General features: G+C 48.3%; 1 protein-coding gene across 1 annotated transcript; it reads right to left on the bottom strand.

Annotated features, from left to right (window-relative positions):
* Positions 1-12,776: 12,776 nt before the first annotated feature.
* On the bottom strand, positions 12,777-63,312 carry LOC121272570 (tumor necrosis factor alpha-induced protein 2-like). Its single transcript, XM_041179219.1, has 12 exons — positions 63,164-63,312; positions 49,951-50,630; positions 47,761-48,397; positions 46,214-46,328; positions 44,899-45,003; positions 39,330-39,430; positions 32,986-33,096; positions 30,234-30,369; positions 29,334-29,456; positions 24,860-25,015; positions 21,025-21,146; positions 12,777-13,546 (listed from the first exon to the last, which is right to left on the bottom strand). The coding sequence occupies exons 1-12, from the start codon at positions 63,310-63,312 to the stop codon at positions 13,294-13,296; spliced, it is 2,688 nt and encodes an 895-aa protein (XP_041035153.1). The 3' UTR covers positions 12,777-13,293.
* Between the last annotated feature and the right edge of the window lie 8,777 nt (positions 63,313-72,089).

Below are 72,089 nucleotides of genomic sequence, written 5' to 3'. Positions count from 1 at the left end.
AACCCTCTCTCAGCTTCACATGGTCCATCTCTGACATATCCCTTCCCTCTTCTTCAACCTCTCTCTCTCCATTTCTGGTGATAGACTGTCCACCAATATCCATTACAAGCCTACCGTCTCCCACAGCTACCTCGACTACAGCTCCTCACACCCCGCTTCCTGTAAGGACTCCATCCCATTCCCTGAGTTTTTCTGTCTCCATCGCATCTGTTCCAATGATGCCACCTTCCATGACAGCACTCCTGACATGTCTTCCTTCTTCCTTAACCGAGGGATCTCCTCCACAGTGGTTGACAGGGCCCTCAATCGTGTCCAACCCATTTCCCGCACTTCTGCCCTCACCCCTTCCTCTCCCTCCCAGAATCATGATAGGGCCCCCCTCCCTTTCCCTCACTTATCACCCCACCAGCCTTCATGTTCAAAGGGTCATCCTCCGCCATATCTGCCAACTCCAGCATGATGCCACCGCCAAACAATCTTCCTCTCACGTCCCCTGTCAACATTCCATAGGGATCATTCCCTCCGGGACACCCTGGTCCACTCCTTCATCATCCCCTACCCCTCCACTCCCTCGCACGGCACTTTCCCATGCAATCACAGGAGGTGCAACACCTGCCCCTTTACCTCCTCCCTCCTCACCGTCCAAGGCCCCAAACACTCCTTCCAGGTGACACAGTAATTTACTTACACTTCTTTCAATGTAGTTTACTGTATTCACTGCTCACAATGTGGTCTCCTCTACACTGGGGAGACCAAATGCAGACTGGGTGACCAATTTTGAAACACCTTCACTCAGTCCAGTTACTACCCCTTCAGTCTACTCTCCAACATCAGTAAAGTAATGGAAAGGGTCATCAACAGTGCTATCTAGCGGCACTTGCTTAGCAATAATCTGCTCACTGATGCCCAATTTAGGTTCTGCCAGGGCCACTCAGCTCCTGACCTCATTACATCTTTGCTTCAAACATGGATAAAGAGCTGAACTCTCGAGGTGAGATGAGAGTGACTGCCCTTGACATCAAGGCCGCATTTGACCGAGTGTGGCATCAAGGGGCCCTAGAAGTACTGGAGTCAATGGGAATCGGGGGGAAAACTCTCCGCTGGTTGGAGTCATACCCAGCACAAAGGAAGATGATTGTGGTTGTTGGAGGTCAGTCATCTCAGCTCCAGGACATCACTGCAGGAGTTCCTCAGGGTTGTGTCCTCGGCCCAACCATCTTCAGCTGCTTCATCAATGACCTTCCTTCCATCGTAAGGTCAGAAGTGGGGATGTTCACTGATGATTTCACAACGTTCAGCACCATTCATGCCTCCTCAGATACTGAAGCAGTCCATGTCCAAATGCAGCAAGACCTGGACAATATCCAGGCTTGGGCTGACAAGTGGCAAGTGACATTCACGCCACACAAATGTCAGGCAATGACCATCTCCAACAAGATAGAACCCAATCATCACCCCTTGACTTTCTATGGCATTACCATCACTGAATCCCACACTATCAACATCCTGGAGTTACCATTGACCAGAAATTGAACTGGACTAGCCATATAAGTACTGTGGCTACAAGAACAGGTCAGAGGTTAGGAATCCTGCAACGAGTAACTTATTTCCTGACTCCCCAAAGCCTGTCCACCATCTACAAGGCACAAGTCAGGAGTGTGATGGAATACTCCCCATTTGTCTGGATGAATGCAGCTCCCACAACACTCAAAAAGCTCAACACCATCCAGGACAAAGCAGCCCCGCTTGATTGGCACCCCATCCACAAAGATTCACTTCCTCCACCACCGATGCGCAGTAGCAGCAGTGTGTACCATCTACAAGATGCACTGCAGGAATTCACCAAGGCTCCTTAGACAGCACCTTCCAAACCCACAACCACTACCATCTAGAAGGACAAGAGCAGCAGATAGATGGGAACACCACCACCTGCAAGTTCCCCTCCAAGTCATTCACCATCCTGACTTGGAAATATATCGGTCGTATCTTCACTGTTACTGAGTCAAAATCCTGGAACTCTCTCCCTAACAGCACTGTGGGTGTACCTACACCACATGGACTGCAGCGGTTCAAGAAGGCAGCTCACCACCACCTTCTCAAGGGCAACTAGGCATGGGCAATAAATGCCGGCCCAGCCAGCGACACCCACATCCCATGAGTGAATCAAAAAAAATCCACAAGCCTGACCTTCCTGTCGCTTGCCATTTCAATTCACCATCTTGCTCTCATGCCCACATTTCTGTCCTCGGCCTGCTGAAAGGTTCCTGTGAAGCCCAACGCAAACTGGAGGAACAGCACCTCATCTTCCGATTGGGCACTTTACAGCCTTCCGGACTCAACATTGAGTTCAACAACTTCAGACCATGAACATTGTCCTCCATTTTGAACTTTCTATTCTCCCAAGTGCCAGACCATATTTTGTCCCCATGTTTTTGCTTTCGGTCAGTGCTGACCTTTATTCTGCTATAAATACCTACTCAGAACCAAAGCTTCATTTTTTAATGCTATTATTCCCATTCCCTTTGCCTTTTGTTCCAAGACATCTTTGTCATTTAATCTCTCCAGCCCTCTATCCTATCCTAGATCTTCCCTTTTGTTCTTTCTCCCCTTCCCCATTTTTTCAACAACATAAAACCCATCATGTTTCCACCTGCCTTCATCTCTGAAGAAGAGTTATACAGACTCGAAACGCTAACTCTTGTCTGAGTTTTTCCAGCATTTTCCATTTTTATTCCCCAGAGCACCAGCCTGGGCCTCCGGATTACTAGTCCCTACCCCACGGTCTCCCCCTGCAATCCAATATTCGTATAGCAAGACTTGCATTTATATAGCGCCTTTCACAACCTCAGGACGTCTCAAAACACTTACAGCCACTAAGGTACTTTTGAAATGTGGCATGTGTTGTAACCTAGACAGTTACAAAACTGCGCACAGCAAGATCCCACAAACAGCAATGTGACAACGACCAGATAATCTGTTTTTGTGATGCTGGTTGATGGATAAATATCGGCTGGGACACCAGGGAGAACTCCTGCGCTCTTCTTCAAAGTAGTGGCCACAGGATCTTTCACATCCATCGAGGAGAGCAGACAGGGCCTCTGTTTAATATGGAACGTCCTCAGTACTGACTCTCTGCCGGTGTGGCCTGGGTTTTGTGCTCCCTTAGTACCGCACGGGGAGCGTCAGCCTGGATTTTGTGCTGAAGCCTCTTGTGTGGGACTTGAACCCACCAGCTGAATATGTTTGCTCACACTCTCTCTTGGGTTGTGCGTGGAGGAGACCATTTGGGTGTTGAGAGGGAGACCCTTGACACCGCATTACACTGAGAGGTGAACATAAGCAAAAAAACTACACATGCCTCAAAGGGCCGAGGGGCGTCCTACTGTGCCCTAATGACCCTGTGACAAGGACACTTCAGTTAAGTCCCCACACAGTGTCGGAAACATCAGCTTTACAGGTATTTCTCAAATTTAGGGAAAAAAGCTTTACAGATGAAATCAGCCAGTCAGACGTGAAACAAATTAGCACAATGGCCAACATCGCCACTGCCATGATTCACAGGAAGTGACCTATTCCAGAGGATGTGATGTCATCTGTAAGGCTGGTGAATGTTTATCCAATGTGTTGCAGCAGAATCTGAAGCAAATGCAAAGTAACTGAAGCAGATACCGAGATGCAAAGTTAGTGCGTTTGAATACGACTGATAATTCTCTCCTAGAGATTAGTAACAGGAAGGCAAATGTGCCTTTGTTTATTCAGTGAAGTTACTCATTTGGATCCTTGAGTGGACTCATAATGTAGAACACAAATAGTGCACAGCACTTACAGTTAGAGACATAGTGGAAATATTAAATGGCCCAATGAGACCCAATAAGACAACCTTTATTTCACAGATCATGTTTTTCTCATTTCCCTCAATCCCACCTTCTCTCCATATCCTTAAATCCCAACTACCCACCCTCTCCCCGTTTTCCTCAATCCCATCTTCTCCCCATATCCCTCAATCCCACCTTCTCTCCATATCCCTAAATCCCAACTACCCACCTTCTCCCCATATCCCTCAATCCCACCTTCTCTCCATATCCCTAAATCCCAACTACCCACCTTCTCCCCATATCCCTCAATCCCAGCTTCTCCCATATCCCTCAATCCCAGCTTCTCTCCATATCCCTAAATCCCAACTACCCACCTTCTCCCCATATCCCTCAATCCCACCTTCTCCCCATATCCCTAAATCCCAACTACCCATCTTCTTACAATATCCCTCAATCCCAGCTTCTCTCCATGTTCCTCAATCCCACCTTCTGCTTATATGCTTGATTCTCTTCTTCATTCATTGGAACTTCTAACTGCCTCTTGGCCCCTATTTTAAAGGGGCATTCAGCATGGTGCATGAGAGCCTTAAAGTGGGGAGGGAGAAACTGAGAGGGTGGGGGTGGGTAGGGGGTGAAGAGTCTGAGGATGTGAGATCTGTCTTATCTTAAGAGCTGGACTTCATTTCCATTCACTTTCTCAGAAGCCCTGCCTGAACGCAGCCAGGACCACTGCCTAACTGATAGATGGGAGCTGGAATCCAGCAGCCAGGCGTTCAAAGCAGGGGAACACGGGTGAGTGTCGAGGCAGGGACACAATCATAGGGTGTGGGGCCAAGAGAGGCCTGGTGAGGCAGGAGAGGCTACAAGGGAGAGGAATGACTGGAAAGTAGTGGGTAAAGTCGGGTAAGTATATACTACTTTTATTGCTTATAGTTTAAGGTCTTTTTGTGGTTTATAGTTTGTATATTCTGTAGTAATGAGGATCAAGAAAGAAGGGCCCTAGAGTAATTGATTTAAAAGGTTTAATTTAAAGGGGTAAGTCATGGCAGGAGAGCTTAAAGCCATGGGGTGCTCCTCGTGCTCAAAGCCGTGGTGCGCTCCTCGTGCTCCACATGGGAATCCAGGCACATTTCTAGTGCCTGGGACCAGCATGTGTGCAGGAAGTGTGTCCAGCTGCAGCTTCTGGAAGCTCGGGTTTCAAAGCTGGAACAGCGGCTGGGGACACTATGGAGCATCCACAAATCTGACAGCATTGTGGATAGCATGTTTAGCGAGGTGGTCACACTGCAGCTGAAGGGATTTGAGGAAGGAAGGGAATGGGTGACCACCAGGCAGCCCAAGAGGAACAGGCAGGTAGTTCAGGAGTCCCCTGGGGTCCCACTCGCAAATTGGTATTCCATTTTGGAGGCTGATGACGGCACTGGTTCCTCCAGGGAGTGTGGACAGAGCCAAGCTTCTGGCACCATAAGCAGCCTGTCTGTACAGGAGGGGAGGAAGAGCAATAGTAATAGGGGATTCTATAGTCAGGGGAACAGATAGGTGCTACTGTGGTCGTCAACATAACTCCAGGATGGTGTGTTGCCTCCCTGGTGCCAGGGTCCGGGATGTCACTGAATGGCTGCAGAGCATCCTGAAGGGGGAGGGCGCTAAGGCAGAGGTCATGGTACATGTTGGTACCAATGACATAGGGAGAAAGAGGGATGAGGTCTTGCATCAAGAATTCAGGGAGTTAGGCAGTAGACTAAAAAGCAGGACCTCTCGGGTTATAATCTCTGGATTACTCCTAGTGCCACGTGCTAGCAAGCACAGAAATAGGAGAATAGCGCAGATGAATACGTGGCTCAAAGTTGGTGCAGGAGGGAGGGTTTTAGATTCCTGGATCACTGGGACTGTTTCTGGGGAAGGTGGGACCTGTACAAGCGGGACAGTCTACATCTGAACCAGAGCGGGACTAACATCCTTGCAGGTGGGTTCGCTAGTGCTGTTGGGAGGAGCTTAAACTAATTCGGCAGGGAGAGGGGTCACAGAATGTTAGCAGAATAGGGACACATCATAATACAGTAAAACAATCAAGTCAGAGGGAATACAGCTGCATTAAGTTTCAAGGGAGTAAGGCAAAGCTGGATGGCCTCTACTTTAATACCAGGAGTATTACAGGTAAAGCAGATGAGTTAAGGGTGAGGATTGACATGTGCAATTGTGATATAGTAGCCATCACAGAGACATGGCTGAGGGAGGGGCAGGATTGGCAGCTCAACATTCCGGGATATAGAATCTTCGGGCAAGACAGGGGAGGGGGTAAAAGAGGAGGAGGCATTGCATTATTAGTTAAGGAGTCAGTTACTGCAGTAAGGAGAGATGATATCTTGGAGGGGGCATCGAATGAAGCTTTGTGGGTAGAGCTTAGGAATAAAAAAGGGGCAGCCACATTGTTAGATGTTTATTATAGACCCCCAGATAGTCAGCAGGAAATTGAGGAACAAATATGTGCACATTTTGCAGAGGTATGTAAAAACAATGACAATAGGGTAATTGTATTTGGTGATTTCAACTTTCCCAACATTAACTGGGATGGACATAGTGTTAAGGGCTTGGATGGAGTGGATTTCTTGAAATGTGTACAGGAGAACTTCTTATGTCAATATGTAGAGGGTCCAACAAGGGACAGTGCATTGCTGGACCTAATTCTGGGGAATGAAGCCGGACAGGTGGCTGAGGTGGTGGTGGGGGAGCATTTTAGTGATAGCGACCACAACATGGTACAGTTTAAGTTTGTTATGGACAAAGAAATAGACAAGTTGCAAAAAAATGTTTTGGATTGGGGGAGAGTGGATTTTAGTAAAATAAGGCAGGATCTGGCCAAGGTAGACTGGGAACAGTTACTTGCGGGAAAATCTACAGAGAAACATTGGGGGACATTCAAAGAAGAAATGGGGAGGATACAGGCTCAACATGTTCCCTCTAGGGTGATAGGAAGGAGTAACAAGCCCAGAGAACCAAGGATGACCAGAGATATTCAGGATACGATGAGAAGGAAAAGAGAGGCTTTTAGCAGGTACAAGGGGAGCAAATCAGCGGAGGCATTAGTGGAGTACAGAAAGTGCAGGGTGGAGCTTAAGAAAGCAATTAGGAGAGCAAAGAGGAGATATGAGAAAGCTCTGGCTGGTAAAAGTAGGGAAAATCCCAAGATATTCTAGAAGTATATCAATGGGAAGAGGATAACCAGGGAAAGAGTAGGGCCCATAAGGGACCAAGGGGGCAATCTATGGATGGAGCCAGAGGACATTGCTAGAGTGTTGAATGAATACTTCACATCCATCTTCACCCAAGAGAATGAAGATGAAGGTATTGAACTCGGGGAGAGAGACTGTGAGGTACTAAAGCAAATTGATATAGGGAGTGATACGGTATTGAAGGTGTTGGCAGGCTTAAAAGTGGACAAATCTCCAGGTCTGGATGATTTGTGTCCCAGACTGCTGAGCGAGGCAAGGGAGGAGATCACAGGGGCTCTGACCCAAATTTTTAATTCCTCTCTGGCCATGGGGGAGAGGCCAGAGGACTGGAGAACATCTAATGTGATTCCACTGTTTAAGAAGGGTTGTAGAGATAAGCCAGGGAACTACAGGCCAGTGAGTCTCACATCAGTGGGAGGGAAACTATTGGAGGAAGTTCTGAAGGAGAGAATCTATCTCCACTTGGAGAGGCAAGGTTTGATCAGGGATAGTCAGCATGGTTTTGTCAGAGGGAGGTCATACCTAACAAATTTGATTGAATTTTTTGAGGAGATGACCAGGTGAGTAGATGAGGGTAGTGCAGTTGATGTAGTTTATATGGATTTCAGCAAAGCCTTTGACAAGGTCCCACATTGGAGACTTATAAAGCAGGCAAATGCACATGGGACACAGGGTAATTTGATAAGGTGGATTCAAAATTGGCTTAGTTGTAGGAGGCAGAGGGTGATGAGAGAAGGATGCTTTAGTGACTGGAAGCCAGTGTCCAGTGGCGTACCACAGGGATCTGTGCTTGGTCCTCTATTATTCGTCATATATAAATGACATAGATGACTATGTTGGGGGTAGGATTAGTAAGTTTGCGGATGACACAAAGATTGGCCAGGTGGTCAACAGTGAGGTTGAGTGCTTTGGGCTACAGGAAGATATAAATGGGATGGTCAAATGGGCAGTTAAGTGGCAGATGGAATTTAACCCTGAAAAGTGTGAGGTTTTACACTTTGGAAGGAGTAATTTGACATGGAAGTATTCAATGAATGGCCTGACACTAGGAAGTTCTGAGGAACAAAGGGACCTTGGCGTGTGTGTTCATAGATCTCTGAAGGCAGAGGGGCATGTTAGTGGGGTGGTGAAAAAGGCATATGGGACACTTGTCTTTATCAATCAAGGCATAGATTACAAAAATACAGAGGTCATGTTGAAGTTGTATAAAACCTTGGTGAGGCCACAGCTGGAGTACTGTGTGCAGTTCCGGTTGCCACATTAAAGGAAGGATGTGATTGCACTGGACGGGGTGCAGAGGAGATTCACCAGGATGTTGCCTGGGATGAAACATTTAAGTTATGAAGAGAGGTTGGGTAGACTTTGGTTGTTTTCGTTGGAGCAGAGAAGACTGACTGGCAACCTGATCGAGGTGTACAAGATTATGAGGGGCATGGACAGGGTGGATAGGGAGCAGCTGTTCCCTTTAGTTGAAGGATCAGTCACAAGAGGACATACGTTCAAGGTGAGGGCAGGAGGTTTAGGGGGAATGTGAGGAGAACCTTTTTTACCCAGAGGGTGGTGAAGGTCTGGAATGCGCTGCCTGGGAGGGTGGTGGAGGCGGGTTGCCTCACATCCTTTAAAAAGTACCTGGATGAGCACTTGGCACCTCATAACATTCAAGGCTATGGGCCAAGTGCTGGTAAATGGGATTAGGTAGGTCGGTCAGGTGTTTCTCAGGTGTCGGTGCAGACTCAATGGGCCAAAGGGCCTCTTCTGCACTGTGATTCTGTGATTCCGTGCAGAGAATTCCAAAGATTCACGACTCAGAAAAAATTCCTCCTCCTCTCCATCTTAAATGTATGACCGTTATTTGGAACTATGCCCCAGCCATTAGTCGGCCAACAGGTCCATCCTTGTGACGTACAGCTTTCCTACGCCAATCAGAAAGCAAAATGACTCATTACCCAATTGGATGATGCTCGACTGTCAGTCAAACAGACTTTTTTCCCCCCATTTTCTATATTTTTATATCTGGTAAAGAGAAATGTTCAAAGAAAACGACAAAAAAAAAACAATCTTTGTGAATGTCCCGATGATTTCTCTCCAGGGCTGCACACAGCAGTGACCTGGAGATTGATCTTCAATTCCTGGAGACTCCAGGCCAATCCTGGAGGGTTGGCAACCACAAGAGCCCCGAGAGGTTGGGGGCTGGGGTTGGGGGGTATCAATCAAACAGCCTTTCGTCCAATTTTCTTTTTAACAGAACTGTTAGATTAAAAAGTGTTTAAAGAGGATTTTTTGGTAATAAACTCAATTCTTTTAATGCTCCGAAGATTTCTCTCCTGGCTTTAGCTCGGAGTGCCATTCTATTAAATTCACTTCCTGGAGTCTCCAGTCCTGGAGGATTGGCCAGTCTGCGAGGGCTGAGTTGGAATGGAATCTATAGCGTCTGCCTCAATGTCCTTCCTTGATCATGTATGTCACAATATTTGTGTGAAAATGTTCCACCAACTTCCCTTCCTAAACTATGTCTGTTTCTAAATTTGTGTCCAATGGGATTTGGAAATATCAGCACAGGAAATAATTTGCCTGAATCATCTTTTGTCAATTCCTTCAATAATCCTGAAAACACCACAGGGGTCATATCAAAATTCAGCTCCCTTTCCCTGAATACAAACCCAGCTTCCTTAACCTTCCCTCACAACTTCAATCCCTCACACCCTGAAATGGCCCTCGGTGCTTCTCCTCCAGCCTCCGCCACCAATCCTGTCTCCTTCAGCATTCCCGGTTCCTGTTGCTCCGCCATTGGCAGCTGTGCCTTCAGCTGCCTGGGCCCCCAAGCTCTGGAGCTCCCTCCCTAAACCTCTCCACCTCTCTTCCCTCCTGTCAGAGGCGCCTTAAGACGTTCCGTCTCTTTCTGCCCTGCTATCTCTCCCCATCGCTCAGTGCCAAGTGTTTCATTGATGATGCTCCTGTGAAGCACCCTGGGATGTTTTGCCGCATTTAGGCGCTACACAAATGCAAGTTGCGGGTGCTTTTGGCCCTCCTTTCTGTCTCCTTCCCCAAAAGGGGGGGGCCATTTTAGCAAAGCCTTGGTTGAGGCATAGAATCATCGAATGACACTGTACTGGAGGAGGCCATTCAGCCCATCGGCTCTGTGCCAGCTCTTTCAAAGAGCGATCCGGTTTGTTCATTCTCTCACTACTTCCCCACAGTCCCACAATTTATTTCACCTTCAAATCAATCCAATTCTCTTTTGAAGGCTAATATTGAACCTGTATCCACCACCCTGTCGGGCAGGGAATCCCAAATCCCGACCTCTGCTCCCACGTAAATAAGTCTTTCCTTCTGTCTGGTCCTTTAGCCAAACAAATCTTCGTCCTTTGGTTATCAACCCTTCAGCCGCTGGAAACAGTTTCTCCCTCCTTACATTATCTAAACCCTTCACGATTTCAAACGCCTCTGTCAAATCGCATCTTAACATTCTCTGCTCTAAGGAGAATGGCGGAACGTAGGACTTAGGAGCAGGAGTAGGCCATTCGGCCCTTCGAGCCTGCTCCGCCCTTCAATAAGGTCATGACTGATCTGATTGTGGCCTCAACTCCACATTCCCACCCGCCTCTCCCATAACCCTTGACTCCCTTGTCAATCAAAAATCAGCCTAACACAGCCCCGAATAAATTCGATGACCCAGGTTCCACTGCTCTCCGGGGAAGAGAATTCCGCAGGTTAATGAGCCATGGAGAGAAAATAAATTGTTCCCATCTCCATCTTAAAAGGGAGTCCTCTTATTCTTAAATTGTGCCCCCTAGTTCTAGATTCCACCCCCCCCCCCCCCCCCCCCCCCCCCACAAGGGGGAAGATCGGCCGGGATTTTCCGGCCCTGTCGCGAGTGGGACCTGCCGTGCGGAGAGACGGCCTCCCAGCCTGAAACCCATTGACTCGCCACAAGACTGGAAGATCCCAACGGTGAGCGGGGTGCAGAAAAGCCCGCCGATCGTCTCAGCATCCACTCTGTCGTGCCCCCTCAGAGCCTCATATGTTTCAATACCTCTCACCCTACGCAACTCCTCATCCCTGGAATCGTTCGAAAGAAGGGAGACAGGACATGGAAAAGATAGACAAGCTTTATTTAATTCTTATGATAATTGGGTTTTGATGATCTGAATTTACACAATCTCTAATGATTAGACCAGACAGTTATACATCAAAGAGCTTCCCCGGGATTTCCTTTATATGTATGTAGAGGCGCTGAAGATACAGCTCGTTTCACTGCTGACTCTGTAGATCGATTATTGGGACTCCCGCAGCGTTATGAGTGTCCGGTTTGTAAAGTGTGGGTCTCTTGTGCAGGCTCCTACAGCAACCCAAAGTTAAACTCCTCGCATCATTGGATGCTAACAGCAGGGGAGATTTGGAACGCTAGGCTCAACACTAAGCCCGAAGCTTAAATCTGTGACCCTCCGAGTCCTTCCCATCCGCTAATGGGAGCAGCTCTTCCCTGTCTACCTCATCCATCCAAATCCTGTACACCGCGATCAAATCTCCCCCCCACAATCTCCTTCGCTCCAAGGAGAACAACCTCAGCTTCTCCAACCCAACCTTGCAGCTAAAACCCTCCCCCCCACCGCCACCCCCATCCCTGGAATCATTCTGGTAAATCTCCTCCGTACCCTTTCAAGGGCCCTCACATCCTCCCTAAAGTGCAGTGACCAGAACTGAGCCCAGTACTCTGGTTATGGCCTAACCCAGAGCTGTATAAGAAAAATAAAAATGCCTGGAAAAACTCAGCGGGTCTGGCAGCATCTGCGGAGAGGGAGACAGTTAACGTTTCGAGTCCGTATGACCCTTCATCAGAACTAAGTAAAAATAGAAAAGAGGTGAAATATAAGCTGGTTTAAGGCAGGGAGGGGGGTGGGTGGGACAGGTAGAGCTGGATAGAGGGCCCCTAACCAATTAATTAAATGGAATTTTTCGCTGTCTGTCCAATCGTTTGTTTGGCGGGTGGGCGATTAGGCTGAGTGGCATTTGCCTCTTTTGCGAAACCTCATCCACCGGCGGGAAGAGATATGATTTAAAAAAAAACACTTTTAAAACTCATCCTTAACACCTCCCCACTCATGAGACAGAGTCACATGAGGAGAGGCGTTTTCCTTTTCTCCTGGTAACTTTTATTTTCAAACGTGAAGAATCTTCAGCTCCCCGAGGCAGCTCTGCCGAGTTCGCCCCCGCCCCGGTCTGCACTGACATCCACGCTCACGCTCCACACCGTCCCCCCACCCCACCACCCCCCTCAACCCCCAACCCCAGGCAGCGCTGAGTGCTTCAGCGCGGGCTTCACGCTGGGCTGCCTGGTAATTGGCCAGTCAGCGTCAAATCGCGGTCAGGGCCCGGTCTTTGCGTGGTCACTCCCGTGGTCTGCCCACTGCGCCCACCTGGCGTGGGGAGGATCCTCCGCTATGTCAATTTTGATATCTGCGATCAAGCACCTCCCAGGACAGTTACAGCCTCCGTTCGGAGTCCTAACGTTGCCCCAACATTTTGCCTCAGTCTCAAACATACAAACAGGCAAATTAGGAGCAGGAGTAGGCCGCTCAGCCCCTCGAGCCTGCTCCGCCGTTCAATAAGATTGCCGACCCCCGATAACTTTTCACCTGCTTGTTTATCAAGAATCTATCTAGCTCTGCCTTAAAAAATATTGAAAGACTTTGCTTCCACCGCTCTTTGAGGAAGAGAGTTCCAAAGGCTCACAACCCTCTGGGAGGAAAAAAATGTCTCCTCAGCTCTGTCCTAAATGGGCGACGCCTTATTTTTAAACAGTGACCCCTTGGTTCTCGATTCTCCCACAGGAGGAAACCCTGTCAAGGCCCCTCGGGATCGCAAAGGTTTCGGTCAAGCCTCAAACTCAATCAACTCTAGCTGTACCATTACCCAGTTCTGCGCCCTCACTGAGCACGGCTGCCAATTAGTGCTGTGTTGGGCATCCCGATCATCTGGGATGGATTTATAGATGGGGTCAGAGGTCAAGGGGCAACGCTTGCCTCTCCAAGTTGGGAAGCTTGTTAGACCCTCAATGTCTGGACACCCTCCTTTAATGGGATGGTTAAAGGGTCAGCCTCCGAGAGTCCCAATAAATCGAGATGTACCTTGACGATCTCAACACATCGGGCAACAGGCACTAATTATTCCTGCAATTATTCTCTTCCTGTGCCCAGATGGACGGAGGGGTTTCCACCACGATCCCACCTCCACCTTTCCGCCGGTCACCTGGTGCGGATGTTACGCTGGCGGAACATGGAGAAACATCCCACCCGGCGGCTGGAGACACGGCTCATGTTGAGGCTGATGCACCGCATTTCCGGGACAATGTCAATCTCAGCGAAGAGCGCTCTGTCGCGGGAAGGTCTGGACCCGCCCTCGTTGCTGTTGAAGTCTTGTAGGGTCTCCAAGATGGTCTGGCGGTCCGCTTGGCTGACATCCCCTCTCACACTCAACACGGCTGAGATGTGGTTCTTCCTGTGTGGGGGGGCGGGCGGAGAACGAAAGTTAGAATTTTATTGCAAAACACGTTATTTCAGATTTTGCGGCCGACAGTGGAGCTCTCATGGCCGACTTTAATGAGAGCCTCCCATAAAGATCTGACAATATCTGCGGCGGGGATTTCCCTTTTCTCAAAAGCAGTTTAAATCTAGGCTCAAGTCAGGGGATCCCCAGCTGCGCAGCAGCAGTGATGTCAGCAAGCAAGGTAAGCAGCCAATCACATTGAAGTATTCAAACCAACAGCAAAGCAGGGAAGTTAATGGCACTTAAAACCATTAGTTTTTAATTTCAATTTTCAGCTAGCGAAGTAAGCAATTAAGATAGAAGCTTAAAATAAAGATAAACAAACATCTTTTTAAAAGAACTGATGGCTATTAAAATATGTGGATTTTTAAAAATCATTGGCCAGAAATTTAACTCTCCATCTTTTTCAGGGCCAGAGATGTTGAGCATCAGTAATTATATGAAGTTAGTGTGTGGTTGAAAACCTCTTTAAGAAGGTGTAACTTTTCAAGGGCTTTTTAAGAGGGAAACAAACAGTATAAGAGTGGGAGTTCTTGTCAATTCCTGATTGTGATGGGGATATACAGCCTGGGAAAACATCAACAGCACAGCCAACAGATGAATGTAGACCCTCTGACAGGATCTTCTGGATTCTGCATTATCCTATGCATGTGCGACCTCCCAAAATTGTGGCCAGTTTCCGTGGAGTATTGATGGCGCACGCTGGCACTTTTGCTGCCATTACCATCGCAACATTTTTGGATTATGGTCCCTCTCTAGGATGTGTGGCTTCACAGGCGCTGGTTGGAGTTCAGTGGCTGGCTCTCTTGCCTTCTGAGCCGGGAGGCTCCGAGTCCAAATCCCACTCCAGAGACCCCGTTCCGTGGGGTGGGATGTCCCGGTTCCGACACCGGCAGGCATTGTCGTGGGCGAGATGGGAAAACGTGGAGCGCCGGGCCTGAAAAGTCCCACCCCAAAATCCAGGCTGACGTCTCTAGTGCAGTCCTGAGGGAGTGCTGCACTGTTGGAGCAGCGGACTTCTGCGCAAGTTGTTAAACCAAGGCCCCGTCTACCCTTTCGCAAAAGACACGGAAGAGCAGGGGCAAGTTCTGCCTGGCATCCTGACCAACATTTCATTCCTTGACCAACATCAAGCGGCTATCTGGTCATTTATTGCATTACTGTTTGTGGGAGACGCTGGACACAAATTGGCTGCAGGGTTTCCCAGATTGCAACAGTGAATACGTGTCAAAAAGTACTTGATTGGCTGTAAAGCACTTTGGGATGTCCTGGGGCCATGAAAGGCGCCATGTAGATGCGGGTCTTTCTTTCTATGTGAATGCAGTATTTATTACTTTGCCTGTAAAGCCATTTTTGATTGACTACCCATTCATATTGCAACCAGCGGAACAAAAATGGGGCTTTAAATGTGTTTTTAACTTTTTTAAAAAATTTATTCATTCACGGGACCCTGGCTAGGCCAGCATTTATTGCCCATCCCTAGTTGCCCCTTGAGAAGGTGGTGGTGAGCTGCCTTCTTGAACCGCTGCAGTCCCTGTGGTGTAGGTACACCCACAGTGCTGTTAGGGAGGGAGTTCCAGGATCTTGACCCAGCGACAGTGAAGGGACGGCCGATATATTCCCAAGACAAGATGGTGAGTGGCTCGGAGGGGAACTTCCTGGTGGTGGCGTTAAAATGAGATTGATTAGCATCAGCCAGCCAAAGTGCAAATGACAGCTTCAGTTTGCCTCCTTTGCTTCGACCACTAATAGGAAAGTTAGGAATTTATTTTCCGATCGGATCTCCACCATTTAGACTAAACACAGCTGTTAATTAGCAGTTTCCTTAGTTACGGGATTGAGTTTATGTTGCGGAATCTCGCATGATTGGATATCCTGCATCACCAAGCAGCAAATGAGAATCTCATCAAAACCTTCCTTGTTTGTGGGAGCTTCCATGTCCACCAACTGGCGGCCCTGTCCCATGCAGTACATCGGCAGGCTGTAAATTTTTGGGAGGTCCTGAGGTTGTGAAAGGTGCTATATGAATGCAAACGCGGGTTGCCTGCACAGGCACCAACTCCTCTTGCAAGAAGGGGAGTATCAGTTCTTGGTGCACATATCCCAGGGGGGAAGTGTTGTCAGGCTGCTTGACTACAAAGGGCATCGCAGCTGACTCCAAGCCTGTCCTCTGCATAACACAGGATAGTTTTTTAAAAATCATTCTTTCATGGGATGTGGGCATCACTGGCAAGGCCAGCATTTATTGCCCATCCCTAATTGTCCTTGAACTGAGAGGCTTGTTAGGCCACTCCAGAGGGCAGTTAAGAGTCAACCACATTGCTGTATTGCATGTAGACCAGATCAGGTAAGGACAGCAGATTTCTTTCCCTAAAGAGGCATTAGTGATCCAGATGGGTTTTTACAACAATTGATGATAGTTTCAGGTCACCATTACTGAGACTAGCTTTCATCTCCAGATTTTATTAATTAAATTCTCATTCCACCACCAGCTGCCGTGGAGGGATTTGAACCTGTATCCCCAGAGCATTAGTCTGGGCCTCTGGATTACTAGTCCTGCGCCATTACCACCACACCACTGTCTCCCCTGAGACCCTTGCTCCTAGTCACTGTCTGGTGACCGCCTGCTCCCATCGATCAAATCTAAAAGTAAAAACAGAAAATGCTGGGAAAACTCAGCAGGTCTGGCAGCATCTGTGGAGAGAGGAACAGAGTTAACTCTTCGAGTCCGTCTGACTCTTCCTCGGAGCTAAAGAGAAGTAGAAATGTGAGGGATTTTATACTGTTTAAGAGGGGATGGAGCAGGTGGAGCAAGATAGAAGGCCAGGGATAGGTGGGAGCTCAGGGGAGACTGACGAAGATGTCATGAACACAATATAAAATCCCTCACATTTCTACTTCTCTTTAGCTCCGAGGAAGAGTCAGACGGACTCAAAACGTTAACTCTGCTTCTCTCTCCACAGACGCTGCCAGACCTGCTGACCTCTCCTGGCAATGTTTCTGATTTTATTTCAGATTACCAGCATCCGCAGTATTTTACTTCCATCCATCGGCAAGCGCTGGTGCCGATGTGGCCATGGGCTGAGAGCAGGGATTGGGCTGTGATGCCTCCGAGGGCCAAATATCCTGTGCAAAGCGCTTAGCTGTACAGGAAGTCGTGCTGAGCAAGTGACAGTCCCCTTGGGGGAGGGAGGGGGGAAATGATGCTCCTATTTTATTCTAAAATAAACCCTGTGAAGGATTTCTCCCTAGACAGTGAAGCCATTAATGATATTGTGTTAGGAAATGAGACAGAAAATTTATACGGGCTGTTTTCCCTCACACTGATTCATTTTTGTATCTGGTTGGTACCCAGGATAGCCACTGGGACAGGAGCTACTCCCGATTTCACTTCCTGTGAACAGCACCTTGCCAGCGTCTCATTTCCTCCCCTTTGCTATAAGTAGGGATTCAAATTCTAACAGGAAAATGAAACTCCTGTCACCATTCATCAGCAGTGACACCTGGAACATTAGGATGCCGGACAGTCAGGAAATAAGATCCGGAAAAACAACAAAATATAAAGGGCAATTGATAGCAGTGGGCCGAGACCCCTCCCTCGGTGACGCACTGTCCCGCTGCCAGGAGCGTCCCGAAAGGAATGGTTGGGAATATTTTTACATAGCTCTCGCATTCCTCGGGGGTCAGGCTCTGAATGCGCTCGGGAGTTTACTAAAGTTCAGGAAGATTCTGTCAGCGCCGAGCAGTTCCCGTGTCTGTATATTCCACAGGCTGGAGGAAGCGCCCAGGTTATCCAAGGCGGCCTCTAATGCCGAGGAAGACAAGTATCGTGCAGACTTCGGACGCATTCGAATCTCCACAAGCCCCTCCTCTCCTCGAAGGCGTTGAAGGTCTTTTGGGCAGTGTGTCGGGGTGAGGCGTGACCCCTCCCCTTTGACCTTGTCTGGGGTTGCCAACTGTGATGAAGTGTATTCCTGGAGGTTCCATCACATGACTCGCCCCCACGCTCCAGCCATTAGTCGGCCAACACGTCCATCCTTGTGATGTACGGCCTTCCCGCGCCAATCGGAAAGCAACAAGACTCATTACCCGATTGGATGATGCTCGACTGTCGGTCAAACAGCCTCTTTTCCCCCCATTTTTAAGTCCGGTAAAGGGAAAATCCCAAAGAAAATGACCCAAGCCTTTTTAATGTCCTGATGATTTCTCTCCAGGGTTGCACACAGCAGTGTCCTGGAGACTGATCTTCAATTCCTGGAGACTGCCTTGTCTCAGTGAATCACAGTTAGTTAAAGACATGTATGACAGTTCATTTAATGAGCCTGACTTGCTGTAGCTTGGAGCTATGGTAGAGTCTGTAACATTCTTTCCATCCAGGATGATGGATGACCAGGAATCTCTCCCATACCTGTCATTGGTGTGTGTTGGAAGGATTTATAGGTTTACACTCAACCTATTTGGCTGCATTATGAACACAACTGCTTTAGCGATCAAGTCCCTAGAGTGGGACTTGAACCCAGAGACTGCTAGCTCAGAGGCAGGGATGCTACCCACTGCATCACAAGGCTTCCTTCAGAGCTACTGCTACAGCAAGCAATTAGAAAGGCGTAAGGTGTGCCAATTTTTGTTGCAAGAGGGGTAGGAGCACAAGAGTGAAGGGGGAGTGTGAGGAATTTTTGTACACGGTGAGTGGTAACGAGCTGGAACTTGTTGCCTACGAGAGCAGTTGAGGCAACGAGTGGTGAAATTGCGGGGCTAGTGGGGATAGAGTGGGGGAATGAGACTGAGTGGATCGCACGACTGACAGCCAGCATGGACTCGACGGGCTGAATGGCCTTCTCCTTTATGATAGTACTCTCTGTGGGCTGAATTTGGGGGTGAGGCGTATTGCTCACCGCCAGGCAACCACCTCCTTTGACCCCCCGCCACCCCGCTAAATGACAAAAGTCGCTTTCAAACCGACCGGCTTAAAATAAGGCCAGCCCACAGCGATAGCGCACGGTGGGCCGGCCTAAAGAGGCAGAGGGCGGGGCTTCCGCCCATTAGCGGAAGGAAGGCCCGCCCACTGGGGCTTCCAGCCAATCCGATTGGCCGGCAGCTCTAGCAATCCCCAGCAGCGCGTCAGAGCTCAGGCACCCCCCTCCCCCCCACCCACCCCAGGATGAAAAGCAGGATCCCAGACCAAGACGAATCCCGGGCTTTTAGGGCGGGGAGGGATCAGGCATCCTAGGGAGTGCGGTGGGAGGGTGGGGGTAGGGCAAGGGAGTGGGGTGGGGGGCAGGTTTCGGAGGCCAGGCGAGGCAGCACAAAAGAGGGGTTATCATTTGTGCAAGAGGGACGGGTGCCCCCAGTGGTCACCAGGCTCCACCACACCTCAAAGAATGTACCCTGAGCTCCCTGCCCGCCTTTAAATCAATCGTTTGAACACTGGATTTCGAACTCTTGCCCGCCTGCGCACACCCAACCACCTTGTGGTGTGGACAGCCTCATATACAGGTCAAAGCTAAAAGCAAAACACCGCGGATGCTGGAAATCTGAAACAAAAACAAAAATTGCTGGAAAAACTCAGCGGGTCTGACAGCACCTGCAGGGAGGGAGACAGAGTTAACGTTTCGAGTCCGTATGACTCTTCATCAGAACTAAAGAGGGATAGAAATGAGGTGAAATATGAGCTGGTTGGGGGGGGCGGTGGGGTGGGACAGGTGGAGCTGGATAGAGGGCCAGTGGTAGGTGGAGGCAAAGAAGAGATTGCCAAAGATGTCACAGACAAAAGGACAAAGAGGTGTTGGCGGTGGTGATATTCAACATCCCTTTGACCTTTTGCCTATGACTTTGGCAATCTCTGCTTTGCCTCCACCTATCACCGGCCCTCTATCCGGCTCTACCTGTCCCACCCCCCTTCAACCAGCTTATATTTCACCACATTTCTATCCCTCTTTAGTTCTGTTGAAGAGTCATATGGACTCGAAACGTTAACTATGTTCCTCTCCGCAGATGCTGTCAGGCCTGCTGAGTTTTTCCAGCAATTTTTGTTCCTGTCTTAAGATTCAGGTCAATTGGCTTTGTTAACAAACTCAATTGCCCATTAATTCTTATTTTTTTAAAATGGAGGGCAGGATGCCCACTTTGGCAGGTGTTGTATGGGGACTGGGTTGGGGGTGGGCTGGAAGGCCGGAGGTGTGTGGGGGGTTAGGGGGTGGGGGCAGCATGTCAAATCCAGCCTTACGACTCAATATTTGAAGAGAATCCTCCCAGAGGGAGACCAGGGGTGTGGGTGGGGGTGCAAGCACTCTAGTCAGGCCTAGGGGCCCTTCCCACCTACTGGATCAGGGGGCAGCTGTAGAGGGGCTGTAGAGCCCCTGTAGAGGGGCTCACAACCACCCCACCCATCACCGGGGTTGCCTGGCTACAAGGTCCATTTCATAAATTAAATTTAAGATAGTTGGAGAGAGGGTGCCTCCATTTACCCTCTATTGCAACCTGCTGGAAGGCATCTGATTGGCTCTCCAGCTTCAGGATCCCGCCTACCGCCCTTAATTGGATGGTCAACCTGTCTCCAGACCAATTAACCAGGGGGGGGGGTTTGGTGGTGAGAGGCGGGGGTGCCTCCTCCCCCACAAAAATCGGGGTCAGTGACTGATTCCCCTCCCCCAACCCCCACAGGAGGAGTGAATTTGGGGTCCCGGAAAATCCCGGGCCTCTGTTTCACACACCGGAGAGGGAATCCTGTCCAGGGTGTTGGATTTTTGTGGAGGGCTTTGCTTTTCCTTTGAAAGGTTGGTCTCTATAAAAGCTCTTGGTAACTGAATCCAGCACCAGATAGTGTTAGAAATATACGAACGTGTGAACCAATGAAATAGGAGCAGGAGCAGGCCGTTTGGCCCCTCGAGCCTGCTCTGCCATTCAATAAGATCATGGCTGATCTGTTTGTGTTTCGAATTCCACATTCCCATCTTGTCCCGATAACCTTTCATTTCCTTGCTTAACAGGAATCTATCTAACCCTGTCTTAAAAATATTCAGTGACCCCGCCTCCACCACCTCCTGAGGCAGAGAGATCCAAAGTCACATGACCCTCTGAGAGAAAGAAATTCTCCTCATCTCTGTCCTAAAAGGGCGACCCCTAATTTTAAAACAGTGCCCCCTTAGTTCTGGACTCACCCACAAGAGGAAACATCCTTTCCACTCCACTATCTTGAGACCTTTCAGGATCTTACATACTTCAGTCATGTCACCCCTCACTCTTCTAAACTCCAGTGGAAACAAGCCCAGTCTGTCCAACCTTCCCTCATAAGACAACCCACACATTCCCAAGTATCAATCTAGTAAACCTCCTCTGAACTGCCTCCAACTGTTAATTTCTTGTTTCCTGCCCACGGGAATTGTGGCCCTTGAGGAGGGTCAGGGAGACAGAAGAAGGGCTTAACTCACCGGACGTCAGGGTAACTGCTCACCAAGACCCCAACTTCCATCTGGATGGGGGAGATATCCTTCAGTCTGACAATCTCAGCCAGGTGATCAATGGCAGGATCCAACCAGGAGGCAGTGGAATTCTGGGGTAAAGTGGGGAGGAACAGCAGGAAAGACCAATTAGCATCACACCGAATGAAACCTTGAGAGCAGGGTTCTTGATATTGGGCACGTTAGATGAGCTGTTCATCCCAGAGTCCTGTATCATGTACAGTTTTGGTCTCCTTGAAAGGATATAATGGCATTTGTTAGGAACTTGAGGTAGTTTTAAGTAAGGTTATATGTTTATTTTTAAGAACATAAGAAATAGGAGCAGGAGTAGGCTATTCGGCCCCTCAAGCCTGCTCCACTATTCAATAAGATCATGGCCGATCTTCTTGTGTTTCAATTTCCACTTTCCCATCTACCCCTGATAGCCTTTGATTCCCTTGCCTAACAAGAATCTATCTACCTCTGCCTTAAAAATATTCAATGACCCCACCTCCACCAGCTTCTGAGGCAGAGAGTTCCAAAGTCACACAACCCTCTGAGAGAAAACATTCCTTCTCATCTCTGTCCTAAAAGGACCACCCCTAATTTTAAACCAGTGCCCCCTAGTCCTGGACTCACCCACAAGAGGAAACATCCTTTCCACATCCACCTTGTCAAGGCCGTTCAGGATCTTGTAAACTTCAATCAAATCACCCCTCACTCTTCTAAACTCCAGTGGAAACAAGGCCAATTTTTCTTCATAAGACAACCCACTCATTCCAGGTATCAATCTAGTAAACCTCCTCTGAACAGCCTTCAACACATTTACATCCTTTCTTAAATAAGGAGACCAAAACTGCACACAGTATTCGAGATACAATCTCACCAATGTCCTGTATAAATTAAGCATAACATCCTTACTTTTATGTTCAATCCCTCTCGTAATAAAAGGATAGCATTCCGTTAGCCTTCTTAATCACTTGCTGCACCTGAATACTAACTTTTTGCGTCTCATGTACTAGAACATCTAGATCCCTCTGCACCTCAGAATTATACAGCCATTCTCCATTTAATTAGTACTCTGCTTTTTTGTTCTTCCTGCCAAAGTGAACAACTTCACATTTTCCCACATTAAACTCCATTTGCCTGATCTTTGCCCACTCACTCAACCTATCTCTATCCATCTGCAACCTCCTCATGTCCTCTTCCCAACATACTTTCCTACCTATCTTTGTGCCGTCTGCAAATTTAGCTACCATGTCTTTACTCCCCTCATCTAAGTCATTGATGTAAATTGTAAAAAGTTAAGGCCCCTCACAGACCCCTGTGGGACTCCAATCGTCACATCCTGCCAATCCGAAAAAGACACATTTATACATACTCTCTGTTTTCTGCCAGCCAGCCAATCCATGCTGATATGCACGTTGCACTATTATTTTCTGTAATAATCTTTGATGTGGCCCCTTATCAAATGCCTTCTGGAAATCCAAGTACAGCATGTCTACAGGCTCCCCTTTATTCACTGTGCATGTTACTCCTTCAAAAAACTCCAATAAATTGGTTAAACATGATTTTCCTTTCACAAAACCATGCTGGCTCTTCCCAATTACCTTGAGCTCTTCTAAGTGCCCAGCTATAACCTCCTTAATAATCGATTCTAATAGCTTCCCCATGACAGATGTCAAGCTAACTGGCCTATAGCTTCCTGTCTTCTGCCTCCCTCCCTTCTTGAATAGAGGGGTTATATTTGCTACTTTCCAATCTGATGAAACCTTTCCAGAGTCTAGCAAGTTTTGGAAAATTAACACCAACACATCGACTACCTCATTAGACACCTCTTTTAAGACCCTTGGACGTAGTCCACCTGGACCCAGAGACTTGCCAGCCTACAGCTCCATCAATTTGCTCTGTACCATTTCCCTAGTGATTTCAATTTCACTAAGTTCCTTTCTCCCGTTTACCTCCTTATTTGCAGCTATTTGTGTGTGTTGAGAATAAGCCATAGCTTTAAGTTTAAAGTTTAAGATTAAGTTATATTTTGTATGTGTGTATTAAGAAAAGGGAAACCGGGGTTCTTGTTTCACTTTAGGATGTTTCCTGCAAGTCTGTGGGTTTTTTTCTATACCTGCATTTTAATGAGGTTTTACGACCTTTGAAGTGGCTTGGGGAAGTTAAAACAAAGTAGAAAAAAACTGTACTGTTGCCTGACAACAGGGGCCCACAAAGACACAGGGGGAAAGAATAAAGCAGTTTGATTTCAGTTGATAGGAGCATTCCACAGAAACTGCCAGAGAAGGCAGGAAGGGAGCTGCAGGGAGCAGGTCCCAAAGGAAAACAGGAAGCCCCAGAAACCAGGGAGTTGGGCAGAAGATGGTCCCAGAAAGACAGCGAAGTCAAGGGAAAAGAACAGGAATCTGAACCAGTCCTGTTCAATGAAGTTCAAGTAAGGAACAGAGGAAAGGGCTCCGAATTAAAGAGAGAAAGCTGTGGGGAGCAGAATTAAGGCAAAGTGGGCTTGCAAGAAGCCAGGAGATCCGAGGAGACAGCCACAGACTCCTAACTACGGGCCTGTGAACCAGTGGTGTTCAGGTGGCACGGCTGAGTATCTGAGAGAACACGAGGAAGATGAAGATTGAATGCACATGGCGAACAAGGGGAGAGGAACATCAGATGGAGAGTTTGAAACCCTGGAGATGGATCCTTATTGAAGACGTCCAAGTGAAAGTGTAGATGGGAGAAAATTCCAAGGCGAGTTCTTTGAGAGCGGAGACTGGAAACTCTCAAGGAGAAAGATGGAATTCAGTGAGACTGGTTGGCTTATGGTGTGACACGCATCTGGGGGGGAGTTGATGGGAGATCTACAGCATCTGTTTGGGGTGGCATCTGTCATTTGGTTTCAGAGTGTGGTGTGTCTGACCAGAGGTCACCTATTGGTTTAAATGGACTGTGAATTTATTGTGAACATTAGAGGATATGGCAGATTTTGTAACTTGTATTATCCTTACAAACATGTATATATCTGTAAAGGTATAGTTGTGGTGAAGGAGTAGCGCAATGTAATTTATTTTCTCTTGTTTAATAAATGTTATATTCTTTTGTTAAAAGTTCGTCAGCTGACTCCTGTGACTCTGCTCAGTAGCCACCCTCCATGTTTCTAAACAACAAATAAAAGTGAGGATCTATCAAACTGTGTCCCACCCTGGGACCTGACTTGTCCAACAGTGACATCGGCTGGGATCATAACACATTAGAAGCAGTTCAGGGAAGATTCATTTGACTCGTTCCAGAGATGAGGGTGTTATCTTATGAGGGAAGGTTGGACAGGTTTGGCCTGTATCCATTGGAGTTTTGAAGATTGAGAGACATATTGAAACATATAAGATCCTGAAGGGGACTCGATAGGGTGGATGCTGAGAGGATGTTTCCCCTTGTGGGGGAATCTAGAACTTAAGAATCACAGTTTAAAGATAAGGGGTCTCCTATTTAAGACGAAGATGAGGAGAATTTTTTTCTCTCAGAGGGTCACTAGTCCATGGAATTCTCTTCCCCAGAGGGCAGTGGAGGCTGGGTCATTGAATATATTCAAGGCTGAGTTAGACAGATTCTCAGTTAATAAGGGAGTCAAAGGGGGGCAAACAGGAAAGTGTGGTTGAGGCCACAATCAGGTCAGCCATGAACTTATCAAATGGCAGAGCAAGCTCGAGGGGCGGAATGGCTTACTCCTGTTCCTATATTTCTAAGTTCGCTGCTTTAAACCTCCAGGGAGACATCGAAACATAATTGGCCAGCCAGCCCTGATAATGTTATAAACAAGCGGTGAACTCACCAGACTTTCAAAGAGCTCTTTCAGCTGTGCACTCTCGTCACTCAGTCGTCCCGCTAACTTGGTCCGCATTTCAGTCGAGTTGCAGGTTATCCGCGTCTGCAACATTGCTGTCAGATACTTGATGACCACATTTTTGTGAACGTCGTTTACCAGTTCCTGGGTAAAAAGGAACATCTGTTTCTGTGTTTATTTTGATGTGGGCTGATGCAAAGAAGATTCAAATTGTCGAAGGGTTACTCATCCCTTCATTACGGCTACAGGGTTAAGGGTGTGAGGGGAGATGAGGAGCCTGTCAGGACTGTTGGCATAGAGACTGGACACACTGGGACCATACACAGTGAGACTGTACAGACTGGAACTGTAAATACAGGGATGGCATACACTCAGACTGTACACAGTGAGACTGCACACACTGGGAGTGTATGCAGTGAGACTGCACACACTGGGAGTGTACGCAGTGAGACTGCACACACTGGGAGTGTACGCAGTGAGACTGCACACACTGGGAGTGTACGCAGTGAGACTGCACACACTGGGAGTGTACGCAGTGAGACTGCACACACTGGGAGTGTACGCAGTGAGACTGCACACACTGGGAGTGTACGCAGTGAGACTGCACACACTGGGAGTGTACGCAGTGAGACTGCACACACTGGGAGTGTACGCAGTGAGACTGCACACACTGGGAGTGTACGCAGTGAGACTGCACACACTGGGAGTGTACGCAGTGAGACTGCACACACTGGGAGTGTACGCAGTGAGACTGCACACACTGGGAGTGTACGCAGTGAGACTGCACACACTGGGAGTGTACGCAGTGAGACTGCACACACTGGGAGTGTACGCAGTGAGACTGCACACACTGGCAGTGTACGCAGTGAGACTGCACACACTGGCAGTGTACACAGTGAGACTGCACACACTGGCAGTGTACACAGTGAGACTGCACACACTGGCAGTGTACAGAGTGAGACTGCACACACTGGCAGTGTACAGAGTGAGACTGCACACACTGGCAGTTTACAGAGTGAGACTGGACACACTGGGAGTGTACAGAGTGAGACTGGACACACTGGGAGTGTACAGAGTGAGACTGTACACACTGGGAGTGTACAGAGTGAGACTGTACACACTGGGAGTGTACAGAGTGAAACTGTACACACTGGGAGTGTACACAGTGAGACTGTACACACTAGGAGTGTACAGAGTGAGACTGTACACACTGGGAGTGTACAGAGTGAGACTGTACACACTGGGAGTGTACAGAGTGAGACTGTACACACTGGGAGTGTACAGAGTGAGACTGTACACACTGGGAGTGTACAGAGTGAGACTGTACACACTGGGACTGTAAACAGTGAGACTGCACACACTGGGAGTGTACAGAGTGAGACTGTACACACTGGGAGTGTACAGAGTGAGACTGTACACACTGGGAGTGTACAGAGTGAGACTGTACACACTGGGAGTGTACAGAGTGAGACTGTACACACTGGGAGTGTACAGAGTGAGACTGTACACACTGGGAGTGTACAGAGTGAGACTGTACACACTGGGACTGTAAACAGTGAGACTGCACACACTGGGAGTGTACACAGTGAGACTGTACACACTGGGAGTGTACACAGTGAGACTGTACACGCTGGAAGTGCACACAGTGAGACTGCACATGCTGGGAGTGCACACAGTGAGACTGTACACGCTGGGAGTGCACACAGTGAGACTGCACACACTGGGAGTGCACACAGTGAGACTGCACACACTGGGACTGTACACAGTGGGACTGTACACACTAGGGCTATACACAGTGAGACTGCATATGCTGGGAGTGCACACAGTGAGACTGTACAGACTGGAACTGTATATACAGGGATGGCATACACGCAGACTGTACACAGTGAGACTACACACACTGGGACTGTACACGGTGAGACTGTACACACTGGGAGTGTACACAGTGACACTGTACACGCTGGGAGTGTACACAGTGAGACTGTACACGCTGGGAGTGTACACAGTGAGACTGTACAAGCTGGGAGTGTACACAGTGAGACTGTACACGCTGGGAGTGTACACAGTGAGACTGTACACGCTGGGAGTGTACACAGTGAGACTGTACACGCTGGGAGTGTACACAGTGAGACTGTACACGCTGGGAGTGTACACAGTGAGACTGTACACACTGGGAGTGTACAGAGTGAGACTGTACATGCTCAGAGTGTACAGAGTGAGACTGTACACGCTGGGAGTGTACAGAGTGAGACTGTACACGCTGGGAGTGTACAGAGTGAGACTGTACACGCTGGGAGTGTACAGAGTGAGACTGTACACGCTGGGAGTGTACAGAGTGAGACTGTACACGCTGGGAGTGTACAGAGTGAGACTGTACACGCTGGGAGTGTACAGAGTGAGACTGTACACGCTGGGAGTGTACAGAGTGAGACTGTACACGCTGGGAGTGTACAGAGTGAGACTGTACACGCTGGGAGTGTACAGAGAGAGACTGCACACGCTGGGAGTGTACAGAGTGAGACTGCACATGCTGGGAGTGCACACAGTGAGACTGCACATGCTGGGAGTGCACACAGTGAGACTGCACACGCTGGGAGTGCACACAGTGAGACTGTACATACTGGGACTGTACACAGAGAGACTGTACACACTAGGGCTATACACAGTGAGACTGCATATGCTGGGAGTGCACACAGTGAGACTGTACACACCGGGACTGTACACAGTGAGACTGTACACACTGGAACTGTATGCACAGGGATAGCAAACACTGGGACTGTACACAGTGAGACTGCACACACTGGGACTGTATACAGTGATTCTGCACACACTGGGACTGTATACATTGAGACTGTACACACTGGGACTGTACACAGTGGAACTGTAAAGTTAAGACTTGCATTTATAAAGCACCTTTAGTGACCTCAGGATGTCCCAAAGTGCTTTACAGCCAATTAAGTACTTTTGAAGTGTTGTCACTGTTGTAATGTAATAAATGTGGCTGGCAATTTGTGCACAGCAAGCTCCCACAAACAGCAATGTGATAATGATCAGATAATCTGCTTTTGTGACGTTAATTGAGGGATGAATATTGGCCAGGACACCGGGGAGAACTGCTCTGCTTTTCTTTGAAATACTGGCCACATGATCTTTTACATGCGTCCAAGAGGCAAATGGGGCCTCAGCTTAATGTCGCATCCAAAAGACAGCACCTCCAACAGTGCAGCACTCCCTCGGTACTGCACTTGAATGTCAGCTTTGATTTCTACACTCAAATCCAGGAGTGGAACTTGAACCTGGAATGTGGATGATTTAGGGAGAAGCGTGCTACCAACTGAACCACAGCTAGACTGCACATCGGTGAACTGTATACAATGAGACTGTACAAAGTGAGACTGTACTCAATGAGACCGTAGACAGTGAAACTGTACATAATGAGACTGTGCCCACTGATACTGTGCACAGTGAGATTGTATATAGTGAGACTGTGCACAATGAGACTCTACACTGTGAAACTGTACACTAAGATTGAACATAGTGAGACTATGCATAGTGAGACCTTACAAAGTGAAACTGTATGCAATGAGACAATACTCTGTGAGGCTGTACAGAATGAGACTGTACATAGTGAAACTACACACTGAGATTGTACACAGTTAGGCCACACACTGTGAGACTGTACATAGTGAAACTGTATGCAATGAGACTGCACAATGAAACTGTACATAGTGAGATTGTACATAGTGAGACTGTACGCAATGAGATGCTACGCTATGAAATTGTTACACAACGAGGCTGTACACAGTGAGACTGTATGCAATGAGCCTGCACATAGTGAAACTGTATGCAATGAGATGCTACACTATGAAATTGTTACACAACGAGGCTGTACACAGTGAGACTGTACATAATGAGGCTGCACATAGTGAAACCGTATGCAATGAAACTGTGCACAGTGAGAATATACATAGTGAAATTGTACACAATGAGGCTGTACACAGTGACACTGGACATAGTGAGACTGTACACAGTGAGGCTACACAATGAGACTGTACATAGTGAAACTGTATGCAATGAGATTGTACGCAGTCAGACTGCACACAATGAGACTGTACATGGTGAGACTGTGCATAATGAGACTGTGCACAGTGAAACTGTATTCATTGAGACTGTGCACAATGAAACTGTACATCGTGAGATTGTACAAAGAGATGCTACACTGTGAAATTGTACACAATGGGGCTGTACACAGTGAGACTGTACACAGTGAGACTGCACATAGTGAAACTGCACATGCTGAGACTACACATTGAGACCGTACATAGTGAGATCGATGTCTTTCTTGTTGCAAGTTGATGGCACACAATCAGGAGCAGGGAGTCTGGTTGACTTTCCTCTCCCCATTGGAACTATTTGATGCCCAAAAGGATGAGGTTTAGGAGGCAGATTAACGTTACCCTACCTGGTACGGTGGGGTTTTCATTTTTCGGAACTGGTTGAAGTGCTGCTTGATGATGGTGGTGATACTTTCAAAACTCTCTGCGCTTTGCAACCATTTCTTTTTCAACAGCTTTGAGAAGTTTGGCTGTAAATGAAAAGCAGAGACATAAATCCAGGATTTTTAAACAAATCCTAACACCTCAGAAACCGTGACAGAAGCAGCCTTCCTCCTGTAGACTGGCAATCAGTTTAGTATCTGTTTCCCCTCCCCATCTTTCCTGAAAGGAATTACCTCCTGGTACCTCACCCCATTCTTCACTTGTGACCTTTGACCTTTGTCCCTGGGCTCAACCAAATATCCGCACGCGTGTCCACTTTCCAACCAATGAACAGGAGCGGGAATCCAGATTGACGTTCTCCTGCTCAACTTTGTTGGGACTCAATTGCAATGCCGAAACTGTTGACCCAGATGTTACCCAGATGTTGGTCCAGCTATTGAGTAACACATGACATGGGCCTGTGGTTGTTTCCCAAGCCACAAGGAAAGCCCAGAATATCGATGCCAACATGTTTGTTAATGTCTTGTCAATTACATTGTTAAGGCTTGTTAATGTCAATTACATTATTATGGTTAAGAGGAAAAGGTGATGGGTGTTAATTGTCCTTGAGCACATATAAACAGGGGATAGCTGGGACACTGGGTTGAGTGGGAGGAGAGCTGTGAGACAAGACAAGTCAATAAACTCTCTCAATAAAGAAAAGTCCTGTGTCTTGGTTGCCGCTTCGCCAACCAGCTCCGACCCTATTAATAATGTTGTGGCAACTCCAATAATAATGCCCGCGCTTGTGTTGCAACTTGGCCAGGGTCTAGGCACTCACCTGAAATCTGACAATGAATAAAAGAAAGACAGGGTTCCCGCACCTTTAGTTCATCAAACAGCTTCTCTGTTAAGAGTTTGTTGCCTCCTCTCGTAACTTTGTCCAGAGGAGCCGTCGCTCTCTTCTTCCTTTCCTCACTGTCGCCTGAGACTTTCTGTACCAGGCGCTCGATGTAGTCTCTGCAAAGACCATGGCAGCATCAGGAGGCTGAGCAGAGCGACAGGGATAGAGGTTTCATCCACTGGCCCCTCAGCTACTTTCCAACCTGTGGCCTACTCCTGGCTACCTGCTATTCTACAAACATGTGGTAAAGAGTAACTGCCTTGCGTCTATTCTGGAGTTACTGCCTACGTATATGTTAGCGAATACCTGGCCTCTGTACAATGTACGGTAATTACCTTGTGTCTATTATCCTGTAACTACCCTGCGTAACTGAGTCGTAAAGTCATAATGGCTCACAGGGAGGCCATTCAGCCCATTGAGTCCATGCTGCCTCTCCGTAGAGCAATCCAGTCAACCCCCATTCCCCAACTCTACCCCCATTTCCCTCAAGTGCCCATCTAATTTCCTTTTGAAATCATTCATTGCCTCTGCTACCGCCACTCACTTAGGCAGCGAGTTCCTGGTTATTTCCACTCACTGTAACAAGTGGTTAAAAAAAAAAATTCTTCCTCACATCGCCCCCCCCACCTCCCCCAACTCCCCGCACCCACCCCAGCCCCCCGCCATATCTCTTGCCCAAAGCCTGAAATCTGTGTTCCCTAGTCCTCTCCATCAGTGAATGGGACCAGCTTTTCCCTGTCAACCTTGTCCAAACCTGTGATCATCTTGTCCACCTCTATCAGATCTTCCCCCTAATCTCCTTTGCTCCAAGGAGAACTACCCCAGCTTCTCCATAGAAACCATAGAAAATTACAGCACAGAAGGAGACCATTCAGCCCTTTGTTTCCTTGCAGGTTACAGTGCTTCAGGCGCAGATCCAGGTAGTTTTTAAATGAGTTGAGCATTTCAGCCTCAACCACCAAACCAGGCAGTGAATTCCAGACACCCACCACCCTCTGGGTGAAAATGTTTTTCCTCATGTCCCCTCTAATCCTTCTCCCAATTGCCTTAAATCTGTGCCCCCCTGGTAATAGACCTCTCCGCTAGGGGAAACAGGTCTTTCCTGTCTTTGAATCACAGAATCTTAATGGCACAGAAGGAGGCCATTTGGCCCATTGTATCTGCACTGGCTCTCCGAATGAGCAATATGACCTAGTGCCATTGACCTGCCTTTCCCCCATAACCATGCACATTGTTTCTATTCAAATAATCATCTAACATCCTCTGGAATGCCTCGATTGAACCTGCCTCCATCACACTTCCAGGCAGCGCATTCCAGACCCCAACCACTCGTATGAAAAAGCTTTTTCTCATTTCACACTTGCTTCTTTTACAAATCACTTTAAATCTGTTCTTCATCCTTTTATGATTGGGAACAGTTTCTCCCTATCTACTCTGTCCAGCCCCCTCATGATTTTGAACATCTCTATCAAATCTCCCCTTAGCCTTCTCCTCTCCAAGGAGAACAGTCCCACCCTCTCCAATCTATCCTCATAGCTGAAGTTTCTCATCCCTGGAACCATTCTTGTAAACCTCTCTCTGCACTCTGTCCAACGTGTTCACATCCTTCCTAAAGTATGGTGCCCAGAATTGTACACAATACTCCAGCTGAGGTCTAACAAGTGTCTTATATAAATTCAGCATAACCTCCCTGCTCTTGTACTCAATGCCCCTATTAATAAAGCCCAGGATACCATATGCTTTATTAACTGCTCTCTCCACCTGTCCTGCCACCTTCAATGATCTATGCACAAATATGCCCAAGTCTTTCTGCTTCTGCACCCCCTTCAAAATTTCATTCCTTAATTTATATTGTCTGTCCGTGTTCTTCCAGATTAAGAAATGCTATGGTGGGGTTCAAACCCAGGTCCCAAGAGTATTACCCTGGGTCTCTGGGTTACTAGTCCAGTGACATTAGTGCTATACCACCGCCTCCCCCATAGCATCTCCACTTTTGTACTCAGTGCCTCTATTTACGGAGCCCAAGATCCATGATAGAGCGCAATTGGCCTATGAGTATTGTAGAGTAACTGCCCTGTTTGCCTGATAGGGAGTAACAGACTATTTGTATATGATATACAGTACATCACCTAGTGCGGGAGTTGGCAACCTTAATAAACACGAAGAGCCATTTTTTTAAAATTTAGCCAAAAATACAATATCTTATGAGCTGCAATGCTGTTAATCAAATGGCAATAATATTGAAAAACAGGGCAGAGACACATTTCAGCAACATTTCAAACAGTCACTTGGTAGTACAGAACTTGAATCTTGCTGAAATGAGAGCCATGTTGTTGAAGTTTTTCACCTTGCACTCATCAGGACAAATACAAGAATGCCAAATTTCAAACGATCACAACAATTTATACTGCAAAGAGAGGCGAGTGCTGATTGGCTGGCAAGTCAATTCTGATTGGCTGAGGCATTTGTCCTGATGAGTCTGCATTGAAAAGCTTCAGCAACATGTTTTTTTAGCAACATTCTAAAGATTTTTACAAAAACGCTGTTAACTAAGTTATACTTTCTCACGAGTACAGTGCTGATAAAGTGTTCAAAATAAAACAAAAGGAGTATTTTAAATTAACATCCAAACGTGCTCGGGTGATCAAGTTGGGAGCCGCACCCAAGTCCTTACTAAACTGCAGGTTGCAGACCTCTGGGTCTAGCGTACAGGGGCAGAAATGTGGAGTTACCTGAAGGCAGGGCAACAATTCATCACTGCAATCGTTTGAGCAACCACCTGTTCCGTCTTGCTTGTACTTTCAGAGCATTGGTCATAAAACCTCTGCACGCTTGTCTGAAAACTGCAAAAACAAGAGAGAGTGGGATCATCCCAGACATCAGAGCCCTCGAAGACGAGCTTGAGGAGATAAGCTAAGCGCAGACGGTGCAATCCGAGATTGCTAAGGCATGTTAGTCAGGCACTGAGCCTGATAACAGGATGAAAGGGAATGTGATTTCTTAAAAATTAATGACTCAAACCATACCTTATCCAGTGCGGGCGCAGTCATCAGAGCCTTTTCAATAACAGTAACTGCATTTATGCAACTAGTTGTTTGGCAGTGCAGAACTTGAGAATTGCTGAAAAAAGAGGCTTTTTTTGTTGAGGTTTTTCTTCTTGCACTCATCAGAACAATTCCCAAGAAAATACCAATATCAGAGGAAACAACATATTAATACTGCATGAGACGACATTGCTGATTGGTTGATGAGTGGACTCTGGTTGGTAGATACACCTTTAGTTGGCTTTCCTAACATGGGTATTTTCTAGCGAATGTCTCTTTTTTCAGCAAAACTGCATTTATATAGCAAAAGCCCCAGCTGCGGACCTCCTGCACATACTACCATCTTCTCAGGAACCACCAAGAATTATGAATACCCTCCTGGGGAATCCTCTGCAAACATTGGTCCTCTCCTTAAAGAGCCCCTGTTAACGCTGGCGTCTTCCAGGCAACTGCTGTAAATATTGATACATGCCTGAAGTACCATCACCAGCCAAGGCTCACTTGGTGGCGATCTCACCTCTAAGTCAGAAGGTTGGGAGTTCAAGTCCCACTGCGGGTGACTGAACAAAGCAATCCAGGCTGACATTCCCAGAGGAGCACTGAGGGAGTCTCCTGGATGGGAGGTTGAACTGAGACCCCATTAGCCCTCCCAGGTTGATGCAAGAGACCCCATGGGTGCTATTTCAAAGAGCAGCAGAGGAGTTCTCCCCGGTGTCTGAACCAAAACCTACCCCTCTATCAACGTCACACAAGCAGATTATCTGATCATTTTTCACTTTGCTGTTTGTGGGAGCTTGCTGTGCGCAAATTCGCAGTCGTGTTTCCAACATTACAACGGTGACTACACTTGGCCGGAAGGTTCGGGATGTTGTGAAAGATGCTATGGAATTACAAATCTCTCTTCTTCTGAAAGACAATCTCAACTCACCGGGGAAAAGCAGTGTTAGGATTGTGGAAAACCCTTCTCCTTTGTACTCAGGAGCAGAGGTATTGTTCTAGGGAATCAACAGACGTGGCAAAACAGAGAAATATGATGCCCCCAATGATTCCACAAAACCCCAGGTTCCCCTGAGGCAATCAAAAAAGACGTCGGCTTGCTTTACTGTGTTAAAGGCGCTATATAGATGCAAGTTGTTGAGCTGCACACTAGGGCAGTGGAAGTGGAGATGATGAATGATTTGAAAAGGAAATTGGATGGGCATTCGAGGGAAATGAACTTGCAGGGTTACGGGGAGAGAGCAGCTGGGACCCAATGGGCCGAATGGACTTCTTCTCTGTCGTAATGACTCCAAGGCTCTATATTTGAAAAGAATTGCACAGGTCACTGGGTTAAGGGTTAATGAGGCGTATAAGCGACAATACTCAATGGTAACAAGGCAGAACAGGAGCTGTACATTGGAACAATGAGTGAAGCAATCTGAATGCCCAGGAGCTTTCTGTGTCATGTGGAACTGAAACATTGGCATTTGTAATGTAGCCACATGGGTTGTGCAATCTCTCCAGAATATGCCAAAGGCAGGAGAGATTCCTGGTTGGTCACGTGATGGAAAGAATTTTTTTAAATTCATTTACGGGAAGTGGGTGTCGCTGGCTGGGCCCAGCATTTATTGCCCATTCCTAATTGCTCTTGAGAAGGTGGGGGGTGAGCTGCCTGCTTGAACTGCTGTTCCAAAGTGCAGACCTTGTAGTGGCCTGACACAACTGAGCATCTTGCTAGATCATTTCAGAGTCAACCACATTGCCCCTGATCCTACAGTCACACGTAGGTCAGACCGGGTAAGGACAGCAGATTTCCTTCTCCAAAAGGCATTAGTGAACTGGATGGGTTTTTACAACAAAATGGTTTAATCGTTAGACTTTTAACTCCAGATATTTATTGGATTCAAATTTTGTCATCTGCCATGATGGGATTTGAACCTGGGTCCCCAGAGCATTACCCAGGGGCCTTTAGATTACCAGTACCAGTGATAATACCACTGTGCCACCACTAGGACTTTCCAATGCTGTTGTGGCAGGACCCACTATGGCAGGTTCAGCAGCCCAGCCAAAAGTCCATCGACTTTCAGCAGGTCAGGACAATCCCAGAGGTGGACGGGGTCAAAAAACCCCCACCCTGGGAATTTGACTGATGACGAAACAAAATCTGGATTTCGTTCTGAACACAGCTGAGAGGCAGCCTGAAGTTTAGGTCTCGAGTTTAATTCCGCAGCTGGACCTGAACAAAGAATTAAAGCCATTGTTGGCTATTGTGACATGGGGCACTTGGCAGGAGACCCAAGGATCCAGAAGGGGAAAACAGTAAAATCTGGGAAATAAGAGTACTGGTCCGAACTGGTCTTGTATATCTTAAAATGGAACACCAGTGAACACTGGGAAATAAGAGTACTGTTCCGAACTGGTCTTGTATATCTTAAAATGGAACACCAGTAAACACTGGGAAATAAGAGTACTGGTCCGAACTGGTCTTGTATATCTTAAAATGGAACACCAGTAAACACTGGGAAATAAGAGTACTGGTCCGAACTGGTCTTGTATATCTTAAAATGGAACACCAGTAAACACTGGGAAATAAGAGTACTGGTACGAACTGGTCTTGCCTTCTGGGAAATAATGTAAATTCCTATAAGTTACAATTTAGGGATTCGCTTACTGTACTCTCTGGCAACAAGGAGGCAGCTTCGAACTGACACAAAGAGGTGTGGCAACTTCAAAGATGAGGAGCAAGTTGGAGGCAGGGGAGGGCATGGGATCAGTTACACGTTTTGAGATTTGTTTAGCTTTAATTCATTGTGAACCTTCCGATCTCAGGTTTATGCACCCGACGTGTTGTTTTAGAAAAGAAGAATTGTAAAGCAGCCCCATCCCAGATGACAGCAGTATAGTGGTAATGTTAACTCTGTAGACCCTAAGAAATATTCCACAGACGAGAGTTCCAATCCCATCACAGCGGTTGGGTAAATTGAATTAATTAATACATCTGGAATAAAGTACTTGTTTGATCATGTTGTTAAAAACCCACCTGGTTCACTCATGTCCTTCATGGAAAGAAATCCGTCATCCTTGTTGGCCTGGCCTGGCCTATATGTGACTCCAGACGGACTGGGCTTGTTTCCACTGGCGTTTAGAAGAGTGAGGGGTGATTTGATTGAAGTATAAGACCCTGAACGGCCTTGACAAGGTGGACATGGAAAGGATGTTTCCTCTTGTGGATGAGTCCAGTGTTTTAAAATTAGGGGTTGCCCCTTTAGGACAGAGATGAGAAGGAATATTTTCTCTCCGGGGGTAGTGCGACTTTGGAATTCTCTGCCTCAGAAGATGGTGGAGGAGGGGTCACTGAATATTTTTAAAGTGGAGGTAGATAGATTCTTGTTAGGCAAGGGAATCAAAGCTTATCGGGGTTAGATAGGAATGTGGAATTCGAAATACAAACAGATCAGCCGTGATACTAATGAATGGCGGAGCAGGCTCGAGGGGCCGAATGGCCTACCTCTGCTATTATTTCGTATGTTCATATGTGTCGTGAAGCTATTAATGTCTATAATATTATTAGAAAATATTCTTCTTTTAAAATGGAGGTTTAGTCTGCGGGTGCGACTTAATTGGATTAAAACCAGCTAGACCGGGTGCTTTGATGTGTACTAGTTTTGAGATGTAAAACAGAAAGAGTCCATTTGCATTTTTTGAATTTTTTTTATTATTAATAAAATTGGTGCTATGAAAGGGGTTTTATTGTTAGGAAGGTTTAGTTCAGAGGTTGGTGATATGGTGACAATTTACATTCAATGGGGGTGGTAGGTATAACCTCAGCAGTTGTGTGTGTGTAGGGCAGAGTCAATGTGAGATGCAAAGCAGCTGTAAGCCTCCAACTGGCTCCACAGGAACCAAAGTGAACTGAACCTCATCTTGAATTCATAAGGTGAAAATGCTTTGCCTGATGTCTGGTTAAGTCTATGGGTTGCTGTTGCCCTAATGGAGATTAGTTTGGGAATTTGTTAAAAGTTATGATCGTAGTAATTTGAAGTCATGTGTATATATATGTTAACCAGTGTAAATTAATAAAATATTTCATTTAGTTTAATGTAAAATCTCGAGAATTGGTGGTCTGATTCCTGAATTTAGAGTCGCATCTCAAACATACCACTTAAAATTATGGGTTATGACAGTTGTTTAAAGTTTCCCTCTGGGATTTTTAAATAACCCAGCTTTAACAACTGCGTCAGTCATAACAGTATGATCCATAGCAAAGATTGACTCTTAACTGCTCTCTAAAATGACCCAGCTACTCAGTTGTAGGTGGCTCACTACCACCTGCTCAAGGGCATTTAGGGATGGGCAATAAATGCTGGTCTTCTCAATGATGCCCACATCCCAGTATGACAGAGAGAATGAAAGATCCCAGAAACAATGATAATGATGAAGGCCTGATAATTTGTTGCTGTGATGCTGCTTAATGTATAAGATCCTGCGGCACTATTTTGAAGAAGAGCTGGGGAGTTCTCCCTGGTGCCCTGGCCAATGTTTAGCCCTCAACCAACATCACAAAGAAACAGATGACCTGGTCATTACCATATTGGTGTCTGTGGGAGCTTGCTGTGCACAAATTGGCTGCCGCGTTTCCTACATTACAACAGTGAACACACTTCAAAACGTACCTCATTGGCTGTAAAGTGAGGCGTCCGGTGGTTGTGAAAGGTGCTATATAAATGCAGGTGCTTTTTGTTCCCCTCATTATCACTTTGATATGACTGGATTCCAGGGGATGCCTTCGCTCTCTTTCTCTCTCTTTCTTTCTGGATTCCTCTGAACCTTTATCTCTCCTTCTTTCTAATGCCCCGACCTACACACCCTTCCTCCTCCCTGCATCCTCACCACATCAAAAGGAACCTTCATCACAGGATTACCCTGGAGTCTCCAGGATTAATCTTCTGGAGCCCAGGTTGCGAGCAAAGAACCAGGAGAAAAACCACGGTGGTAGGGGAGGCCTTAAAAACCCAGTTATTTGAAGATTCTAATTTATTAGTGATCAAAATATTGGGGATGGGGCGGGGGAGGGGGGGAAGACTGTTGCATGTCCTTCAAGGATTATCCCAATGGATAATGAAATGCCGTGGTGTGGGAAGGCTGGACAACGGGGTGATGGATGTGCGGGTTGGCCAATAGTGGGAGTGTGGGGGCGGGGCAATTGGAGGTGGAAGGTCATGCAACAGAACCTCCAGGAACATCTCCAAAGACGGAGACCAAAGCGCCACAATCTTTTCACCCCAGCTCAGCGCTGTGGAATCTTTCACCCCATTCAACTCTTCTCCTTTCCTTCAACAAATCTGCACATCAGATCCCTGGTTCAATGAGCCTTCTCTCCAATTCTTGCCAACCCCCTGCTTTGTCCTTGGCCCTTTGCCACGTGCGTTCTGTGCCAAATAAACATAAGATAAGTGAATTGCCCGCCTCCCCTCAGAACACAGGCTCTGCCCGTGCATGTCTTTGAGAATATTCCTTTGAGGTCAAACGTTGGACAAAGGGACTGAGAGTGAGAGGGAAATACTTTGGGGACTTATGGCAAGAAAAATAAGGAAGACTTGCATTTACATAGTGCCCTCCCACTGGACGTCTCAAAGGGCTTTGCAGCCAATGAAGTACTCTCGCCGTATTGTTGTTCGGTAGACAGACAAAGGCATGGTGACAAAGTGGGATAGACCCTGAGACCATTCACACGCCCACGCATTAAGCACAGAGGCTCCTGTCAGTCCATAAAATTCAATATTAACACCTGGCTGATGAAGTGACTGACTCTGTGCCCCCTAGCGCTTGTCAATTTTGAGCGTTTGCTTACCCTGGAGGTGATTCTTTTACAGGAGGTTTGCGTGACTGACCGGGAGCTGCCTCAGATCCCTCCCTCGGGAAGTTATCCCTCGAACCCCCCCGCCACCCCCCTCCCCCAATCACCCCCACCACCCAACCGCCCCCCCTTCCACCCAACCCCACTTCACTCACATTTTCTCCCTACCCTAACCAGCACGCTCTGTGACAAGTACCTTTGCAGGAAGTCAGCCAGGCAGAAGAGGCAGCAGTGAGCAACTCGAGACCCCAGCTCTTGTGTGGTGGCAGCAGAGTTTTCAACATGTTCCTTCAGGAGCTGTGGAAATAATACAAACATCCTTTTAGAGCTTTTAAATGGAAATCTCTTCATCGGTGCCCCCTGTCAAAGAGGGAGTCTCTCCGTCAGGGACCCCTGTTAAAGAGGGAGTCTCTCTGTCAGGGACCCCTGTTAAAGAGGGAGTCTCCCCGTCAGGGACCCCTGTTAAAGAGGGAGTCTCCCCGTCAGGGACCCCAGTTAAAGAGGGAGTCTCCCCGTCAGGGATCCCTGTTAAAGTGGGAGTCTCTCCGTCAGGGACCCCTGTTAAAGAGGGAGTCCCCCCGTCAGGGACCCCTGTTAAAGAGGGATTCCCCCCGTCAGGGACCCCTGTTAAAGAGGGAGTCTCCCTGTCAGGGACCCCTGTTAAAGAGGGAGCCTCTTCGTCAGGGACCCCTTTTTAAAGAGGGAGTCTCCCCGTCAGGGACCCCTGTTAAAGAGGGAGTCTCCCCATCAGGGACCCCTGTTAAAGAGGGAGTCTCTCCGTCAGGGACCCCTGTTAAAGTGGGAGTCTCTCCGTCAGGGACCCCTGTTAAAGAGGGAATCTCCCCGTCAGGGACCTCTGTTAAAGAGGGAGTCTCCCTGTCAGGGACCCCTGTTAAAGAGGGAGTCTCCCCGTCAGGGACCTCTTTTTAAAGAGAGAGTCTCCCCGTCAGGGACCCCTGTTAAAGAGGGAGTCTCCCCGTCAGGGACCCCTGTTAAAGAGGGAGTCTCCCCGTCAGGGACCCCTGTTAAAGAGGGAGTCACCCGTCAGGGACCCCTGTTAAAGTGGGAGTCTCTCCGTCAGGGACCCCTGTTAAAGAGGGAGTCCCCCCGTCAGGGACCCCTGTTAAAGAGGGAGTCTCCCTGTCAGGGACCCCTGTTAAAGAGGGAGTCTCTCCGTCAGGGACCCCTTTTTAAAGAGGGAGTCTCCCCGTCAGGGACCCCTGTTAAAGAGGGAGTCTCCCCATCAGGGACCCCTGTTAAAGAGGGAGTCTCTCCGTCAGGGACCCCTGTTAAAGTGGGAGTCTCTCCGTCAGGGACCCCTGTTAAAGAGGGAATCTCCCCGTCAGGGACCCCTGTTAAAGAGGGAGTCTCCCTGTCAGGGACCCCTGTTAAAGAGGGAGTCTCCCCGTCAGGGACCCCTGTTAAAGAGGGAGTCTCTCCGTCAGGGACCCCTGTTAAAGTGGGAGTCTCTCCGTCAGGGACCCCTGTTAAAGAGGGAGTCTCCCCGTCAGGGACCCCTGTTAAAGAGGGAGTCTCCCCATCAGGGACCCCTGTTAAAGAGGGAGTCTCTCCGTCAGGGACCCCTGTTAAAGAGGGAGTCTCCCCGTCAAGGACCCCTGTTAAAGAGGGAGTCTCTCCGTCAGGGACCCCTGTTAAAGAGGGAATCTCTCCATCAGGGACCCCTGTTAAAGAGGGAGTCTCCCCATCAGGGACCCCTTTTTAAAGAGTGAGTCTCCCCGTCAGGGACCCCTGTTAAAGAGAGAGTCTCCCCATCAGGGACCCCTGTTAAAGAGGGAGTCTCTCCGTCAGGGACCCCTGTTAAAGAGGGAGTCTCCCCGTCAGGGACCCCTGTTAAAGAGGGAGTCTCCACATCAGGGACCCCTGTTAAAGAGGGAGTCTCCCCGTCAGGGACCTCTTTTTAAAGAGGGAGTCTCCCCGTCAGGGACCCCTGTTAAAGAGGGAGTCTCCCCATCAGGGACCCCTGTTAAAGAGGGAGTCTCTCCGTCAGGGACCCCTGTTAAAGAGGGAGTCTCCCCGTCAAGGACCCCTGTTAAAGAGGGAGTCTCTCCGTCAGGGACCCCTGTTAAAGAGGGAATCTCTCCATCAGGGACCCCTGTTAAAGAGGGAGTCTCCCCATCAGGGACCCCTTTTTAAAGAGTGAGTCTCCCCGTCAGGGACCCCTGTTAAAGAGAGAGTCTCCCCATCAGGGACCCCTGTTAAAGTGGGAGTCTCTCCGTCAGGGACCCCTGTTAAAGAGGGAGTCTCCCCGTCAGGGACCCCTGTTAAAGAGGGAGTCTCCACATCAGGGACCCCTGTTAAAGAGGGAGTCTCCACATCAGGGACCCCTGTTAAAGAGAGAGTCTCCCCGTCAGGGACCCCTGTTAAAGAGGGAGTCTCCACATCAGGGACCCCTGTTAAAGAGGGAGTCTCTCTGTCAGGGACCCCTGTTAAAGAGGGAGTCTCCCCATCGGGGACCCCTGTTAAAGAGGGAGTCTCTCCGTCAGGGACCCCTGTTAAAGAGGGAGTCTCTCCGTCAGGGACCCCTGTTAAAGAGGGAGTCTCTCCGTCAGGGACCCCTGTTAAAGAGGGAGTCTCTCCGTCAGGGACCCCTGTTAAAGAGGGAGTCTCTCCGTCAGGGACCCCTGTTAAAGAGGGAGTCTCTCCGTCAGGGACCCCTGTTAAAGAGGGAGTCTCCACATCAGGGACCCCTGTTAAAGAGGGAGTCTCCCCATCAGGGACCCCTGTTAAAGAGGGAGTCTCCCCGTCAGGGACCCCTGTTAAAGAGGGAGTCTCCCCGTCAGGGACCCCTGTTAAAGAGGGAGTCTCCCCGTCAGGGACCCCTGTTAAAGAGGGAGTCTCCCCGTCAGGGACCCCTGTTAAAGAGGGAGTCTCCCCGTCAGGGACCCCTGTTAAAGAGGGTGTCTCCCCATCAGGGACCCCTGTTAAAGAGGGAGTCTCCCCATCGGGGACCCCTGTTAAAGAGGGAGTCTCCACATCTGGGACCCCTGTTAAAGAGGGAGTCTCTCCGTCAGGGACCCCTGTTAAAGAGGGAGTCTCCCCATCGGGGACCCCTGTTAAAGAGGGAGTCTCCACATCAGGGACCCCTGTTAAAGAGGGTGTCTCCCCATCAGGGACCCCTGTTACAGAGGGAGTCTCCCCGTCAGGGACCCCTGTTAAAGAGGGAGTCTCCCCGTCAGGGACCCCTTTTTAAAGAGGGAGTCTCTCCGTCAGGGACCCCTGTTAAAGAGGGAGTCTCCCCATCGGGGACCCCTGTTAAAGAGGGAGTCTCTCTGTCAGGGACCCCTGTTAAAGAGGGAGTCTCTCTGTCAGGGACCCCTGTTAAAGAGGGAGTCTCTCTGTCAGGGACCCCTGTTAAAGAGGGAGTCTCCCCGTCAGGGACCCCTGTTAAAGAGGGAGTCTCTCCGTCAGGGACCCCTGTTAAAGAGGGAGTCTCCACATCAGGGACCCCTGTTAAAGAGAGAGTCTCCCCGTCAGGGACCCCTGTTAAAGAGGGAATCTCCACATCAGGGACCCCTGTTAAAGAGGGAGTCTCTCCGTCAGGGACCCCTGTTAAAGAGGGAGTCTCCCCATCAGGGACCCCTGTTAAAGAGGGAGTCTCCACATCAGGGACCCCTGTTAAAGAGGGAGTCTCCCCATCAGGGACCCCTGTTAAAGAGCGAGTCTCTCCATCAGGGACCCCTGTTAAAGAGGGAGTCTCTCTGTCAGGGACCCCTGTTAAAGAGGGAGTCTCTCCGTCAGGGACCTCTGTTAAAGAGGGAGTCTCCACATCAGGGACCCCTGTTAAAGAGGGAGTCTCCCCATCAGGGACCCCTGTTAAAGAGGGAGTTTCCACATCAGAGACCCCTGTTAAAGAGGGAGTCTCCCCGTCAGGGACCCCTGTTAAAGAGGGAGTCTCTCCGTCAGGGACCCCTGTTAAAGAGGGAGTCTCCCCATCAGGGACCCCTGTTAAAGAGGGTGTCTCCCCATCAGGGACCCCTGTTAAAGAGGGAGTCTCTCCGTCAGGGACCCCTGTTAAAGAGGGAGTCTCTCCATCAGGGACCCCTGTTAAAGAGGGAGTCTCTCCGTCAGGGACGCCTGTTAAAGAGGGAGTCTCTCCATCGGGGACCCCTGTTAAAGAGGGAGTCTCCCCCTCAGGGACCCCTTTTTAAAGAGGGAGTCTCTCCGTCAGGGACCCCTGTTAAAGAGGGAGTCTCCCCGTCAGGGACCCCTGTTAAAGAGGGAGTCTCCCCGTCAGGGACCCCTTTTTAAAGAGGGAGTCTCTCCGTCAGGGACCCCTGTTAAAGAGGGAGTCTCCCCGTCAGGGACCCCTGTTAAAGAGGGAGTCTCCCCGTCAGGGACCCCTGTTAAAGAGGGAGTCTCTCCGTCAGGGACCCCTGTTAAAGAGGGAGTCTCCCCGTCAGGGACCCCTGTTAAAGAGGGAGTCTCCCCGTCAGGGACTCCTGTTAAAGAGGGAGTCTCCACATCAGGGACCCCTGTTAAAGAGGGAGTCTCCCCATCAGGGACCCCTGTTAAAGAGGGAGTCTCCCCATCAGGGACCCCTGTTAAAGAGGGAGTCTCCACATCAGGGACCCCTGTTAAAGAGGGAGTCTCCACATCAGGGATCCCCTGTTAAAGAGGGAGTCTCCCCGTCAGGGACCCCTGTTACAGAGGGAGTCTCCCCGTCAGGGACCCCTGTTACAGAGACAGTCACCATCGCCCCTTTTGTCTCACTAACATTTTAAAGTCAATTTTCTTTAATTATAATCTGGTATGATTTTTTAAAAATCCATCTCTTTATACTCAACAGCATCCACAGCTCCCTGGGCTAGAGAATTCCAAAGATTCACAACCCTCTGAGTGAAGAAACTTCTCCTCATCTCAGTCCTAAAATGGCCGACCCCTTATCCTGAGCCCGTCACCCCTCGGGGATGGCATCATAGTGTTAGTGTTGCTGGACTGGTAACACTGAGGCCATGCAAACAAATGCCACCATGGCAAATGGAGTGATTTTAATTCAATTAATTACTAATAAAATGTTAATAATTACCATGAAGCTGCTGTATTGTTGTAAAAACCCAACTGGTTTGCTAATGTCCTTCAGAAGAGGACGTCCGCCATCATTATGCAGTCTGGCCTACATGTGACTCCAGACCCACAGCAATGTGGTTGACTCTTAACTGCCCTCTGAATTGGCCGAGCAAGACACTCAGTTGTATCAAACCACTGCAGAAAGAAAGCACTGTGGGCGTACCTACACCACACTTACTGCAGCAGTTCTGCTCCTCCTTCTTGAGGGAGGGAGACGGGCAGTAAATGCTGGCCTTGCCAACGGCACTCACATTTCAAGAACCAATATTAATTCAAAGAGTTCTCCACTCTCCATAGGATTTAGTAGCAGCAGGAGGCCATTCGGCCCTTCGAGTCTGCTCCGCCATTCACAATAAGATCATGGCTGATCTGGTTGTGGTCTCAACTCCACTTTCCCATCTGACCCCCAACCCCGCATAACCCTTGACTCCCTTGTCAACCAAACTCCCGCCTTGAATATATTCAATGGCCCAGTCTCCACTGTTCTCTGGGGAAGAGAATTCCACGGACTAATGACCCACTGAGAGAAAAAAAATGTCTCCTCATTTCCAATTTGAATGGGAGACCCCTTATTCTTAAACCGTGTCCCCTAATTCTAAATCTAATCCTAACTCCCCAGTCAGGAGCAACAGCTTCCCAGCATCTCCCCCAGTCAAGCCCTCGACAAATGACATTACCTGAATCACCCTGTTCGCCAGCTCTGATTGAAACATTTCGCTTCCCTGCTCCCATTTCTCCAGCCCTGTGGAGAGTTCCTGTGCCATGTCTTTTGTAATCTGCGTCTTCAAATCACAAAAGGAAATAAAACAGTCAGAAGCATCATTTGGTTAACTTTGCGTAGTGATGAGGAAGGGTTGTCCTGCCGATGATGAGGAACAGCACTCTCCCCAATTCAGATCCCCTACAGCACCTCCCAGCGCTCTCAGGTCAGGTGTGTAGAATAATGTTCCTTCTGTCTCAACAATGCACCTTAACCCTTGACTCTGATAAGTGCCTCTTGCTGGTTCACGCTGTCTTTTTCCAATTCTTGCACAGTTTGGTCTCTCTTAGCACCAAGTTGCTTAGATCCTGTGACTCAGTGGGTACGATCCCACCCTCTTGAGGTAAAAGCTTCAGGTTTGAGTCCCACCCCAGGACTTGATGGCCAAGGAAGGCGCGTTCATAACGCGGCCAAACAGGTTGAGTATTCATCTCTAAATCCTTCCCACACACACCAATGGCGGGTGGTAAGAGCGGGAGAGATTCCTGGTCAGCCGTGTGATGGAAAGAACGTTGGAGCCTCTACCATCACTATCCATAGCTTCAGACTACAACATGCATGTAAAAAGCACTTGCTGCCATGTACTTTTGCCCTCAGGCTTCCTAAGTGACCTATGATACACCAGTGCTAGTTGGCTTGTACTGTGCTCACCTGCTCATTGGGAACTAGGCCAAAACTAAGAACAAACTCCCTACTCCAGCATATAAAAACTGAGAGTACCGCTAAGTATGCCCGCCAGCACCGGCTCATCTACTCTATTGCCCCTGGTGTGGGGTGGGGGTGGGGTGCTCAATAACTGCCCGAATACAACAACAATCTTCATTGATGTAGCATCCTTAACATCGGAAAATGTACCCGAAGCGCTTCACCGGAACATCATCACACAAGATAATGACACCGAGCCATATAAGGAGATGTTAGGTCAGGGTGACCAAAGGTTTGGTCAAAGAGGTAGCTTTGAAGGAACGTCTTAAGAGGGGAAAGAGAGATAGAGGAAAGGAGGTTTACGGAGGGAATTCCAGAGCTTAGGGCCCAGGCAGCTGAAGGCATGGCTGCCCATGGGAGAGCGATTAAAATCGGGGAAGATGCCCGAGTTGGGAGAGTGCAGAGATCCCAGAGTTCTAGGTTGGAAGGAGGTTTCAGAGGTTAGGATAGGTTAGATGACGGTAACTTCCAATTTCTGGGAGGTTTTTTTTTCCGGAATGCCGGATTGAGTAAACGCCTGATCTTACCTCCACCATGGAGACACAGATATCCTCCAACCTCCGAACGGTTTCTGTTGGTAACAATGGTCCCAGCTGTTGTTTGCTGATATGTGCAGTGAGCTCCTTGTGTCCCATCACATCTCTTAAAAAAGAACAATAGGGGCAGTGGTAAGTGTCAGCTGTGGCCCAGTGGGTAGCATCCTCACCTCTGAGCCCAAAGATTGTGGGTTCAAGTCCCACTCCAGAACCCTGAGTGAAAAATTGCATGTCTCACCCTCCAGTACAGTACTGAGGGAGTGCTGCCCAGTTATGTTGCCCCTTGAAAGAGATGTTAAACTGAGGCCTGCTAATGTGGACATAAAACACAGCACAGTGGGAGTGAGGTCCAACTCATTCCTCAACCAACATCAGTAACTCTGCTGATGATCCCAATGCTGTTTGTAGGAGCCTGCTGCTGTGTACAAATGTAACATCCATTTCCCATGTCACAAGGAAAGTACTTCCATTGCCTGTAAAGTGCTTTGGGCCAAAGGTTGTGCAAGGTGCTATATAAATGAAAGCCTTTCTTTCCCAGTTGTCTCTGCCATTTACAGGAGCCAACTCAATGGCTTGTAGCTCTACAGGAAATCAGGTGACCATGACAGCTACCACTGGTAGCTGTAAAAACCCATCTGATTCACTAATGCCCTTTAGGGAGGGAAATCTGCCGTCCATACCTGTTCTGGCCTACATGTGACTCCAGACCCACAGCAATGTGGTTGACTCTTAACTGCCCTCTGAAATGGCCTAGCATGACACTCAGTTGAAGGACAATTAGGGATGGGTAACAAATGCTGACCCTTGCCAGTGACAGCCACATCCCATGAAAGGCTTTGGTATCTCAGTTATGGGCCTGGACATTAAATACCGGTGAGCTGATTGTCCATGGTGGGGGGGAGGGGGTAGCATTTGCCAATCACCCCCTCATCGCAGCATTTTATACAGGCACACCTTCCATTTGGGATTACTGGATAGTGATCAAAGTGTATACCTTGGCTGCTTTAGTAAACACCCCACCCCCTCGCTAGCCCAGGGACAAGGAATTCAGTTGCAGGATGTGTGAATGAAAAATGGCCACTTGTGGCATTGGATGGGTACCTCCCCGACCACAGCCTTCCCGTGGGCACCATTTGAGGGGATAAGTCGAGTGCATGTGTGAAGTGGCCCATTGCAAAATCCCCGTGGAGTTAGGTGTAATGGAGACGTTTATATGCTTGGCAGTGCAATCCCATATAATTAAAAAGGAACGTGAGGAATAGGAGCCTCGTCTAAGCTGCTCCAGTCAATAAGATCATAGCTGACATTCTACCTCACCTGCACTTTCCTGCACTACCCCCATGTCCCCTTGATTCCTTTAGTGTCCACAAAAGTTGGCAAGCGGGTTTGCCTATTAGTGGCGCTGCCAATGGCAACTCGCCCAGGTAGCTAGACCACTGGTCCCCATGGTTACCCAGTGCAAACCAATTGCTATGGCCTGACAAGACCTGCCAATGGCCTCTCGGTCGGCTTTCTTGTCGATTCAGGGACACTCTTACCTGAAGTAATCATTGTGGCACCACTGGAGAAAGCTGTAGAGCTCCTGAATTTTCAAATCTTTCTGGGCCATCACCGAGAGACAGGAAGACACCTCTTCGTGGTAGCTCCTTACGTAGACATTGAATACCTCATAATCCTTCGGGTAGGCCGGAATTAGGTTCTTTCGGACGGAGATCAAGTCACTAACAGTTTGCTCTCTCAGCTCTCTCAAGCACTGAGCAATTGGCCCGTTGCCTTGGCACTGTGACAACCTCTCGGCCACCGATCTCTTCACTGCTTCCCTCCACTTTCTCCTCAGCTCCCTGGGTCGTCCACCGTCGGTGCCCTCAGGCACCCCTCCCTGACCGGCCCATGCCTTGTCCACCTTCTCCTCCTCCTCGATTGTCTGCACCATTTGCTCCAGGTGCGTGACCACGAGGGTTTGGCTCAGCGATTCCCCCACGATTTTCCCCAGCTCGCTCTCCAGCGCTGTGTAGAGGAGCGCCACATCCTTTTCCTTCCTCCCGCTGTCCTTGTTAGAGTTGGTGCCTTCTGGGCTCTGCTGCTTCACCCTCCCGCACTCTTCCTCCAGCTCAATGATGTGGCTATCGGCCACCACCAGTTCCCGCTTCTGAATTAAGTTGTTGATCTCAAGAACTGAACCAGACAAAAAAGTAACATTAACAGCCCAAAGTTAACTAACGGTGATACAAGGCAAACCCTACACCATAATCCCAATTTACCAAATTCGGATTTGGTTTCCAGTTGCCCGATTGCATAATACAACGTTTGAAGAAATTGCTGGAAAAAGAGACATTCTGTTGAAGCTTCTTACCTTGCACTCATCAGGACAGATTCACAAGAATACCACATCTCATTTGGCCTGGCAAATTGACCAATCAGAGTTTGAATTTGAACAAAGCTTGGCAGTTAACTGTTCCCTGGTGCATTCTCCCATGGCAATGCCTCTCCCAACCAGAGTCCACTTGCCAACCAATCAGCACCCTCTTCTCATGCAGGAGACATTGTTGTTCCCTTTGATATTTGGTATTCTTGCGAATTTGTCCTGATGAGTGCAAGACAAAAAGCTTCAACAGCATGTCTCTTTTTTTCAGCAATGCTCAAGTTCTGTGCTACCAAGCAACCATTTTAAGAAATGTAAGTTCTGATGGTTTCAAATAGGGTTTGATGTCTAACCTTCATTAACTACAGGTTACAAAGGAATAGGAGGAGGCCATTCAGCCCCATCAAGCCTGTTCTGCCATTCAAGTAGATCATGGCTCTTTTGTATCTTAACTCTATCTACCTGCTTTGGTTACCTATCCCTTAATATCCTTACCCAGCAAAATTCTGTCAGTCCCACGTCTGGCAATTTCAATTGATCCCCCAACCTCAGCAGCTTTTTCTGGGGGAGGGAGTCCCAGATTTCCACTCCCCTTTATGTGAAGAAGCGCTCCCTGACCTCACCCTCTCAACGACCTGATTCGAACTCTAAGATTAGGGCCCTCTTGTTCTGTCACCCGCTCCACCCCTCCCCACCCCTGCCCTGTCAAGGGGGACGTAGTTTCTCTCCATCTACCCCATTGAATCCTTTCATCATCTTACGCACGCCAATGGGATTGGACGTCGATCTTCTGCACTCTGGAGAACCCAGGCCTCGCGCTGCTGTACCCGCATCGCAAAAAAGTTAGCTTGCAGGTACAGCAAAGGGTTAGGAAGGTAAATGGCAGGCTTGCAAAGGGGAAATCGAGGATAAAATTAGGGAAGTGTTGCCTGGTTAGAATGCAGGGCCCAGCAACATCCTCCACGGTAGATCATTAAAGAGCTCTGTGTTAAATGTAGCACTTCAATTCACTGCCGATTCTATCAGCATCATTGCCCCCGGATTTTACACAGTTGCTACCTGCTGCATTCATCGTCTAGCTTGCTGTAGCTCAGTGGGAGGGCACTCTCTGAGCTGGAAGGTTGTGGGCTTAATTCTCACCCCAGCTTTTCTATATTTGCCTCAGACACTCCCTGTGGTAGTGAGTCCCACGTTCTCACCGCTCCCAAGGGTAAAGAGGTTTCTCCTGAATTCCCAATTCGTTACTTATATTCAAATCCCCTAATTTCGGACATCGCCCGTCCACCCTCCCCACAATCTGTGTCATACCCCCCACTAAGGCTGTGAACATGATCCAGGCCGCGTGTGTCTATGAGGGGAGTCATACCTGACAGGGGCTCTTTGACTTTGGGCACTGTCTCTGCCTGTTTCTCTGACTTGCCCTCCGGTATCGGTTTCTCTGGCGACAGTTCTGCTTTAACCTTGCTCCATTTAAGGAAGGTCATCTTCTTTTTCAACTCCACCTCGGCGGGGCCCTCCTTGTCTGGCCCATTGCCAAGCTTCACTGGTGAGCCCAGCTCCTCCGACTGCCTGCGACCTTTCTTCTTCTCCTGGCTCTTCCAAGGCGAGTCCTGGTCTGACAGGGGCGATGAGAATCTGAAGAATGACTTCCTCTCTTCGCTTTTCTCCTCGATGGAGCGTCTTCTTTTACCCTTGCTCTTCCCCAACACCTTCCTCAGTGACAACGTCAATGTCCCAGATTTGTCATTGCCATTCTTCTTCGGTGAGGTGGCCTCCTCTGATTGCAGGCTTCGGTTGAGAGTTTCTGCTGACTCCGTCTCTTCCTCCTCCTCTTCGATGAAAGGGTTCTTCTCTTGGCTTGAGTCCCCTGCCAAGGGATTCATCTCATTGCACACGTCTTCCTCGAAAGGGTTGGATCCAGCCGCCATGCTGCTGCCCAATATTATTTCCTTGTGCAGTTTCACGGGCCCCCCATACAGTTTGGTGGGGCTCAGCCTGGTTAAGCTACTCTTCAAGATTGGCATCAGATGGTCACGTGGGCACCCCCTGCACAAAGAAAGAAAGAACCATTCATTAACCTGCTTTTTCTTTTCAATGACCTGTTCTCCCATGCCTTTAGGCTCGAAGATTGCAATGCCCACTGGCCTGCCATATTACACACTCCAGAGCTTAGGGCCCAGACAACTGAAGACACGACCACCAGTGGTGCAGCAATTAAATTTGGGGACGCACCAAGAGGCCAGGGTTGGAGGAGCGCAGATATCTTGGAGAGTTGTGAGGCTGGAGGAGATAGAGATAGGGGGCAGGTAGAGTCCTAGAGGGATTTGAACAGGTGGACTGGGAATCAGTGGAGGTCAGGAAGCACAGTGGGGTAATGGGACTCAGTGTGAGTTAGGTGTTCTTAGGATTCAAGCCAATTGGTGAGGCCAGAACCAAGACATGGAGTTTTTCTGTATTGAGAGACTTGTCCAGTCTCACAGCTCTCCTCCCACTCAACCCAGTGTCCCAGCTATCCCCTAATTTTATGTGCTCAGAGACAATTAATACCCATCACCTGTTTCTCCTAACCTTAACATTGACATTAACAAATGTTAACAATGTAATTAACAAGATATTAACTTTAGGATATGGACAGCAGAGTTTGAGATGAGTTGAAGTTTACAGAGTGGGTAATATGGCTGAAATAGGGCCTGAAAGCAACAGCGAGGTGGTACTAAAACACCTGCCTGGTTTGAATTCCTTAGCTAAGGAACTGAACTGAGATTTTCTTGGGCTGGAAGAGGATATAGCCTGTTACCCAAACCAATATAGGATGTATGATGTGTCTGGACTCACTGCTGGGAGAAAGAATTCACACAGTCTGTGATCCCGAATTGCCACCAATGTGGGTTAGACTTCCACGAAACTGCAGTGAGCTTGAGTTATCTAAGGTTGTGTGCACAATAGGCTGTTAGACAGTCACCACGCCTCTGCCGCTGCAAGCACTGACCAAACTCCAGGGTGAAACCTTTTGCTGAGCAATGTCCTATGCGCAACACAGGGTTAAACAGGCGAAACTCGGCGGACAGGAAAAGCGATTAGGTCACGGGTTTCGCAACTCCAGCCGTGGGTTGCGTAAGTTGGGGGACGGTGGGACGAAGGGAATCCTGGGAGAGGCGACTTCGAGGAGCAGCCATTGAGCAGGAAGTGCACGTCTGGAGGAACAGTTATGATGTGAACCCGTGATTGGGGAGCACCTGCTGAACAATCCCGAGTGCGTTAATAGCTACACTAACCACCAATTCAAGATAATCAGTCGAGCTCATAATGTGGCTCATTTATGCCTGCTAAAAGTGACATACATTTATACGGAGGGACCTGTCCCCTGCAAACTAAAGGAATATGTTCAAGCCCTGTGCCTTTTTTGAATTCCCGGGAGCTTGGGGAGCCTATAGTTCCCTGTTGATTTCTCCATGGCAATGCCTTAGCCAATCAGCATTGAATCAGAACCCTTTTCTCCTCAAGCATAAATTGTTGTGATCGTTTGAAATTTGGCATTCTTGTATTTGTGCTGATGAGTGCAAGATGAAAAGCTTCGGCAACATGTCTCCCTTTCCAGCAATAACAATTACACAGAATTTACAGCACAGAAACAGGCCATTCAGCCCATCTGCTGCCTGCTGATGTATTGGCCATACTCTGTTAATCATATAATAATTGGGTCCTTCATTGTGTTCGGCTGGTGGGTATTATTTGGGGACTCGCCTAGGTTCCTATATTGAGAAACTGTGCTTGTCAGAAAAGGAAAATTTGCACTTATATAGTGCTCTCCATGACCACCAGACATCTTTACAGCCAATGAAGTATTTTTTGGAAGTGTAGTCACCATTGTAATGTAGGAAACTCAGCAGCCAATTTGCGCACAGCAAGCTCCCATCGGACAATTTGCTTTTTTTGTGAGGTTGATTTTTTTCTCGTTCATGGGACATGGGCAGCATTTATTGCCCACCTCTAATTGCCCTTGAGAAGGTGGTGAGCCGCCTTCTTGAAGTGCTGCAGTCCCTGTGGTGTAGGTGCACCCACAGCGCTGTTGATTGAAGGATAAATATTGGGCCTCGGTTGGGAAGACCTCCTCTGCTCTCCTCTGAAATGGTGGCTGTGGAATCTCTTACATCCACCCGAGCAGGCAGGCGTGGTTTAACACTTCATCTAAAAGACAGCACCTCCGACAATGCAGCACTCCCTCGTTGCTGCATCGGGAGCATTACGGCCTTGAATTTTGTGCTCAAGCTCCGGAGCAGGACTTGTACCCAGATCCAGGTGGAGGCAAGAGTGCTCCGAGCTGAGCCAAGGCTGACTTAGATAGGAGGTGCATACGCGTCTCTGTAAACATGAGCCACGTGTAAACAGATTCAGCACCAGTCCTATCCTCCACCATCTGGCTATCTGAGTTGTAGCATTCTCAATGTCTACCCGACTGAAACCTTTCATAATTTTACCCGCCTCTACCAGACCAGCCCGCATCCAGGGTTTATGGAAGAGGAGAAGATGTTTACCATTCCTTTATGGAACGTGTCCCAGATTTAGCGGCTTGCCCTTGCCACTCTTCATGGCTGGCCAATCTGCCGATGTCCATAATCAAAGAGAACAGTCATTGCCGTGATGTAGCAGTGAATGACCGTGGGACTGCCCCCTCAACAACAACAACAACAACTTGCATTTATATAGCACCTTTAAAGCTGTAACAAGTCCCAGGGAGCTTCCTGAAACCATTATCAGATAAGATTTGACACTGAACCACAAAAAGGAGACATTAGGACAGATGACCAGAAGCTTGGGTCAGGAGGTAGACCCTAAGGAGCGTCTTAAAGGAGGAGAGAGAGAGGGGGTGGCGTTTAGGACCCAGGCAGCTGAAGAGATGGCAGCCAATGATGGAGCGATTAAAATCGGGGATGTGCAAGGGGCCAGATTTGGAGGAGTGCAGAGATCTCAGAGGGTTGTGGGGCTGGAGTATATCACAGAGATGGGGAGGGGGGGTGGGATTTGAGAAAAGAAGGATGAGAGTTTAGAAGTTGTAGCTAATGAGGGGGAAAAGGCTGGCGATTGGTGGAAAGTACATGTTCCTGGTGAAAGCGGGATTGGATCACCTCATGGGTGAATAAACCACCAACACTCAGCGTCTAGAAGAATGCCCACAATGGGGGAGCGCTGAGATGTGGCTGGCATGCATGGTTCAGGGAGGGCCAGGGGAGGAGCAGTAAAGGGAGATATTTTCCACCGAATTCGGGATGGGATCAAGGCGATCACACAGAAACCTTCCCCCCCCTCCCACCCTGGGCCTTTCACCTCCATGTTTTATGCCCAGCTTGGCTCAGTTGGTAGCACCTTCGCTTCTCCATCGGGAAGTTTGTCAGGTACAAATCCCACTCCAGAGACGTTGAGCACATAATCCAGGCCAGCAGTTCCCATGCCAGGACTGTCGGAGGTGCCAGTTCTGCCTGCCCTCTTGGGTGGGTGTAAAAGACCCCATGACGCTATTTCAATGAAATGTTAGCCCTGCCCTTGAACACCTTGCAGAGCAACCCTGATGACCCCAATCCAGGGAAAAGGTACCCTGCAATGAAGTGAGCACATCCCCTTATTAAATGCTTCGCTTACAGGGTGGAATTTTACAACCCCCCACTGCAGTGCTGTTCCAAAGTCCCTTGATTTCGGCAGAAGCAGAAGATCCCACCGGCGAGAGGCATCATAGAATTCCGCTCATAAAATTTTACTGCCTGGAGTATAAAGAGATAAATGGTGATCTAACGGAAATATTTTCCATGACTTTTTTTTAATTTGTTCAAGGGATGTGGGTGTCGCTGGCTGGGCCCAGCGTTTATTGCCCACCCTTAATTGCCCCTTGAGAAGGTGGTGGTGAGCCGCCTTCTTGAACCGTTGCAGTCTGTGTGGTGTAGGCACACCCGCAGTGCTGTTAAGTGTTAATATCGCAATCCTGTCACAATGAAATGCACGTCCTCAGTGTTAAGTGAGAACAGATGTTACTAAACTGGGTAAAATTAGGGCGTTATTCTTAAGTATATATAAGAGCCGGTTTCCACCTGTGTGGGGGAAGGAAAAGGGAGTCTGTGCCTGTGTTCTTGAGGCTTTGTGAATAAGCCAATGTTAAGGGAAGATTGGCTCCAGCGAGTAAGCAGAGAATTATAACATTAGGGAAGGCGTTCCAGGATTTAGACCCAGCGACAGTGAAGGAACAGCCGATATATTTCCAAGTCAGGATGGTGAGTGGCTTGGAGGGGAACTCGCAGGTGGTGGTGTTCCCATCTATCTACTGCCCTTGTCCTTCTAGGTGGTAGTCATGGGTTTGGAAGGTCAAAGGATTTGATAGGATAGCTAGAGAGCAACTATTTCCTCTAGCTGGGGGAAGTCCAGAACCTTAAAATTCGAGCCGGGCTGTTCAGGGGTGATGTCAGGAAGCACTTCTTCACACAAAGGGTAGTGATAATCTGGAACTCTCTCCTCTAAAAAAGCTGCTGGGGCTGGTGGGAGTGGAGGGGGGTGGGTGCGTTGGGTGGTTGGTGTGCGGGCAGAGGTCAACTGAAAATGTCAAAATGGAGATTTGATTTTGGTGGGGCTTATTCAAGGTTAATGGAAACAGGGTGGGTAAATTGGAGTTAAGATGCAGATTGGCTATGATTCAGTTGAATGGCAGGAGGGGTCTGAGTGGGTTGAATAGCCTCCTCCTGTTCCCTTGGTGCTGGGTAGGGAACCTGAAGGATGTGGGTTTGATAAAGTATTTTTCTCCCCCCTAAGCGTAAAAAACTTGAGACGACCTTCCCACAGGACAGGAAGAAATTTGCTCGCTCAAGCTTCTTGTGAAGATCTGAACAGATTTTGTAAAGCCTTGCCATGCTATCAGGGCTGTCATAACTCACCTCGTTTTATTTCAACCCCTTACATTTTTCCCTTATCACTCAGAACAAACTGATCCCAAAATATTTTTTAAAAATGCCTGCATCGCGATCCCTGGAGAGATCAGATTAATAACAACACGAAAGGGTAGATTCTGAAAATAAATTTGATGGCATTGTTACCGGGTTACAGTATTCCAGAGACTCAGGGCAATGCTCCTTGGACCTGGGTTCGAATCTCATCACGGGCAGACGGTAGAATTTGAATTCAATAAAAATCTGGAATTAAAAGTCTAATGATGACCATGAAACCATTGCCGATTGTCATAAAAACCCCATCTGGTTCACTAATGCCCTTTAGGAAGGGAAATCTGCCATCCTTACCTGGTCTGGCCCACATGTGACTCCAGACCCACAGCAATGTGCTTGACTCTTAAATGCCCTCTCAACGAGAGGCGATTAGGGATGGGCAACAAATGCTGGCCTAGCCAGCGATGCCCACATCCCATGAACGAATATAAAAAAAAAACAATTTTGACCCAAAAGTATTTACCTTTTCACCTGAAGACCTGTTAAGGGTGGGACTCACTGGATTGCTCTACAGGGAGCTAGTATGGACTCGATGGGCTGAATTGCCTCCTGCTATGCCATTATCAGTGGCTAACGACTGGGAAAAAAATTCTGTACCCCTCACGCCACCCCCGCACCCCCCCGCCCCCCACCCCCCCCCACCTTGTTTCTGCCCCTCTTTGCTGTGGCTTCTGGTCCGGTGACATATTGACTTTTCAGATTCTCATCCCTGTGTTCAAATCCTACCACTGCCTCGCCTCCCTCCCTCCCTCCCTCCTCCTCCTCTCTGCAACCTCCTCCAGCTCTCCTGGGTCCCACAACGTCCGCGGTAAAGGCACTACATAAGTGCAAAGTGCTGTTGGGCGCTATTCGATGTTTCAGATCCAACCAATCGGTTTGGTTTTCCAAACGTGTTGCAGCCACGCCTTGCCAGCAAACCCAAACAGCGCAACTTGATATCAATCATCATTGAGTTAAGAAATTGAGATATATGAACATTGTTAACAAATTGTTCAAAGTCTACATTCCACGTCATTTCCCAGAAATGTGCTTCAACTTGATGGCTGAATGCTGGCCTGTTGATTATTTTTGACTATTGCCTGGCAAATGTCAAGGCGCAATGTCACAGGACACTGTCTTCTTAAAGGGGCACTGTCTTCTTAAAGGGGCACTGATTTATTAAAGGGCCATTAGCTTATTAAAGGGGCACTGGCCTCTTAAAGGATCACTGTCTTCTTAAAGGGGCACTGTCTTCCTAAAGGGACACCGTCTTCTTAAAGGGGCACCGTCTTCCTAAAGGGGCACCGTCTTCCTAAAGGGGCACTGTCTTATTAAAGGGGCACAGTCTTATTAAAGGGCCACTGGCTTCTTAAAGGGGCACCGTCTTCTTAAAGGGGCACCATCTTCCTAAAGGGGCACCATCTTCCTAAAGGGGCACTGTCTTATTAAAGGGACACTGTCTTCTTAAAGGGCCACTGGGTTCTTAAAGGGGCACTGGGTTCTTAAAAGGTCATCGTCTTCTTAAAGGGGCACTGTCTTCTTAAAGGGGCACCGTCTTCTTAAAGGGGCACCGTCTTCTTAAAGGGGCACCGTCTTCTTAAAGGGGCACTGTCTTCTTAAAGGGGCACTGTCTTCCTAAAGGGGCACTGTCTTCCTAAAGGGGCACTGTTTTCTTAAAGGGTCACTGTTTTCTTAAAGGGGCACTGTCTTCTTAAAGGGGTACTGTCTTCTTAAAGGGGTACTGTCTTCTTAAAGGGGTACTGCATTCATGGGTTCATCTGTATTATGCCTTTCCTCTGCTAAAGCTCTCCATGGTGCATCATAGATATTCACCACCCTGTTAATTCCACTGTTCCTTCTTTCTCTCTCACTCTCTTCTCTGATTCGCTGGTCTGGATTTTCCTGGCACCAGGGGTCAATGCGATGGCTTGGCCAGCTGCTGAATGGAGGTGGGCCTCCCTTCTGCACTCCAGGGTTCCGTTGGAACCAGAGGCTCCCACTCTCAGAGAGTGGGGGCCGTGGGCAAGAACAGCCGCACCCACACAGCCTGAGCGACTCATCCAGAGGGGTTTCCCTTCCGATCAGAGGGGGCCTTCCGGCCAGGCCCCTCCGAGTGTTTACTTTTAACTCCCCTCTTCTAGGGTGCATAAGGAGGGCACCTCCTTGTTGTGGGGTGGGGGGCGGGGTGGGGGGGTTGCTGCCTTCCAGATCCCCAGCCTACCTCAGCAGCACCCTCCTCACTCCCACTGGGGCTGCTGAGGTTTCAGAGCTGCTGTCCCTCGTGTTGAGCTCTGGGTGCGCACTCCCCACCCCACCCCCACACCCCCACCCCCCCCCCCCACCTTTAGTCCCGACCCTGGGATCCCTCAGCCCATTGAAAAATCCAGCCCTCTAACTTTCATCCATCCCTTTCCCGCAGGCTATAATCTTCAGGGACTCCCTCCCATTCCACGTTGAAAGAACATTTGCCCCCACATGTCCCCCCACCACCCCCCCCCCCCCGGCCACAATTCTGTAGCGCCTCAGACAATACCACCTTGAGAAACTCTTTAATCATTAAACCCGTGGCCGCTGAGTCCTGCTCACAAATCACTCCAAGCACAGACCTTGACCCCCCCACCCCCCCCCCTCAGCCGCAGGGTAGCAACAGGGCTGCAGTTAAAGGGGCCACTCAGCCCCTATTGTGTATCGGGTGGAGTCAGCGGTGCAGGAGGGGGCAGAGAGAGAGAGAGAGAGAGAGACAGGCAGCAGGCGAGAGTGATTCAGAGAACGAGAAGTAAATTGATTGACAGGGAGAATATGAGCGAAAACAAGGCAGAGAGCGGTTGAATGCGAAAGAGAGGGTGCAAGAGGGAGAGTGAGAGGGAAATGGAGAGAGACAGAGAGCTGTCAGAGAAAGTGAAAAGAAGAGCTAGATGAACAGACAATGGAGGGGGGAAGAGAGAAAGAGAGAGAGAGAGCAGGAAAGAGAAAGTGGAATAGGAGAGATATAAAGAAGTGAAAAAGAGATCTCTAACCCTAACTCCATCCCCCTCTTTGTGCTGAGTTTAAATTCAGACTCTGTCGCTGAGATTCACTGAAAGAATTGAATTTCTACAATCAACATTTTTTGCAAAGAGGTGTAGATGGACCTTACCTGTTGGAGAAACAGGAACTCTGACTGGCAAAAAGCTGCTCAAAGTTAATCTTTAACCACGAAGGATGCTTTCACTTTCACTGTTCTGGATTCAGCTCATTGTGAGCACCTCACAGACAAAGCGAATGAGAAAGCACCTGGCGATTTTGCCAGCTTTTAGCACCCACCCCCTTCACTCCCCTCCTGAAGACACTAATCCTCACTGGAATCCAGAGCACGGGCCATTTATCAGTGACTGTCCTCAATACAGGGGTCTGGACAGTGGCAACATAGGGCAGTGGAGTCTAGTGCTTACCTGGTGTACACACACACACACACAAACACACACAGACACACACACACAGACACACACACAGACACACACACAGACACACACACAGACACACACACAGACACAGACACGTATGCACTCATACTCACTCACATATTCATACTCACACTCACAAACACAGACACTCACATGTACACACGCATACACACACTCATCCATAAATACACACATTCACATATATTCAAACACACTCACATTCTCACATATATACACTCACACTCACTCCAACACACTTACTCACACACACACACACACTCATGCTCACTCAGACGCATTCACAAACAAACTCACACACACAAACTCACACACACCCAAACTCACACACACAAACTCACACTCACACACACATACAAACTCACACTCACACACACATACAAACTCACACTCACACACACATACAAACTCACACTCACACTCACATACAAACTCACACTCACATACAAACTCACACTCACATACAAACTCACACTCACATACAAACTCACACTCACATACAAACTCACACACACCCAAACTCACACACACGCACTCATGTTCACTCACAGACGCATTCACACACAAACTCACACTCACACACACACACACACTCGTGCTCACTCACAGACGCATTCACACACAAACTCACACTCACACACACAAACCCACACTCGCATGCCGCACACACACACACACACACACACACAACTACGCAGGACAACCATGCACAAACATGCACAAATATGACTATACACATGTGCACCCAACCACACATACATGGGCATAGAAGCACATGTGCACAAACATATATACAACAGGAGTCATTAGATTGCAATCAGGGTAGATTATGCTGACTGATTTAACCCTTCTTAACTCAGTGGAGTTTTACTTTCTGCTTTTTATGGGTGAGACCAATAGCCAGAACCTGGAAACATACAATGCACTCACTCAGTTCCTGCATGCGGACCTTAGCAAGGAAGAGAGTACTTGAGAGCAAGTTACACTGTGTTGGACATTTGAGAGCTGATAGCCACTGGTCTTCTTCCTCAGCTGTGGGTTGCTGCGTAAGTGAGACTCAGAGCATCGTACGCCCCTCCAGGGGTGTGCAGGGTGTGGCTTCCCCCACCGACATCCCGAAACAGCTGGAGTTTCACTGCTGGGTCACAGGAGTTGTACCAAGACTCGGTTACAAGAGGGGCTTGCTTAAACATTGTATTGTGTCAGGAGGGAACCTGTATTCTGAATTCATCTTCACTGCAGTGGGCGATGCAAGGTTGCCAACACCTCATGGGGCATATTCCTGGAGGTTTCACCACCTGACATCCCCACCTCCAAATGCCCCACTTGGTCAAACAGCCTTTTCTCCGCATCGCCAAGATTCTCAAAAATAATAAAGGAAAGCATTCCAATGTGGATGATGTAAAAGATCCTATTTAATGCCTTCGTCATTTGGGGTTTCGACGGCCAGAATGGCCTGGGAAGAGAATTTGCCAAACCAGTCCCCTTCTTTTGCTTCTCCTTCAGCCCCAGCGAGTAGCACTGCCGCTCCTGAGTCAGAGGGTCGTGGGTTTGAGTCCCGCTTGAGTGCACAATCCAGGCCAATGCTCCCAAGTGCAGCACAGAGGGAGTGCTGCACTGCCAGAGGTGCCGTCTTTGGGGTGGGATAATAACCCGAGGCCTCATTCACCCCCCACCCCCAGGCGGATGCGAGAGATCCCACAGCCACTGTTTTGAACAAAATCACGGGGTGGTTATCCCCCGGTGCCAATATGGGGGCCAATACTCATCCCCCAAACAACATCAGGAAAAAAACAGAATATATGATCGTTACCACACTGCACCTTGCGGGATCTTGCTGTGCGCAGATTGGCTGCTGTGTTTCCAAACCACAAAGGCGACTGCACGTCAGAGTGTTTTCATTGGCTGTAAAGTGCTTTGGTGGTGCCCTGTGGTGGTGAAAGGCGCTATAGAAATGTAGGTTTATCTTGCTGGTTTGAACAAAACATTTGCTGTGATATTTCCTGATTTACATCATTGGAATAAGGGCACCAAATGGTAGGAACTAACATCAGTGGACGCAGTTCAGAAATCAGGGAATGTGTGGACACAACCTACAACTGGGCAGAACAATAGCAGGTGGAGATTGAGGCTGGTTGAGGTAAAGTGCCACAGACAGATACTGAAGCAGCCCATGTCCAAATGCAGCAAGACCTGGACAATATCCAGACTTGGGCTGACAAGTGGCAAGTAACATTCACCCCACACAAGTGCCAGGCAATGACCATCTCCAACAAGAGAGAATCTAACCATCACCCCTTTATATTCAATGGCCTTACCATCACTGAATCCCCCACTATCAACATCCTGGGGGTTACCATTGACCAGAAACTGAACTGGACCAGCCATATAAATACTGTGGCTACAAAAGCAGGTCAGAGGCTGGGAATCCTGTGGTGAGTAACTCACCTCCTGACTCTCCAAAGCCTGTCCTCCATCTACAAGGCACAAGTCAGGAGTGTGATGGAATACTCCTCACTTGCCTGGATGAGTGCAGCTCCCACATCACTGAAGAAGCTCAACACCATCCAGGACAAAGCAGCCTGTTTAGTTGACACCCCTTCCACAAACACTCACTCCCTCCACCACCAACGCACAGTAGCAGCAGTGTGTGTACCATCTACAAGATGCAATGCAGCAACTCACCAAGGCTCCTTAGGTAGCATCTTCCAAACTCATGACCACTACCATCTAGAAGGACAAGGGCAGCAGACACATGGGAACACCACCACCTGGAAATTCCCCTCCAAGTCACTCACCATCCTGACTTGGAAATATATCGGCCGTTCCTTCACTGTGACTGGGTCAAAATCCCTAACAGCGCTGTGGGTGCACCTACACCACAGGGACTGCAGCGGCTCAAGAAGGCAGCTCACCACTACCTTCTCAAGGGGCAATTAGGGATGGGCAATAAATGCTGGGCCCAGCCAGTGATACCCACACACCACGAATGAATAAAAAAATCACACTGGGGGGGGGAGTGACCAACAAACTTCACCAATAGTTTTGAAATAGTCAATGAGTGAATGCTTCCTGACAGCTTTGCCAAGGAAGAAAGAGCTTGCATTTGTATAGCGCCTTTCACAGCCTCCAATAGGAACCAGCGAAGTGATTTTGCGGCGTAACCACCATAACGAAGGAAATGCGAAGGCCAATTTGTGCACAGCAAGATCCCACAAACAGCAATGTGGAGGGGTAAAAAGACCAGGACAGCCGTCTGGCTGAAGGATAAATATTGGCCAGCACACCAGGGGAGGTCTCCCCAACTCTTATCCGAAATATTGCAGTCAGCTCTTTCATACCCACCTGGGAGGGCAGCTCGCTTTAACCTCTCATCCGAAAGACGGCACCCCTGACAGTGCAGCACCCGCGCCCTGGAAGGGTCGACCTGGACTTTGTGCTCAAGCGGCTGGAGGGGGACTCGAGCCCCTCGACCTGCTGACCCAGGGCTGACAGCTGGAGGAGGTCGCGCTCAAACAGGTCTACTTTAAGAGCCCTGGCCCTGTCGCTGGTCAAGGAGGCCCAGGGGATGTGACTGGAGACAGAGCAATGCAGGTTGGGCAGGGCTCACCTTCCAGTCACCCAGCTGGGAGAGAAAAGACTAAGCTTTTCAGCAAGTTGGGAGGGTGTGTGCTTGAGGCAAAACAGGCTCACAGGATGGTTAAACTTAAAAGGTCGAATGTTTCTTTAAATTAAAGTAAGAGAGAGAGGGGAAAGGAGCAGATTCAGATCCAGGTGCATTTAGGGCTGACATTAGGGAATTAATCCTCGCACAGAAAGTGAGTTTAAGAAGCCGGTGACAGCAACGAAGTCTGGGGTAATTTCAGTGACAATCAGATTCTGCAATGCTCGAGTGTTAGGAGGTGGGTGAATGAAACCTTTTTTTTAAAATCATCTCCAATTATCTGGTAATTGCCAACTCTACGGAAGAGAGAGAGAGAGAGAGAGAGAAACACACCAGCTTTTCCATTCAGACCAATTCAATGAGGCTCTTCCACTCTTGTTTCGGGAAGTGCTCCTGGAGCCTTCTATTTAAACTCCAAACAACAGTCCCGACAGAGAGAGAGAAAATCTTTAGTCGCGGGCAGGACATTGCATGCAAGAGGAGGATTTGCTTTACCTGGATCGGAGAGTGCAGAGGTGGAGAGAGAAAGCAGAAGTAAACTTTTTCGGAATCCTGACTGCGAGTTTCTGGAAGAGGGAAGGTTCAGCAGCCAGTGCCGGGGCTAGTCGGAATTGTAATGTAGCCCTGATGTCAGCTTTCCACATTGGGCACCACCCCGTGAAGACAGTTTGTATATGTTTGGAGCACTTCCGAGTACCCAAATAAGCACACACAACAATGGTGCCTGTGGTTCCTTAGAGTGGGTCTTAACCCCATGACGGGTCCTGTCAGGGGGACACAAGCCAATGTGCTGCTCTCTTAATGACCCAAACCCCCTTCTGTATATACCCTGCTTTCTTTCATTTCCTCTTTCAATCCTTTCCTCTCATCTCCCCCTCCCTTTGCCTCTCGCAAAATCCTCTCCCCTCTCAATTCTGCTCCTCTCCAAATTCTTCTCTGTTCTTATCAGTTAATTAATGAATTCAGTTAATTAATCTGGCATGTAAAGCTAGCCTTAGTAATGATGACAGCTACCATCGATTGTTGTAAAACAAACCCATCGGGTTCACTAATGCCCCTTTAGGGGGGGGGGAAATCTGCTGTCCATACTCAGTCTGGCCTACATGTGACTCCAGACCAACAGCAATGTGGTTGGCTCTTAACTGCCCCTCTGAATGAGGGCAATTAGGGATGGGGCAATAAATGTTGGCCCAGCCAGCGACACCCACATCCCATGAATAAAAAAAAAGAGGTGATGCTGATTCTCAATCAAATGCTCGGATTTGTCCTTCATTTACTATGCAACAAGCCAAGCACATAAATCTCCACTTAGCACACAACGGAAGGAAAGGTTTGCATTTATATAGCACCTTTCATGATTTTTTAATTCATTCATAGGATGAGGGCTTCACTGGCTGGGCCAGCATTTATTGCCCATCTTTAGTTTCCTATGAGAAGGTGGTGGTGAGCTGCCTTCTTGAGCCACTGCAGTCCATGTGGTGTAGGTACACCCACAGTGCTGTTAGGGAGGGAGTTCCAGGATTTTGACCCAGCGACAGTGAAGGAACGGCCGATATACTTCCAAGTCAGGATGGTGAGTGACTTGGAGGGGAGCTTCCAGCTGGTGGTGTTCCCATCTATCTGCTGTCCTTGTCCTTCTAGTTGGTGGTGATCGCGGGTTTGGAAGGTGCTGTTGCAGGAGACCTATATTAATTTTAAAATGATTGCTCTAGCTGCCTTGGGCACCACACCTCGTTAGCTTTGACTGAGCTACAGTGAGGATCCACCAGCACGAAACCAGGGATTAAAGGGTTAAATTATGACGGTTGGTTGCACAAACCTGGTTTGTAATCCCTTGGGTCTGGAAGACCAAGGAGCAATCTGACTGAGGGTTTTAAATTATTGGGAGGGTTTGATGGGGGAGATGGAGAGAAACTATCTCCTCTGGCGAGGGAGTTCAGAACAAGATAGGCATCTTAGAGCCAAGCCGTTCAGGGGCCATGTTGGAAAGCACTTGCTTCAAAGAGAGCCATGTTGATGAAGCTTTTTGTCTTGCACTCATCAGGACAAATGCAAGAATGCCAAATTTCAAACCATCACAGCAGTTTATACCACAGGAGAAACGAGTGCTGGTTGGTTGAAGCGACATACGTTCACACACAGGGACCCCTTCTCTGCAGGAAAAAGGAATACGTTCGAGTCTCCTGCCTTTTTTGATTTACTGGGGGCTTGGGGAGCCTGTAGCTCCCCGTGGCTATCGCCATGGCAATGCCCCAGCCAATCAGAGTCGACTCACCAACCAATCAGCAGCCTTTTCTCTCGTGGTATAAATTGTGGTGATGGTTTGAAATTTGGCATTCTTGTGTTTGTCCTGATGAGTGCGAGACAAAAAACTGCGACATGCTTCTCCTTGCAGCAAGATTCAAACACCAAGGGGAACGGAAATCTGGAACTCTTCCCCCCTCACCCCACCCCCCCACCCACTCACCACCAACCCCACCACCACCACCAACCCCCCCCCCCCCCCCCCCCCCCCCCCCCCTCCACCCCCCGTCCCACCGAAGGAAAACTCTTTGGCTGAAGTGGAGTAAATTAAAAAATGTTTGGACTGAGATCGATAGATTTTTTTGTTGGGTGAGTGTGTTGAAGGGTATTAGAGTCAAGGCGGGCAAATGGAGTTGAGGTGCAGGTCAGCCATGCTCTAATCGATTGGCAGGGCAGGGCTCAAGGGGCTGAATGGCCTCCTCCTGTTCCCAACCCTGACTGACAGTTTGCTTTGTGTTAATCCTCTGTACGCAGTCCCAGGGAGGGAGAGGGCTGCTTTCCGTCTCTGGGTAATAATCGCGGTGATGGTCCCTCAGGGAGATTCACTTGGCAGTCATCGGAGAGGCTCCTTGGCTCCAATTCAAAGCAGTCGCGGAGGTGAAGGGCCACACTGTGACTGACACATGTTCCATCTCCCAGAGAAAGATCTTTATCCCACTCCTGAGGACTGTGTGCAAAACGTTGATCCTTTTCACTGTCAGGGTGTTGTTGGAATATACCCTCAGTGCTAAATTTCACATGAGTTTTGCAAATCAGTTTAAACTGTAAAGTGCTCGAGGTATCTTTAGAGGAGGCTCTCCCCCTGGTGGACACTCAACTCCAGCAACTCAAATTCTTGGCCTTGGTATCTCAACATAACTCATTCTCCCCCTGAATGCACAGAACACTTACACAGGCGCCCAACCCATCCAAATGACCATTCTACATCTGGGAGAGGCAGGAGATATTCATCCACGGGGGGCATCACAGTCAAGCACGGATCCCCCAACACTCGCACGGGATATCGGGACCAGGACTGGGAGAGAGCGTCTCTGAAGTGAATATTCCAGTTCTTAATTAACTGGTCCAGTAACATGATCACTATGTTACTGTACATGAATGAATAAACACCCCCCCAACACCCCCCCGCCGGCAACTGCACATTTGTTGAAACACATTAAGCAACAGTGAAAAGGAGCCTAGAAATTTTTAATTTTAAGATCATTCTATCTTTTCCTAATTTGTTAACTGGAAATGTCCAGCACTTTCTTGTGACAATGCAATTGGAATGGGATTTTAATGACCTGCAGTTTAACATCTTAACACTTTAAAGTCCCCTCCCCATTAACCTCCCACTCCACTGTCCTCTCTCCCATGAAGAAAGGAAGGATTTTAAAACGAGTGGTGAAAAGGTTCAGCATTTAATAGAACAGAAGCCATTCCTTTAATCCTGAAACTTGATTAACATTCAGAGATTTTAACAAGTGCCCTTGATGAACAGGCTCAGGTTGCTATGGCAATTCTATTTCATGCAAGCAGAATAATTATGGGTTATATTGAGACACACTCACGACTTAAGAGGTACTTTGCATTGGAAATGGAATTGGTTCAAGCATCTCTTAAACTGTATCATACTAATATTCCAAACACTTACTGTCACCACATAGTGATATTAGAGTATTTTTGTGTGTATGTGTGTGTGTGTTAGTGTGTGCATGTGTTGGTGTGAGTGTATCTGTGTGTGTGCATGTGTGTGTGTATGTGTGTGTATGTGTGTGTATGTTGGCATGTGTGCATGTACGAATATGCTGTGTCTGTGTATCTGTGTGTGTGTATATGTGCATGGGTGTTCTGTATGTATGTTAGTGTGCATTAATGTGTTTGTGCATGTGTGTGAGCATGTGTGTGAGTGTGCATCTATGGGTGAGTGTGAGTGTGTATGTGTGAGCATGTGAGTGTGAGGATGTGTGCGTGTGTGTGTATTAGCTTGTGTGTGTGTGTGTGTGTGTGTGTTTGCCTGAGTGTGTGTGTGTGTGTGTGTGTGTGTGTGTGTAATGGATTTGCTAGAATTAACGTACCATGACGATCAATCCTATCCTTGCTGGATATAAACATACTGGTTAGTGGGAGTCATCAAGTGTGGGAGCCCTGGCTGGGAGGACCTGATCTGGAAAGTCCCGATCTTGGTGGACCAGACCTGGGAGGTCCAAGTCTAGGAAGGCCAGATGTGGTAGGTCCTGGTCTAGGAAAACCTGAAATGGGATGTCTGAATCTTGGAGGTCCTGGTTCTGGAGGACCTGATCTGGGAAGTCCTGGTCTGGAAGGTCCTGATCTGGGAAGTCCTGGTCTGGAAGGTCCTGATCTGGGAGGACCTGATCTGGGACGTCCTGGCCTGGAAGGTCCTGATCTGGGAGGACCGGGTCTGGGACATCCTGGCCTGGAAGGTCCTGATCTGGGAGGACTTGATCTGGGAGGACCGGGTCTGAGAGGACCTGATCTGGAAGGACCTGATCTGGGAGGACCGGGTCTGAGAGGACCTGATCTGGAAGGACTGGGTCTGGGAGGACCTGATCTGGGAGGACCTGATCTGGGAGGACCGGGTCTGAGAGGACTTGATCTGGGAGGACCGGGTCTGGGAGGACCTGATCTGGGAGGACCTGATCTGGGACGTCCTGGACTGGGTGGACAATTTTTCAATACAAGGAACAGGACAATAGGCAATGTTCTGCAATCTTGATCAAGTTGTGAGGTGCCTCTGGAATGATCCCGTTCCCCCAAATTCTCTACAATGCAGTAGATTCATATCAGTTAACTCTTTGTTACTTGAATCACCTGGGAATCTGAAAGCTGTAGATTCTGAATTTATTGATCAAGGTATAGCCTGAAGACCATGAATAGAGAGATATTCACACTTATTACTGTCTGATATCAGCTCTTGGTAAAACAGAATTCTTCACAGTGGGAATCAATAGGAAGCAGCTTGATCCATTGGCATTGTGTACAATGGGAATGAATGGGACAGGGTTTGATCCATTGGGATTGTGTACAATGGGAGTGGATGGGATTTGATCTATTGGGATTGTGTACAATGGGAGTGAATGGGACAGGGTTTGATCCATTGGGATTGTGTACAATGGGAGTGGATGGGATTTGATCTATTGGGATTGTGTACAATGGGAGTGAATGGGATTTGATCCATTGGGATTGTGTACAATGGGAGTGGATGGGATTTGATCTATTGGGATTGTGTACAATGGGAGTGAATGGGATTTGATCCATTGGGATTGTGTACAATGGGAGTGGATGGGATTTGATCTATTGGGATTGTGTACAATGGGAGTGGATGGGATTTGATCTATTGGGATTGTGTACAATGGGAGTGAATGGGATTTGATCCATTGGGATTGTGTACAATGGGAGTGAATGGGATTTGATTCATTGGGATTGTGTACAATGGGAGTGAATGGGATTTGATCTATTGGGATTGTGTACAATGGGAGTGAATGGGATTTGATCCATTGGGATTGTGTACAATGGGAGTGGATGGGATTTGATCTATTGGGATTGTGTACAATGGGAGTGGATGGGATTTGATCCATTGGGATTGTGTACAATGGGAGTGAATGGGATTTGATCTATTGGGATTGTGTACAATGGGAGTGAATGGGATTTGATCCATTGGGATTGTGTACAATGGGAGTGAATGGGATTTGATCCATTGGGATTGTGTACAATGGGAGTGAATGGGATTTGATCCATTGGGATTGTGTACAATGGGAGTGAATGGGATTTGATTCATTGGGATTGTGTACAATGGGAGTGAATGGGACAGGGTTTGATCCATTGGGATTGTGTACAATGGGAGTAGATGGGATTTGATCTATTAGGAATGTGTACAATGGGAGTGGATGGGATTTGATCTATTGGGATTGTGTACAATGGGAGTGGATGGGATTTGATCTATTGGGATTGTGTACAATGGGAGTGGATGGGATTTGATCCATTGGCATTGTGTACAATGGGAGTGGATGGGATTTGATCTATTGGGATTGTGTACAATGGGAGTGAATGGGATTTGATCCATTGGGATTGTGTACAATGGGAGTGAATGGGATTTGATCCATTGGCATTGTGTACAATGGGAGTGGATGGGATTTGATCTATTGGAATTGTGTACAATGGAAGTGAATGGGATTTGATCCATTGGGATTGTGTACAATGGGAGTGGATGGGATTTGATCCATTGGGATTGTGTACAATGGGAGTGGATGGGATTTGATCTATTGGGATTGTGTACAATGGGAGTGAATGGGATTTGATCCATTGGGATTGTGTACAATGGGAGTGAATGGGATTTGATCTATTGGGATTGTGTACAATGGGAGTGAATGGGATTTGATCCATTGGGATTGTGTACAATGGGAGTGAATGGGATTTGATCCATTGGGATTGTGTACAATGGGAGTGAATGGGATTTGATCCATTGGGATTGTGTACAATGGGAGTGAATGGGATTTGATTCATTGGGATTGTGTACAATGGGAGTGAATGGGACAGGGTTTGATCCATTGGGATTGTGTACAATGGGAGTAGATGGGATTTGATCTATTAGGAATGTGTACAATGGGAGTGGATGGGATTTGATCTATTGGGATTGTGTACAATGGGAGTGGATGGGATTTGATCCATTGGGATTGTGTACAATGGGAGTGGATGGGATTTGATCTATTGGGATTGTGTACAATGGGAGTGGATGGGATTTGATCCATTGAGATTGTGTACAATGGGAGTGAATAGGATTTGATCCATTGGGATTATGTACAATGGGAGTGGATGGGATTTGATCTATTAGGATTGTGTACAATGGGAGTGAATGGGACAGGGTTTGATCCATTGGGATTGTGTACAATGGGAGTGGATGGGATTTGATCCATTGGGATTGTGTACAATGGGAATGAATGGGACAGGGTTTGATCCATTGGGATTGTGTACAATGGGAGTGGATGGGATTTGATTTATTGGGATTGTGTACAATGGGAGTGAATGGGACAGGGTTTGATCCATTGGGATTGTGTACAATGGGAGTGGATGGGATGGGGTTTGGTCCACTGGGATTCAGTATGATGAGAATTCCACCATGGTGGAATTTTTGATTCTATTAATACATTTGGGAAGATAAAACTAGCCTCAATAATGGTGACCATGACAGCTATCATCATCGAGCGTTGTAAAAACCCATTTAGTTCACTAATGTCCTTAGGGGAGGAAATCTGCCATCCTTACCCGGTCTGACCTACATGTGACTCCAGACCCACAGCAATGTGGTTGACTCTTAACTGTGCTCTGAAATGGCCGAGCAAGACATTCAGTTCAAGTGCAATTAGGGATGGGCAACAAATGCTGGCCTTGGCAGTGACACCTGCATCCCATGAAAGATAAAACCCAACATTTTGGACACAGCCTCACAAATAGCAGTGAGCAAATGAGAAGTTAATCTGGTTTTCTTTTGGTGTTGACTGAGGCAAAAATGTCAGCTGGGAATTGTGTCCAATTCTGGGCAGTGCACTTGAGGAAGGATGCCAAGGTGCGGAGTTAATTTACTGGAATGGTAGCAGGAATGAAGGACCTCAACAATGTGGAGAGGCTGGAAAAGCTGGGATTGTTCTCCTTCGAGCAGAGAGCGTTAAGAGAAGATTTGATAGAGGTGTTCAAAATCATGAAGGATCTTGATAGAGCAAATAAGGAGAAACTGTTTCCCATGGGGTAAACAGACAAATGCAAACGGGAAATGCTGGAAATAATCACAGCAGATCTGGCAACATCTGTGGAGAGAGAAACAGAGTTAAACTTTCAGGGTGGTGACTCTGTCATCACAACTGTAAGTGCGAAAGCCAACATGAGGAGAGAGAAACTACGTAGAGAGTCGTTGTTATTTGGACCATGCTACCTGAAAGGGGAGTGGAAGCAGATTCAATAGGAACTTTCAAAAGGGAATTGGATAAATGCTCGTAAGAAAAAAAAATACAGAGACATGGGGAAAGAGCAGAGGGGGTGAAACCAATTGGATAGCTTTTTCAAAGAGTCATCATAGATGTGATGGGCTGAATGGCCTTGTTTTGTGCTGTATCATGTTATGAGATTGTGCCACTAGATTCCTTAAGCTCCACCTGAGTGGTAGATGGGGGCTTTGCCACTGTATTCGACACACATCCACATCTCTCTCACTTCAGCACTCCCTCGGGGCTAGGCTTGACACCCAAATTCTGGATTGGGGCTTAAGCCAATGATCAAATGACTCAGTGACAAGGGTGCTCCTGAGAGAGCCAAGCCAACACTGAAAGCAGGAGGGGGGTCAGGGTAGCGAAGGTAACCCTTCAACACAGTCATCCGAATCTGTTTGGGCAGGGAGAGGATTTAGGGGTCCGTGATTCTGGTCTTCGGTCCTTAATTGCAGGGGCTCACGTCCTTCATAAGCAACCAGTTCAACATTGGGAAACGAGATCTGGTTCGATGTTCCTCAGTTCCGTCTCCTCGCTTCTTGACTGCCACAGGGTAAGGTCACGGACCTGGCTCTGTCTTCGCTCTCTGTCTCAGCTGCTTTCTCTTTGGTTTCTTCCTCCCCTGGGAAAGAACCACAAAATAATAATGAGAAAGATGTAATCGTGTTGCCATAGTAACAATGTCCCAGGCTTCTGGTCCAGCTGTTCAGCTTGGAACACAAGTGGCAGAGGGAGCTTTATAGAGGTGAACAGAAGGTACTTAACAGAACTTCTGTGTTTGCCGACCTACATTGGCTCCTGGTCCGGCAATGCCCTGATTTTAAAATTCTCTTCCTTATTCTCGGATCCCCGCCCCCTCCCCATAGCCTCGCACACCCCACCACCACCCCCCCCTCTCTCTGTAACCTCCTGCAGCCCCTCAACCCTCCGAGATCTCTGCGCTCCTCCAATCCTGGCTCCTTAAGCACATTCCCGATTTTAATCACTTTGCCGTTGGCTGGGCCTTGACCTCTGGCGTTCCCTTCCTCAACATCTCCAGCTCCCTCTCTCCTCCCTTAAGAGGCTCTTTAAAACCGACCTCTTTGACCAAGCTTTGGGTCACCTGTCCTAGTATTTACTTACATAGGCTTGGTGTTGTG

The sequence above is a fragment of the Carcharodon carcharias genome, chromosome 34 (assembly GCF_017639515.1).
Source record: "Carcharodon carcharias isolate sCarCar2 chromosome 34, sCarCar2.pri, whole genome shotgun sequence".
Classification (NCBI taxonomy): domain Eukaryota; kingdom Metazoa; phylum Chordata; class Chondrichthyes; order Lamniformes; family Lamnidae; genus Carcharodon; species Carcharodon carcharias.
Note: the sequence above shows the minus strand (reverse complement) of the source record. Positions and strands in the feature narration are given on the sequence as shown.

Coding starts and splice junctions, on each gene's coding strand:
- LOC121272570 (XM_041179219.1), bottom strand. CDS start 63,312: ATGTGGAAAGCTGACATCAGGGCTACATTACAATTCCGACTAGCCCCG. Junction 45,004..46,213: donor TCTGTGTCTCCATGGTGGAG/GTAAGATCAGGC, acceptor TGTGATTTGAAG/ACGCAGATTACAAAAGACAT. Junction 21,147..24,859: donor AAGAGCTCTTTGAAAGTCTG/GTGAGTTCACCG, acceptor ACTTTACCCCAG/AATTCCACTGCCTCCTGGTT.